Genomic DNA, 72,089 nt, shown 5'->3' with positions numbered 1-72,089 from the left:
TCAAGTTATAAGCCTTGAAATTCTCAAATGTATCTACCAACCAATTTTTTAGTTGCAGACACTAAATTGGTAATTCTTAGGAAAGTTTACAGTTTTGGTTATTATCTTATATTATTACTATAGATAAAGATAAACTGTAGACGCCAAAAAAATCAGTAAAGTATTATCATGTTCAAAAAATCTTCTCCTCTGAAACAAGTTAAACCAAACATAAGCTGAACTACAACAAAGTTGGTGTTTTAATTTCTGTTTTCTCAGAAAACATGGCTGCCAAGGCTGAAAATAAAACATAGGGTGAAATGCAGTTTTTGTCTTATATTTAAAAAAACATAAGCATTCATAGCAAATCATACAAGAAATTAAAGTATTCATTAGGTCAAGCTAAAGGTCTACCTACCTTGAAATTATCAGCTAAATCGGGTATCTGATTTCAGCTCATCTTGTCTGAAAGGCCAAGTGAGCTTCTCTCATCGCTTGGAGTCCGTCGTCCGTCGACTGTAACTTTTACAAAAACCGTCTCCTCTGACACTACTGAGCCAAATTTAACCAAACTTTGTCAAAATCATTATTGGGGTATATAGTTTAAAAATATGTCCGAAAACCTCGCTTGCAAGCCAACATGGTCGCTATGGCTACCTTTGTCCCCTTAGGAAGTTATTTATTGTCCTTTAGAGTATGTTTTTACATTTTTTCGTAAATATTTGAAATCTTTTACAAAAATCGTCTTCTCTGAAACCACAATCAAAAGAAGGGTATCTCGTTAAGAAAAATGTGTCCCATGGGTCCCAAACCGCAGTTTTAGCGAGTGCATAGTTTGGCAAAGTTTATGTAAACTTTGCAAACGTATGTTAGAAACATGTGCGCGCTAAGCTGTTTGAATCGTTTGTGTTAGAAAGAAATGCACTCATGTATTCCAAGAAAAAATGCCACTTTTTTCTTCAGTACTTGTGTCGTAAAGGTTGTTTCTCATATGGTGTTATCTTTTTAATTATCTGTCTTATTGACGAACATTCCGCATCTTTATTTTTTTCCGTTTAATTACTGTGTCCTTGACAAATATGACACACCCTTTTTTGTTTCTTTGTGTCGTTTTGTTACTGTCTCATTCACATATGTCTCATCTGTTTTTATGTTGTTATGTTATGTGTCCCTAGATGACTGTGTCGTAGATTTTTTTAAATTATTTTTGCCGTAAGGACACTGTCTCATATATGTATATGTATATATATATATAGATATATATATATGTATATTTCACATATTTTATTTCTTTTGCGTATGTTTTTTTTTTGGATTAATTAATCGTAGCGACATGAAATAAGAATGGTTGGTTCCATAACGTCAAGTCGCAAATATTAATTGTGCAGTGGCAAAAATCTCCATCATATTCAGGACCAGACGAATAAAAAAAATGATGAAATAAGTATACTGAAGTTTACATGAATAAACTGATGTGAGGGGGGTTGTTTTTGATATTAGGGATTGGGTTGGGCTATAGACTAAAGAATTAAAGTGACACATAAAAAAGCTTTATTAATCTATCTCTCTCTTGATACACATTTTATTATGACGACACCATATCAATATTTATGTCAAATCATGGTTTTGAATCCAATAGCAATTATCCCTGGACAGTAAAATATCATAGTGCTACTGAGTGCTTGTTTCATATGTCAAAGCACCGTTATCTAAGGACAATAGCATTGTCACAGCTTGAAATTCCTTTACTGTTTTGTCAATTTGTCCATGTCTGCTTTTATTATCTTAATGGAATGTTCGGTATTTAAGCATCATGACATTGTGTTATTGTTTTATTGTATTTTTTGTATTATCGTCTTTAATTTTTGCTTATGTGCTTCATCTATAGAGTTTTAAGATTTTAACACAGTGATTACTGCTGTAGCCAAATTTGTAAAATTTGAACCTATAATGAATGTTTTTTTTTTGCTTCCACTTTGTTGTCAATATATGTACAATAGAATTCTGTGCAACTGTCGAAGTGAGAGATTTAGTTAGCTATAACACTTTTTTTAAGACATATGAACGTTTTACTCCCAAATATATCCTGTATACAATTACCTTATTCGTCAAGGAACAAGCTAAGGGTCCCTGTTTACAAAATGAACCATCTATCCAGGGGAAATAGATGGCAATAAAAATGTAGTCCACTTTTTACCTTGGATTTACAATAAGTGTAAAAAATATATAAATATAATGTTAGAAGCATCTAACAGTTCTTTACTTTAATTTCAAAATAGTCAGTAAATAATAAGATACTCACACAAAAGATATGCATTTACTACAATAAACATGATAGGCTAATACATGTTTTTTTTTTATGTTTGTATAAATTGATAAAATCGATATTCTTATACGATAAACCATAAAAAATGTACTTTGACTGAAAGCTTATACTATATTTACTGTTTAAATTTTCATTATAACCGACTCCAATTTTGTCTTATCAATGATGTCAACGCATTTAAAAGAAAAAAAAAAATAGATTATTTTTAAAGTTTTGTTTCCAGATTTTATATATGCGGTGCTTGATGCGTTTTGTCAAATTTATTGAATTCCTAATTTTCCATAGTGTCCATTTTAAATATATGATAATTATATTTAAAAAAATTATCATTCTTTAATTCCCTCATGTTTTTACCTAATAGAATGTCCTTTTCAACAAAAGGATTATTTATTCCTATGTTTGATTTAATAAGTATTTCTTGGAGATTTTTTATAACTAACTATGATGTACTACAACTGAAAAATAAGTGTTGCAGGATTTTTCTATATCACTGTCATTTTGAAAAATGTGGCTTTTTCCTTTTGATATCTTCATTTTTTTTTAATCTTTCTTCAGTATATAAAATATTGTGCATAGATCTCCATTGCAATTCTTTCACTTTATTTTTAATTTTCAAATGTTCTAGTCCAGACCATATATTTTCCCAAGGTATATTTGTTCCAAATATTTCCTCCCACTTAATTTGACATTTAGGAGATATATCTTTATTTAAAACCGAACGAATATATTTCAGTTTTAACTTTGATGGTTTGACTGTTTGGTTGTTTAAGTTAATGATCTCAAGGTTATTTGATATCTTTTTTTTATTTTCATGATGCAAATTCTGGTTTCCGCAAGATATCAAAATTTGCACGAAATCTTTAGGAATTGCCTGTTTAATTTTTGAAAATTCAGAAATACAATTTCTCCTATCAATCAGCCTCCTATAAATTTCATTATAGCTAACAAAAACTGTAGTTTCTGAATTCCAAATATCCTGAATAGCTTTTTAAAAAAGAAAAATAGAAAATGGTTTATTTGTGAAACGAATAGAAGAGTTTCCAAATATCCTCGTATTTTAAATATCACTTTTATTTGAAGGTATATCAATTTTTTGAATGAATCCTGACCATGTATTTATAATTTTTTGATAAACTTGTGGTAGTTGGTTCATGTTTAAAACCATTTACTTGAACATTTACATACAAAAAAGGCATCATTATATTTTTCATCAAATTTCCGAAGCCAATACTTACCGATCGCTTTCTAGCTTTCCAATGGCTCCTGAATTAAACGATATACAAGTTTTGTTTGTTTACTTTTTATAAACGTATCTATACTTACCATTCCAATCCCCCTTTTATTTCAGTCAAACAGCAGACATTTCTATATACCTTATTCACTTTTCCGTCCCATATGAAGTTCCAAATTATATTATTTAGCTCTTTAGTATACTTGTCCGGAATTCCTCGTATTTCGATCTCGTAAGAACAGAGAGAAAGTATCATATTTTAACTATAAGTGTTTTAACTTTAAATGTAAGCTTTCTACTTTTCCATACGTGTATACAATTTAAAACTTTATCTATTATTTTTCTTTAAATAGCATCGTCATTTATTTCATAACCATCAAACACCCCTAATGTTTTAACATTGCCTGTGATCCATTTGATTTTATCAAATTTAAATCGTTTTCTTTTAGAAGCCACTAATAGTAAGCCTTTTGTTTTGTCATAGTTTATTCTAGAACCTGAAGCTTTTTCGTATAAGGACACAATTTTGAAAGTATTTTCTACAGATTTTTCATTTTTATTAAATACTTGGGTGTCATCTGCATACATACATTATTTGGTTTCTATAAAGTTCCCTCCCTCTCCTGGTAATTTTCATCCTTCTATTTTAATGTAACCCCTAATCGCACATGCCATGGGTTAAGCCTGTATGATATACAAGAAAGGCGCTATTGGATACCCTTGCATAGTGGAACGAGTAATCGAAAAGTATCTTGATACAAACCCATTGGTTTTAATACACGTAGTAGCATTGTATAATAGCATTTTTATCCATACTGTAAATTTCCCGCCAAATTCAAATGTCTCAAATACAAAATCTATCCATTACCATTCAACCCTATCAAACGCTTTTTGTTGATCCAAAAATAATATAATTCCCTTTTCATCTTCGTTGTCAAAATATTCTATGTCCTGAATCATTTGGTTAGCCTCGCTTATACTTCTACCTTTAACAAACCCCTTCTGGTCAGTGTGAATAATCTTAGGCAATATTTTCTCAAGTCTTTCAGATAGAATCTTTGCAATAATTTTATAATCACAATTTAGTAAAGTTAGTGGTCTCCAATTTTTTATATTTTCCCTTTCTCCTCCTTTATGTAGCAAGGTTAAGACCCCCTTATGTTGAGAGTTACTCAATATAGTATCATTAATAATTTCTTGTATTAAACTAAAGAAATCGTCTTTTATTATATCCCATTATAAAACATAGAATTCTGATATTATACCATCTTCGCCAGGTAATTTGTTCTATTTGAGTTATTTTTATACCTTTTCTACCTCACAGTTATTTATATCTCTATCTAACATTTCTATATCTTCCTTACTTACCTTATCTATCATGAACTGACAAAGTTTTTCGCCTGCTGTTTTGTCCCAGCCTTTTGTAGCAACAAATATAGTATAAAATTTTCTTGTTCATTAAAGATGGAATCAATGTCACATTTATACTCACTGTTTTCTGTTTTTACACGTTGCCATAATTTGTTCTGCCCATTTTTCTTTTCTAAATTAAAAAAGTATTTGGTCGACTTCTCCCCGTCTTCGGCCCATTTAGTTCGTGCTTTAATTTTGGCGGAGACTGTTTTATTAGTATAATATTCCTTAATTTTATTTTTCTATTTCTAAAATTTTGTCACATGATTTATTTGAATTGTTCAATTGAAGTCTGTATCATTTAGTTCTTAGTACCATTGGATTGACAAATGCCTGTACCAGGACATACGCATGACAGCTATTTTCATATATATATAGTATATAGAGTCTATAAGAATCTACCAACCAGTAAACTTAATAGGTATTGGATCATCAAAATTGACAATACTACACAAACAGGAAAAATTATATATGAGTCTGAAAGATTGTGTAACAATACCGATAAATAGATGGAAAACAAAACACTAAAAAGTGTTGAATATCATTGCACAAAGATGGAAAAACTGAACAGATGATATAAATTATACAATAATTGCAAATATTTCGGCTCAACAAGTGGCCTTCTTCGGTGACAAAAGTTTTAACAATAATGAGATATAATGTATAAGGTGTAAACATAGATCACTAATAATACAGGTAAGTTTTGGTCGATTGATTTTAATCCAAAATCCTGAATATAATAATATAAACACTAGACTGTAAATTTAATTATTTCTTTCTATTGATTCCACCTGGATGGATATATATAAAAGTCTATAAAAAAGACCAACCAGCAAATTTACTATGTACCGGATCGTCTAAAATAGGCGATACTATGCAGATAAGGAAAAAATTATATCAGTCTAAAGATTTGCACAACGGTACTGATATAAGATGTTATAATACGAAAATGTTGTTATTAAATCGTGTTGACAATTTAATAACAACATTTTCGTATTATAACATCTTATATCAGTACCGTTGTGCAAATCTTTAGACTGATATATATATATATATATATATATATATATATATATATATATATATATATATATATATATATATATATATATATATATATATATATATTTGATATGTTTCTGCTCTTGATGTTTTCATTTGATAAGGTAAGTTCCAATTTTCTTTTGGGTGTTTTAGTTTTGTATTTTACTTTTGATAAAAATTTCAAATTTAAAAAACATATCAAGGAGCAATTGCAACGCTAAAGTAATAGACATTCTACTTCACATGTACATGTACTGTGACTTAACATTAGTATAATGTTGTCTTATAAAATAAGTAACAGCTTTTCATTATTGAATTATGTTTGTTACTCTATAAGAAAACTGAAAGACAGACACCTTATTCGGAGAAAAGAACCAAATGTTTATTCAGCGTGATGGAAATAATTTAAATCTATTTGAACAATCTAAATGTTTTGAATTTTATTCTAGATACATAACATTCTTTATGAAGTTTGATATTTAAAAACAAATCAAACTAGATTCATTTTTTTACATAAATAAGGCCGTTAGTTTTCTCGTTTGAATTGTTTTACATTATCTTATCGGGGCCTTTTATAGCTCACTATGCGGTATGGGCTTTGCTCATTGATGAAGGCCGTACGGCGACCTATAGTTGTTAATGTCTGTGTCATTTTGGTCTTTTGTGGATAGTTGTCTCATTGGTAATCATACCACATCTTCTTTTTTATAGATATTATGTATAAACGCGACTAATCCAGTCTTTATATTCCGATCCACTATCGATCTTTACCTAGAGAGGATGCAGAATCGGTCGAGTTAATTATGTATTTATATGAATTGAATAACAACATTTATAAATCAGCGACAAACAGTGGAAACTTATCAATAGCAGAATACAACACATGAGATAAGTGTATATTTGTTAAGGATTTTCGCTCCTCTTGTATTTGAATTTTTGTCAGATATTCGGAATCCTCTAGTTTTATCCATGTATTGCCATTAAACAAATTCACCCACTAACCCCTACTTTTCCTTTCATAATTTTGTTATACATAGTTTGAAAAGCCTAATTTAAAAATTGCAATACAATTCGTGTTATTTTGTCATATTCTTGAAAGAAAAAGGGTGTCTATGTTTAATATATGAAAAATCTATAGAGAAATATTTCCCTCACAGTTTTCAATGATTTTTATCTCAAAAACTAGCACAGACCCATTTCTATGTTTCAAATTTTGTAGTTAATTTATTCATATACTATTAATTTATAACAGTCTTTTAAAAAGCTTGATATTTTGAAAGAGATAAGCAATCATTCTTAAAAGAGATTTTGTATTTTTGATAATTTGATGAAAGTGATATAAAGATGATTACATCAACATAAAAATTGAATATCCAACAGCATATTGGAAACCTTCACACAGTGATTCGAAGTCATTCAACACACTGCATTCACCAGTTTCCTTCAACACTTCAAACACTTTACATGTTTTCAAGACTAAACAATGCATTGCACAGCCAAGTACAGAGCTAGACCCTTTTCTTATTTTCACAGCTTTCTTCGTCTGCGTTGTCAACTTATAGTCTTTTTTAAGCTGAGTAAGACTGATATTACGACTATTCAAAGGGAGATAACCTATTACAATAAAAATAATATACTATTAGTATAAAAAGCTTACATGATATTATTTGTAGGAGCATTTACATTAAGATTTATTTCAATTTTCAATGATTTACTGCAATATCCTGATTGATTTCAAAATAAATTTATTGTTATCATGGTTTTAATTGTACTGTATTCTAGCCACTAAATGTAAAACAATCCTTTTTAACAATTACTACATTTTCGAGCGTCTGGTCAGTCTTTGAATTCAAATTTTCAGAAAAGCAAATGATAGTTAAACTTGTAAATGGACTCATCTATACAGATAATTTCAAATGTACGTATCTTGTTCTTTATCAAACGGAGACTTGCAAATGACACAAACAAATTAAGATAAAGTAAAAAAAAAACAATCATAATACATTTGTAATAATGGTAAGAACATTCAAAATTCTAAAGTTTAGATATAATATATAAAAACCAAGACGTTTCTACACTCAAAGTCTTTGTTTTGTCGTGGTACATGTCTGTATTGAAACTAACCTGCCTAGCGAAACTTGATTAAAATAGAATAAATCTTAATTTGCTAAAAAAATCATTTTTGAAGGAAGACATGGAAAGCACTGTTTAAATCTTATATTGATCTTTATTAAAAATATCCAAAGGGGGATATTTTTGAGCCAAGGGCATATGAAATGGTATCTTCACCCTGCTAATAGTGAGATGAATATACTCGAAGGAATACATACTATATACGTTGTTTGATATTTATCTTACCTGTTTCATAGACTGACAAACGCCATTGTCCTCCACATATTTGTGTTGAGTCACCTAAACATCCCTCGTTACATTCATAGTTCTGTGTGTAAAAATCTTTTACAGTGTTTCCACAAAAACAAAAAGAAGTTGCCTGCAAATAAAAACGTAAACGTACTGTATTTGTTTATCTTTACTATAATCGTATTTTTATTTATATTGTTTGTTTCTCTGTAAAGTTGTATTTAGTTTTTAGGGAATAGAGTATGTATCTATCATGTCTATCTATCTATTTAACACATTAGTATCGTGTTTAATTGCTAAATAAGCAGAGGTATTTGTTAATCAATTGATGTTTATCACACCTACCTCCGTGCCGGCATATTTAAAACCTTGCCCTTTACAGAACAGTATACATCTGTTATTTTCCATTTTAGGGTAATGTCCGTCTCCATTGTAACCGTGTGGTAGTAGCCTAACAGGATTATCCACAAAACATCCCAGATAATCAAACGAACCTGTACAAATTTAAATAATTACATTAGATGTATGTTTCATTAATTATAATACGTTATTCTGATTGGCTAACTGCAATCTCGCGTTATTCATTACAGTCATATGAAACTTCAAATTAAAAGAAGGAAGCATATGTTTCTTACACCAGAATTGATAGTTTTCATTATTAAACTTATGTACATATACTTTTTTCTGAAGAAAATTCTTTAATTTGTTCACATTCAGAAGAAGTTTACTTTTTTTAATTGCTTGCTTCTAGGAAGCATTTCGCCGACATATTTTACGTATTGAAAGTGACTTAAGCGTGACCCTCTCGTAAAAATCCGGGGATTGCAATAAGCATGAATCTGTCACTGAAATAAACTATTATCTGATTGTACAAGGTAAAGCACGTGCTCAATCATAAACCTCGGCTTCAAAACACGAACTTTAATTACCTGCCATACAACACTGATCGATTGAAAAAAATGACAATTATACGAAATTTATGCGAAAAAAAAATGATAAAATCGTGCACAAAAGACTAAGTTTATGTATTTGTATGCATTGGTTCAATTATTGGATTAACATTATTTTAACCGGTCACTCGTTTCATATGACTTTAATCAAATTCATCACACTATAAAATTTAACCAAGATAATCGACTGCATTCTAAGAAATCAAATTTAGCAATATGAATATACTGATAATTTTGTCAATATCATCAATTTCAAAATCATATATATAAAAAAACAGTTTGTAAAGCTTCGAAAATTTTTATGAATCATGAAAAATCACTATGTTCAATGTAAATTCAGTTAAAATTACACAGCTGTTAATTATTAGATTATTCTTAAGTTGTCAGACATTCGAACGCAAACAAAAGTAACTAATAAAAGATAGTGATAATTATAAGCTGTTTCCTTCTTAAACATACACATGCATCAAATGATATTAAGCAATTCAAATGCTAACAATGTATGGTTCTCTTTGCTTGAATTATACTGAAGCACAGGGTCGTCTTATATTTTAATTTGCAACAAAAAATTTCAAATTTTTCAATATCAATTTTCAATTAGAGTTTATCTATATTTGTGCAACGATTTGTTTTTTTTGATATATTTATGAGATCTAAGATGATATATTATGGCAAAATGCATATCGTTCACCACAGTTATCTATATATGAATATATATCTATTTAGAAATAATACAATTTGAAAAATCTTGCTATCCCTATTTCAGAAAAAGTATCAAAGTTAAACAAATATTTTGTTTCATTTTCTCTAATTCTTTGTCAATTTAGCCAAATCTGTACCCATTGTATATATAAAAAATAATCAACGTATGGTTTGTTTGATCTCAGATCTTCATTGGTTAAAATCCGATTATGACGTCGAATTTATTGGCTTTCCTCTGAATGTCCTATTGTGACGGCATGACAAAAGGCGACCATGCCTGATGATGTCACATAGAAAGAACACATCTTTTTGCAGATCATTCGGAAAGAAGGGAAAATTTTGCCTGCTTATTATTTAAAAATCATTAGAGAAACAGATCCCACCACCATATATCGTGTAATACGATATTTATCCACTCTCGATAGTTAAACTTGTTAAGCTTTGCGTTTTAAATTTGAAAATTTAGCTGTCTCGAGTGGATAAGTATCGTATCACACTCGATGCAGTGGTAGAATCTATATTTATCTTACTCTAGGACTTGATTATACAAAGTGCAATGATTTACACTTATTGCAATCATAAAAATTAAATGTATATTGCTTTAAACTTATAAACAAGTGATATTTGAAGTATCAATTTCCGTACTTTATATTGTTATTATATCGTCCGTGTTTGCAAATTTCTTAAGAATTTTTCATTCGTCGGACCATAGAAAAGGTCCGTTTTGTAGGAATGACCGGTATTTTGAGAATTGAAATCATCCAGAGTTACCTCTCTTCTATCTTTAATTTGTATTTAAATATATTTGAAAATGTATTTTACAATTATCAAAATATATGTTTTCCTGTGTGGATTTGAGGTTTTTTTTTTGTATTATAAAATGCGACTACTAGATTGTTCTTTAATTTACATTCTTTTTTATTTTATTTCAAAATATAAAATATATTAAAAGTATGTCTTTACGCGTTATTAATTTGACAAAATACATTAGTTTATAACCGACCATGCATGTCTCAAATCTACAAAAGATCTTTAGAGTACCCCTCGGTCAAATTATATATCTATCGGAAATGACAAATTACAAATGGATCAATTATAATGAGTAACTATCAATATTTTATAGGTTATCGTTGGTCATCTCAACGAGATTTATTTCTCGCTTGTGCCCGTACGGCGAAAATGAGAAAAGCAAGTGAGTTGAGATGATCAATGAAAATCTGTTTATCGGTATTTTACCTTAGACGACGTAGTTTGTATTATTGACAACGGCATGTGCACCCTAAGCTTCTAGCGATCATTTTTCAGATCACTCTATTGTGCAGAGAAATAAAATTATCAGTCAAATAGATCAAAGGAGAATTTCTAAAAATAATGATAATTATAATGCAATTTGTTTTTAACGATTATTACCATTTGACGTTGACAACTATTTTTAACGGTTCAATGTTTCTTAGTCCGTTACTAAGAAAGCCATCTTTTTTTAATTTTTGTATGTAATATCTCAAAATTGTGTATTTAACAATCCAGAATCGTACGAAAAGTATGGATTTGTTTAGTATTTATTGACATCAGGCGTATACATGTGACGTCACATTACGTAGATGATAAAGATGATGTACTTTTTCATTGAGGAGTGAACCGGTGTTCAGATTAGGGAAATTTCCCTATATGCATAGCAAGTTTAAATCGGACGAAAAATGTGAAAGTTTTTTCGCCAAGCTTTCCGACTTTCCACACGTAAATTTCATATGATAACACTTCTAACACGTAACAAACACTAACATGTACAGCTGGGCCACAACATTCTTTTCATGCTTGAAAACAAACGGAATAAATCAAATATCATTTCGATTTTTTTTTAAATTTATTTAAATTGTACTCAGTCTGATGTTTAATACACAGTGAAAACTAACTTACCAAGCACTTGTATTTGGCACTGAAAAAAAAATATGAAAACATAAGTTGCATCTCGAATAATCTGTATTAAATGATTTCAATTACATTTACTGTACAATCACAAAATTTTCGACACATATTGTGTATTACTTTAAACACAACAACAAAACATATCATTTTGCACGCTTTGTGAAAAACGAGACAAGGAATAATCAAAGTAAAGATACTTCTGCTAAAAAATCATTAACCGATTTAAAGAAAACAAATCCAGGTAAAAATAACCAAGGGAAACACATGTCTACCCCTCTCATTTTAAGAGAACAAATGGTGGGGATAATCTGGTGATCTCACAAATAATTATTTCACGAAACAGAACTGGGCATCGAGGACGTCGCACTTATATAAGTGTTTTTTTAAATGAACTTGCTTATTATTTTTTAATCTTATTTCTCCTAACATATTACTTTTTTGAAAGTATTAGCAAAATCAAAACAAGTTTGTATTGCATGCATGTTTAAATGAAAATTGATTAATATATCAATAATACTTAGTCTAAAACTTATCATGTAGAACATATTTAAGAATCGTATTTTGCAGTTAATTAACTCTCCAAGACAATTCTTTCCTGTGAGCGAGTTTGTTAAATAGAGATTATTAATGACAATAGCAATCGTAAATGGTTCATTATATATGTACATTTTCTATATGTTTGTAATTGGTAACGTTTGTTATACGACCGCCAAAAAAAATTGTGTCGTATAATGGTATCATGTCGTCGTCTGCGTCGTCGTCGTCGTCCGAAGACACATTTAGTTTCCGGGCAATAACTTTAGATTTGCTGAATGAATATCTATTAAATTTTACCAGAAGGTTTAATACAACTTAAGGAAGGTTGGGATTGATATTGGGGGTTATGGTCCAAATATTCTAGGAATAAGGGGCCAAAAAAGGGGCCCAAAATAAGCATTTTTGTAGTTTTAAAACAATAACTTGTGTTTAAGTGTATGAATCTCTCTGAAATTATACCACACGTTTTCATACCATGAAGGGATGGTAATTAATAACTTTGGGGGTTATGCATCTAAATGTTTTGAAATTAGGGGCTAAAAAAGTAGAAATTAGGGGCCAAAAAATTAGATAAACTATATTTTCCAGATTAACTTTAGATTTACTAAATGGATCTCTATTAATTTTTACCAGAAGGTTCAATATCACTAAAGGAATGTTTGGATTGATTTTGGGGCTTATGGTCCCTATAGTTAAGTATTTGGGGGCCAAAAAGGGGTGCAAAATAAGCATTTTTGTAGTTTTAAACAATAACTTGTGTTTAAGTGGATGAATATCTGAAATTATACCACAAGTTTCCATATCATTAAGGGATGGTTATTGTAATGACTTTGGGGAGGTGGGGTCTTATAATGTTTTGGAACAAGGGGCAAAAAAAGAGGAATTACGGGCAAAAAAAGGGGGACACTAGGTTTTTCTGGTCAATGAACAATTAAGACAATTCAAAAGCAGTGTAATGGAGGTAAATCATAAACAGTTAACATACAATGTTTGGTTTGTGCAGATTTACTTTCCTTAGACTACTTTTAAATAAAGTATAAAGACATGTCAGGTTTTGGACTTATTTCAAAAAAGGGGGGTGGTAGTAGTTTTCAATTTTTTTTCTCCAAATTTCTTAAATTCCAAATTCTTTAAAAGTGTGAAGTTGAAATCTTTAATTGCACAATATTGCATAATAGATTTGCAAGATCTTGACATTTGTTTAGTGTCAGAAACTCATATAATGTCAAGAATTTGATCACAATCCAAATTCAGAGCTGTATCAAGCTTGAATGTTGTGTCCATACTTGCCCCAACTGTTCAGGGTTCAACCTCTGCGGTCGTATAAAGCTGTGCCCTGCGGAGCACCTGGTTTTCTGTTGTTCCCATAATTATGTCCTTTCATTCTTAAAACTTACTCCCTACGATGCAGAGTTGTCATGATCAACACAACGTTGTCACTATTTTGTATTGTCTGTTTCCAGGAGTTTTGTCCTGTCTTGGTATGTTTCCTGTCTTTAGATAGATTATGTATACATAAACATCAGTTTTTGTTATAGATTTGGTTTGGTGAAATCGATTTTGTTTTGTTCCACATATGGAAAAAATAAAAGCCACTATTTGATACTATACCATAAAAAAATGTTTAGCTACGCAATTTTAGATTCAAAATCTTAAATGAAACAAAATCCAGATTTATCTTTTTTCTGTTTTATCTATGAATAAACTGATTATAGATACCTGGTTTTATATTTTGTTTTTCCGCTAGATGCGCGTTTTGTCTACAAAAGACACAACAGTGACGCAAGTCGAATTAAAAAAAAAAGTAAAAAGGCCACATAGTACGAAGTTGAATTTAATTGTTTAAGTATTTATAAGTATAAGTAGTAATGTTAACATTTCAGTCAGCTAATCTTTAAATTACATTTGAGGGAATCGGAAAAAATTGGAAATCACAATTTATAACATTTTCCACATGATATAATACAAAATTGCATAACTCGAACAGATTGGACAAAGAAAAATATCTTATGGCATAATGTGTGTCATATAAATAGAAACTTACTTGTCCCTTCAACAAAATAGGAAGGGAAACTTTTTTTCCTCACCAAAATTTCATCATAGTTTTTTAGTGGTTTATATCTTCAATACATTCATCATCCTCTTCAACACAAATATTGTTGATCTCAGATCATTTAAAACATTTAGTATAAAGATAACAGCCTTTAAAATTTGACAACCATTTATCTCTATGGAAAATTTGCAAATCGTTCTCTGTGTAATATATTTTCGACAACATCTAAAATAGGTTTTACCAAAGTGCCATGAATATTATACTTTTCTTGGTATTTCACGCATACACATCTTCCATTCCAAGAACCCCTTAAAACATGATTTAACAAATAGCTGTTTAACTCCTGTATGTACTATATTCGTGTTTTATACCGTTCTATGACAGTACAGAAAACTTCCAAAAGTTATTTGAAGGTCCACTTGATCTTAAAAGTGCGGCTCAAGATCTTAAAAGGTTGCTCAAAATCTAAGAAGGTTACTCAAGATCACACAAGGTTGCTCAATGATTGTTTACTACATCACCAGGAAGAAGAAAAACAATTGCTAAACAAATAAAACTATAAAAGGACTCTGACTGTTGGTATAAGTTGTGTTATGCATTTCGTTTATTAAGAGTGCATTTCGTTCTTACTTAGATTTCATAAAAAGTTTTGTGGCGTTTGCTATCTTTTGTTTAACGCTACAAAGGTAGAAACAAATACATCGTGTAATCAGTGTTTACTGACCCTATTTGAACTTTCAATAATGCATGCACATGTTGTTGGTAAACAGACTTATTACGCGATTATAACTTAATGTTGTTCCTTCAACTAACATACGTCAGAAATCTCAATACTTTACACCGTTTTATTCTATTTAATTTGAATGAAAGTTTGTTGCCTATATATATAATTAAGATGTTTACTAACAGTATTTCGGGATATTTTGCTTATACTGTAAAAGCATGGGTCATTTTTCAAAAGTCTCCCAACTAATGCCTTGAATTATCAAGTTATTCTTTTCTATTTTTGTTACGTTTATGCGCTATTATAGGCAATAGGATGAAGATTTCAATGCATTGTTTGTCTTTCTGCAGATTGTTCTAATGATTTCTTATAATTTTACTTAAATTAAAGGTTGAAGTTAGAAACAAATGTAGTATTTGTACTAACAAACGATGAACGACAAACTGTACATGCATTTTTAGCGTGTGCATAGTTTATCAAAGTTTATGTAAACTTTGCAAACGTATATTAGAAAACAATTATCAAAACATGTACGCGCTTAGTTGTTTGCATCGTTTTTTGTAAGAAAGAAATGCACTCTTTGTCTATTGTTTGATTGTGTTACCTTTATTTTTAACATTTGACGTGTTAAAGGAAGTTTGCTTGTCATGATTTGGAATTTTTGTCATATGTTTGGAATCTTCTGGTTTTATCCATTTAAATGTTTTTAAAAAATGTGTCCATTGACCCCAATTTTTTATATTTCTTTTACGTGTATATTGATAAGCCATCTGTGAAAGTCTTATAAAATTTTAATTGTTTTTAATAGTTTTTGAGAACTTAAACTTGTCAATGAAAAAGCTATGAAAAGTGAAGAGAAAACTTTCTCCCGCAAAAATTTCAATGGCTAATATCTCGAAAACAAGCACATTGACCTATATATTTTTTGCTCTTATGAATCCTTTATTATTCCTCTATCAATATATACTAGTGTTTTGAAAAAGCTTATTATTTTGAAACTGAGACGGGAACTCCCTCAACTATTTTTTTGTTTTGGTTGATACTGTTTTATTTCCTATTTTGGTTTTATCGGTCCTGCAACTTGATAACTAGGCTTTGGATTTTTATATATTGGCATTGAAAATCACTATATTTAAAAATTTGGTTCGATGCCATCGCTGTTGGAGGTTGCATCCAAGAACTCGAACACTAGCCTAAACTTTATCAACTCTCTTTTTACATGAAGAATAATTGATATGGTCTTTTTTGACAGTTTACAAATCTTTGAATTAATCGGAATACTACGAACTCTCTACCAAAAGGAATATCTTACCTTATTTATATTGGCTAAACCTTTCGGTATTTTGAATCTTTAACTCTCTTTGTATTCTTTTAGGCATTTTATTATTTTAAAGTTGATTCCAGTGTCACCATGTCCCTGATGGGTTTTTGATTTAGAAAATGCGCGTCTGGTGTACATATTGTTTATCATGATATCTATGATGAGTGTATAACCTTAGAGACATTTAAGATCGAAATGCACAAATGGTGCAGTGCAGTTGGTATAGGTAATGTTTATTTTAGGAAAAAAACAAAATAGCTTCCAATTCCATAACAAAAATGTCTTTGTGCGTTGTTTTTACAAATACAGTCGTTATAATAAAATAAGTCTTATGTTATTACTTTTGAAATTGAAATATATTTAATTAACCTTTTACCTTTTGTGAAATCACAAGATCCACAAGCAGGATACAAATCAAAATGAACTTTCTTAACATTTTTTCCTCAATAAAGTGAAAAGTGTCTTTTTCGGACAGCAAGCGTCATTTTATATAATCATACAGGACATCTGATAAAATTGATTATTTTAAATATTCATTCCATTATAATCCACAATCTGACACCTGATTGAAAATAAAGACTTTTATAGATAATACTGGATTAAGATAAACAACGCTAAAGTTTTAGAGGACCGCAAGTGTCTTCTTGTATAAACCTACAGAACATCTGAGAAAATTGATTATCTTAAATATTCATTCCATCATAATCTACTATCTAACACCCACCTCATTGAAAATATAGAGTTATATCAATAACATATTGAATTAAGATAAGCATCGTTAACGTTTTCGTTGAATTTGCATTGATTTGAATATGTAAATATTTCTTTATTCGGTCATTGTAAATAAGTTTAAATACATTTTTCAATTCGCTTTACAGTTTGCTGAATTATGACATGGTATGTTTTCTCAAAGTCTGTGTGATTAAAAGCTTATGAATACTTCCCCTTCAACATGTTCCACAGCACTTACATTCATCTCGCCTTTTATACTTTTATAAAGTTTGACTCAATTATGGCAAAACAATCAAAAGATTATATTAAGCATTATAATTGTTATTCGTGGATTAAATCTTTTCAGTTTTGATTGTTACAATATAAAATTACGAAAAAGTTCGTTTGAAATTGATTCATCGTTCACTGACATTTTGAAGGCCAACAATATTGGACAGACAGGTCTCATTCATATACTTGATAGCATTTTGTCCGGTGTGAGCCAAGGCTCCGTGTTGAAGGTCGTACATTGACCTATAATGGTTTACTTCTATAAAGTGTTATTTGCATGGGGAGTTGTCTCATTGACACTCACACCACATCTTCCTATATCTTTAGGTGTAATACCACCAAATCATGGTACGTCACATCCGGTTGTATACGAAGGTAGGTCGAAAAAAATATTCCCTTGGATTTGACAGTTGTAGGTACATGTAATTAATCCTACATTTTATTGCAGTAAAGCCATTTCTGTGTCATAAACATATGTGTTGGGTATTTGAAAATACCATTATTTTTTATTTGGGATTTCTATAGAAAAGCAGTAGGGGCAATAAGGCCCTGATTTGGCCCAAAAATTACTGCAAATTTTAAAGTTATCATACATATTCTTAAATTACTGAAAACTTGTCTAAGGTATAAGGTAGTAAGAAAAACAAAACAAATTTGACATCGAACAAGTTACCATGGCAACAAATCATAACTTAATTTGCATTTTTGTAAAATTTCGTGATTTTCCTTGTTTTTTTCATCAATTTTGAAGTATATTTTAGACTGAAAAAGTATGTGCGCACCCAAGAAACAACTTTATATTTGGTGAGATAATGCCAATAGTTATAGTAAAGCTTTTGTTAAAATATTTTGTTGTTTCTCGACTGCGCAGGATGTTTCCACAACGGAAATAAAGTCAGAAAACTGCATAAATTCTGTATTTTTCATCGTTTTTGTGAAAACAGTACATATCATGACATAATTGTGACGTCATCAGATAAAAATCTTAATGTTTTTCATTTATAATTTCTTGACCCTATGCATTTCTAAACGTTATGCGCCAATTTGAAATAGTTATCAAACATTTCATTTTCTTGGGCCAAAACTAGGGCTTAATGCCCCTACTCCTTTTGTAATCTTGAGGTTACATGGTGACTAAACCTTGTACACAGATAAACTAAGGGGAGAAATTTGATTAGTTAACTTCTAATGGTGGTTATTTTCTTATATGAAATGACATATTATGTGAATTTTTTTCTATAGAACTGGACAGGATAAAACTTTACTCATGCCAAGTATTTCTTTATTTGAAACAAGGATAAATTCTGCTCATTTTCTTTGAAAAGTGCAAATTTAACAAAGACTAATAGGGGAAAATCAATGGTGGTATTACACCTATATAAAGACATCTGTTGGCTTTTGATTGCATATTTTTAAACTCAAATGAAAAAAGATTAAATAATTTTTATAGAATACTACTATCTTATATGAATTTCACTCATGATTGGGAAAACCCGATTTATTTCAGCACTGACAAAGACAATCAAGGAAAGATATATTTTGGCGAAAACAAATTATTCTTATGATGATATTTCAATAAATGGAAAAAAGGCTAGAACATATCAGGTCAAATATGAACTTGAAAAATACCTTTTACTGAAATTAGATAAACATACATGTATTGCAACAAATTGAGCAAAAGTAGGAATAGGTAATAGTATGACAGTTATTGACCGTGGTCAATACAATAAAACTGCATAAGGAACTAATAATTAAAACTTAATAAACTTAGAATCAAAATGTTTAATGAAAGTTCTACTAAACTTCCCTGTTTTAATGAGTAATAAAAATAAGTGTGTGTTATATTTTCTTGCGAAGAATATGATATATTTAATATCATTATAACCATTAATAGTGAAATGTTTACTGAGACAAACAACTATAAAGTCAATACTTAAACCGTGTATTATTCATGCCTAGTGTTATCATACATATATAATCAAGATGTTTGAAATGATAATTTTCTAGATATGAAATCTTGTGAAATATAATATTGTCGTAAATATTCACATTCGTCCCAATGCCTTATACATATGTCTGTATTGTGTTCTGTATTTCGTTTAAATATATATAGTTTTTATTAGTGAAAAACTGATTGTTTGGATTTTAAACTAATAAAATTCTTATTTTTTTTTTCTTTATTCTATGTCATACTTGTAAGAAGATCTGACTAGCATATTATAAACATCACAGGTATTTTTGGTATGCAATGCATTATTTTGTTCACTGGAATAGTTCATAGGGTTGTAACCCAAATATGTATGCAGTTCCTACCCTATGCATAGAATAATTTGAAGTAATCAGATATATTAAAGAATGCTTGCAGTTTCTGCAATAAAATTATTGTCCATCTTGTTTATATTTGTGGCCGTGCTGAAAGAGTTTATATTATACTTCAACAACTGGCAATGCGGTAAACAATACAGAAAAAAAAAGACAGAAAATATTTATCTGGCTCCACCCAACATAAACCAAGGCAAAACAGGACACAATTTTTAGAACAATAAATCATAAAGACAATTTGGACGAATTTTGTAATTCTATGCTTTATATGAATGATACAATAATCATATTTGAATTGCATTTCGTTTCTATTAGTACATGTAAACGAAGATAAAAGGGTAACATAGACGATTACAAAATGTACCCGAATGCAGAATTTACATGTACATGTAACACATTACAATATTAAAAAATTATTACATCAGATGTATGTTTCAATATGATACTTTATTCTGATTGGCTAACTGCACATCACGTGTTATTCCGTAAGCAATTGCATTGCTCAATAAAACATTTCATTCATGATAACACGTGGTCCCACAATAAAGTTCACAGGTGAATTAAATAAAACAATAATAAAAATCGTGTTTTCATGATCATTGCTACAACAAATGTAATTATAGGTATTGAATGCTTTTTTGTAACTTCATAGGGCTTTAAAAGGAAGCGCTTCATACAAAATATACTTCGGTCAACGCTTTCACACCCCAATGAAGTTACAAAAAAAAAGCATTCAATTCTTAAGTACATTTCGTTATCATGTGAGTGTTGCATTTAAATTATATATTAGTTTTATTTTAATAATTAATATTTGAGCTTTGATGATCTGTTCGGATGCAAGAAATTACAAACATGTTTTTCTTCGAACTGAAATTAGAAACATATTAGGAAAAGCAAGCAAAGGTTTTCTGAAATCATATGTCAACCTTTACATGCTTTATAAAAGCAAGTTTTCCCTGTGAACTATTTTGACATCCATAACTCATCAACTACATGTTATAGGTAAATGGGTATATCATAAAGATCACGATTTGGACAAATTTGTAATAAAGCAAATAAGCTGTATGAATTTAGTTATTTTTATTAAACCCAGTTGTTTGAACAATATAGATGCAAATGCAAAGTAACCAATATGAGATAGTAAGCTTAATTTTAAATGATATATATATATATATATATATATATATATATATTTTGATAAATAAAAAGTCCTTGGTACAGAAAATATAATTTAAAAGTAAAAAACACAAAAAATCACATCATAAATCGAACATTGTTTCTGTTAGCGCTTTCACCGCATCTCCAGCGGTTCATCAGACAGAATTGTTATCGTTAATAGTAACGACTTGTGACGTTACGTTATAGTAACGACTTAATACAATTCACTTACGATTCCAGCTCTTCAAAACTCCCATTCCTAGACATCAATATTATCAAGGAAGAAGAAGAAATAATAACGGACTTATACTGTAAACCCACTGATACCCATCAGTATTTGGATTTTAGGTCATGTCACCCGTCACATACCAAACGAAATATTCCTTTTAATTTAGCCCGACGTATATGCACAATAGTAATAAATTTGGAGTTACGTGATAAGAGACTACAGGAATTGAAAAATTATCTAAAAAGACAAAACTACCCAGTCAGATTAATTGAAAATGGAATTAAAAATGCATTGAAAATTCCAATCGCTGAACTAAGAAAAACAGTATCAAGGGAAGACAAAAAAGATAAACAACAATCAATTCCTTTTGTTATAACTCATAATCCACGTAATCACCAGATCTTAAATTCTGCTAAAGGGTTTTTACCTATTCTTCACAAATCAGAGAAAATGAAAGATCTTGTCGACAAATCACAGCTTATTGGGAGCCGTCGACAAGCACCAAATCTGAAGAAACTTCTCACACGAGCACAATTCAGTACACAGAAGGTAGCAGAAATACAAAAATGCGGGGATCCCAGATGTGGAACGTGCGAAATGCTAGAAGTGGGACAAAGTAAAACTCTGAAATCCGGCACAGTAATCAAACCGAATAAAAGCATGAACTGCAAATCGGAAAATGTCATTTATTGTGCAACCTGTCCCACTTGTAATAAAAACTACATAGGTCAAACAAATAGACTAATTGATAGAGTGAGAGTTCATAAACAGCATATAAAAGACCCGTCAATTCGAAATTCTCCCTGTTCTGAACACTTTGACCGATGTGGAAAGGGAAAATTTAAAAAATATATCCCTTTTTTAAGATGTGGACCGAAGATAAAATTCCGCGTGAAGCCAAGGAACAATATTTTATTGAACTTTATAAGCCCACACTAAATAGGAAGTGAAATTCGGTCCGTTAATAAAATTCCGTAAGATATATACAACTACCGCATGACGTTACTATAACGTAACGTCACAAGTCGTTACTATAACGTAACGTCACAAGTCGTTACTATTAACGATAACAATTCTGTCTGATGAACCGCTGGAGATGCGGTGAAAGCGCTAACAGAAACAATGTTCGATTTATGATGTGATTTTTTGTGTTTTTTACTTTTAAATTATATATATATATATATATATATATGAGTCTGAAAGATTGTGTAACAATACCGATAAATAGATGGAAAACAAAACACTAAAAAGTGTTGAATATCATTGCACAAAGATGGAAAAACTGAACAGATGATATAAATTATACAATAATTGCAAATATTTCGGCTCAACAAATGGCCTTCTTCGGTGACAAAAGTTTTAACAATAATGAGATATAATGTATAAGGTGTAAACATAGATCACTAATAATACAGGTAAGTTTTGGTCGATTGATTTTAATCCAAAATCCTGAATATAATAATATTAACACTAGACTGTAAATTTAATTATTTCTTTCTATTGATTCCATCTGGATGGAGGACACCATCTATATATATATATATATATATAAAATATATATAATGAAAGGAAAATAGAAATTGGAAGTAAAGTAAAAAATCGAATCAATAATAACATTGTTAGGTTGATTTTCTATACAAATTCTAAATATTATAACACCTGGTGTATCTTAATCATAAGAAATCCGAAGGTGATATAATTACATGTAACACTTATCACTACAAAGTAACTAACGTATTTGATAGTGATCACAATGATATGCCTCTAAAAAGTAGAATAGTATTCGGTAAGTATACTAATGATATGAGTAGATGCGCATTCTATACACTCAAACATACTTTGGGTACATTATGATTAAACGTTCTTACTGAAAACTAAGAGAAGATAACAATTCATAAGCTATAATTAGCGGAGGGACAAGGCGTCTGTGTAATGCTAGGTGTAATCGTCGTAGAAATGAGAAGTAAGAAGTGAAAGGTATAGGTTTAAGGCCCAGTCGGGCAGAAAGTGAAGAATCAAATCAACCTTAACATGCTGAAGTTGATTCTCTATCAAGCACTTACAATTATAATGTATTGAAAAAAATGTCTATTTCTTCTCGGACGATTTCTAATAAAGATTTGTAAAGCATTGGAGATTTAATTAATGTTATCAATTGTTCTCCATTGGTCAGGACGTAGTGATGATTATTCTTAAAAGATTTCACACCAAACTGCCATAACATTTAATTGGATATTCTGCATTTGATTTCTTTAGTAAGTTTAAATCAAAATAATATCATTTAATTTTACTAAATGGTTAAACAGCATGAATATCTTATAATTTTGGTTATGCTTCCAAAATAAACATTGTGCACTAGATATCAAACAGAAAGTCTGTGATGAAGGACTTTTTTGAAATGTCGGTTGTACTGTTTCTGATACTGTTGTAGTATAACTCATATGTATGCTTCCTCAACAAATGTTCAACGCAATGTCATGTATATTCATATGTTTTTCTGTATATCTTTGTTCAACTTTGGTGATACCAGAATAAAATTACTGTGAATTGGTATCTGTGTAAAACCCGGCATTATAACGATAGTTAGTGATTTCTACCATATACTATTTGAAGTAGAGTTATTTTTTTTACTAACATACTTTCGTTTTGTAATTACGAGTTTTCAGTCACATCAATGCTAAACTTAGCTCAGATAGACAATATAATGTGAAAGAAAACAGTGATAAAAATATCTAGATGCATCTATTTGGTTACATCGAATAAAGGTGTGAGAGTGTTTGGTTTAAGGGAGTTTGGGACTATTCGACTGCGCATAATTTCACGCATGAATTACCATGCACACGAAAATTATTTTATTGTTTTGATTGATTAAAAATGTTATTTTTTTGTATTTTTGTCACTAACAAAATATCATTGTTATTATGTGTATCTGTGAAAGGATCAAAATGACTTTTCGCCCAATTTCACCATTTTCGAACCCAAATTCTGGATTTGTAGGCAACATAATTTTTCCTAATCGGTGACCAATATCTTTTTGGCTAATTCTTGGAAGCTATATTTCAGCTCTTTATATCACAGTTTTGGACCAAGTGTCACAGACAGTTTTTTTTTATATTTCGATAAAAAATATGTCAACCCCTCTTTTTTTTTCTATAATTTAATTGAAAAGGGTCCCTATTACATACCTGGTTTAAAGGTAAAATTTTGAGCTTAAAAGGTACTGAACATCCTTTATTGTTTTTCGGCCAATTTGATTCACCCTCTGTAAAAATTAAAAAATAACGAAAACTACGGCACTTCTGACAAAACTTCGAATAGGTCGAGCCATCTTAATTGATGTAAACGGAAGTTATAGTTACAGCAGACTGATATTTCTACACACTTAAGGAAGCTGGCTTGTCATGTTTTGGATTTTAATGTCAGATATTTGGAATCCTCTGGTTTTATCCATTTGAATGCCTTGAAAAAATTTGCCCGGTGACCCTCATTTTTCTTTTTGTAAATCTTTTACATGTATAATGATAAGCCATCTGTAAAAGTCTTATAAAATTTTAATTACTTTTTAACAGTTTTTGAGAACTTCAACTTGTCAATGATATAGCTATGAAAAGCCAAGAGAGAATATTTCCCCGCCAAAATTTCAATGGCTAATATCACGAAAACAAGCACGGTGACCTATATATTTTTTTTTGCTCTTTGGATTCCTTTATTAATCCCTTATCAATATAAACTAGTGTTTTGAAAAGTTAATTACTTTGAAACTGAGAAGCGAACTCCCTTAATGATGATGAGAACATTTAATCATGTGTGTGTCAAATCAATTTTTTTATTGAAATCTCGAGTGTACGTGAATATTAATATCATATTCTAGTATATTACTTCGTTCTTGTTTGGTATTAAAAACAATGCAATGTAAGGACAATTGTGTTATCTCAATATACAAATCCTCACTTTTAATTCAAATCTATAAAATTATCCAAAAAACTTGATCACTAAAGGCTACAGACATACTCCTTCACACATAGCATGTTTAACATGTACGAACACGTAAACGTTTCGGTAATTATATTGAAAAAAACTTAAAATAAGGAAAAAAAGTTACAATTTGTTCCTTTTTTAAACAGTAGAATGATACAGTATTAGATGACAGGATAGAGATGATATTGTTGTGTCTTGGAAATGAATAAATATTAATTAATGTCCCGTTAATTTCATTCTGATAACGGCCTCTACGTCATGAAATGGTATTGTAAAAATGTACGACCGCAATTGACAGTTATAATAAGCTGTGTATCTTATATATGACTTATTCTGTTTTGACTTTATTTGAATATCACTGTTTTACATCAACATAAAAATCGAATATCCAGTAGCATATTGGAAACCCTCGCACATTGATTCGTAGTCATACAACACACTGCATTCACCAGTTTCCATAAACACTTTTTCTGGTTGGTGTTGTCAACTACAAACCTTTTGTAATTTCCGTATAGATGGCATTACGATTGTTCCATGGGCGAAAACCTATTTCAATATATGTATATAACATCCGTAAGGTAAAATACTAAAACATAAGAGTAGTGAAATCACTTATATTTAAAATAAACATTTTTTATCTGCAGATATAAGAAACCACTTTCCTGTATGTTACTTTAATGTACTAAAATAACCATGATTAGCAGTATTTATTAAAAGAGAATAGCTTTTTAAAATTTGACAGAAAGACCATTTTAATGAAGTTATGAAGCGTACGTTTTATATATTACATTTGATTTCTAATTGGCAATTTCAAACAGGCCGATTGTTAAGCCTTGTTTTATGATTTTCAAAAACCACCTTCCCCTGTCAATATTTTGATCAATATATATATATGTAGTAGTGCATGTTATGTGTTTTGTTTGGCATTAATTATACCTGTTGCATACACTGACAAACGCCGTTCTCCTCCGCATATCTGTGTTGAGTCACCATAACAATGTGTGTTACAAGCATTATCATTTACATTCTCTGGTCCATTACGGAAGGCATTATCACCACATAAACACCAATTAGCAGACTGCAAATAAAAACATTGGCGAATTTTAACAGCGTTTGATTGTAAAATATGCAGGGCTATTTGTTAATTATTTTACCCTTTATCGTACATACCTCAGTACCTGTATATTTAAAACCCTGTCCTTTACAGTAAAGTATGCATCTATTATTTTCCATCACACTACCATTTCCAACGACTCTTTTGTAAAAGTGTGGCAGTAGCCTATCTTCAGTATCCCAAAAACATCCAAGGTAATTAAACGAGCATTAGCAAATATAAAGAAAGAGTAATAATTGTAGCTCCAAAATACAAACATCTTCTTAGATAACATAATATTTTAGTCAATGAGAAAATTATGAAGTATCTTATTTTAACCAAAATCAAAGTTACTGCATTCTAATGTTAAGGTTCCCACCAAGACGAATGACTGAATTCTGAGACATCAAAATCTAGCAAAATTAAACCAACATAGGTATACTTTCACGATACTACAATCTGGCGATACCTGTAGTTTGCAATTGCACAAGGTCATGTTTTTCTCTGACTGTAAATGTCGTCTTTACACTGAATCCATTGGATGTTGGATGTGTACTGATTGATATTTCAGTCTTAAATACATGACTTTTTCATTAGTAGTTATTGGCTTTGAACTAGCTGTCAGTAACTGCGACTACTCTCATATATATATATACTAAGTGTATTTTTGTTTTTGAGATGTATAAGTACCCATCCATGTTCACTCTGTGTTTTTGTTAGATGTATTTCTATTTGTATCCATCTGATGAGTTAAGCCTTTTTCAACTGATTTTGATAGTTTGTTCTTATGATGTACTGTTATACCACTGTCCCAAGTAACAGAGAGGGTTGAGCACTCACAAACATGTTTAACCCCGCCACATTCTTTGTGTGCCAGTCACAAAGTTGGAGCCTATAGGTCAGTGGTTTTCGTTGGTTTTATTTGTTTTTCGTAAATTGTTTTGTTATAAATTAGGCAGTTAGTTTTGTCAATGAAATGGTTTAATATTTTTCATATCGGTGCCTTTTATAGCCAACCATACGATATGGGGTTTTCTCATTGTTGAAGGCCTTGTGATTACCTATAATTGCTTATATCATCGTTTTTTTATATTCTTAATATATTAATGAGGCATGTTCCCATTTGAACTATTTTTAAGCGATGGTAAATCTTTAAAAACATATTGGTCTGTTAACTTGAATAATACTAAAGCACATATTCTAGTAAACAGTGTCGCCTTATACTTTAATTTAACAACAAGGACAGAGGTTTTCAATTTTCCAAAATCAATTTTTAGTTATAGTTAATCCAGATTTTTGAAACGATGTGATAAAAAAAATAAAAAGTATTAAGATGATATCTTCACTATAGTACAAATAAATTAAGGTACAATGCATGACCTTCGACAAAAATTATCTGTTTTATTAGAAAAAAAATATGCAATTTAAAATTCTCGCTATTCCTATTTCAAACGGAAATAGTATCAACATAAAATCAAATATTATTTTGATTTTATCTTATTCTTGTACTTGTTCAAACAAGTGAAATGCTTTAAATTTACTGAAATCATAATAAGTGTATTTTTCTTTATAATTACTATATAGAGTTCTTAAATTACTTAGGTCTTGATAGCTTTGTCTTGTATCTATATCGTCCGTATTTGTATTTATACATGGCAGAATTTCAATATGAAAACCGGTTACATTTTTTCGTCAAGATTTAAGATTTTATTGTACACTCTGACAGTTTACACTGTTACAAGGCAGATATACATAATATACAGCTTGACAGAAGTGGTATAATAGCAGCACAAAATTGAAATAAACATATATACAGGTCAATTCAATATAAGTCATCAAACACACCGTAACATACGGTTGTTTGAAATGTAATTTAAACGATCCAAACAAATACACATATCATGACAAAGTGCGCATATTCAGTCAAGACTTTTTTTAAATGACAGTTTGCTAAATTTGGAATTTTAAAAATATATAAAGACACGCAGAGCACATAGTCCGACTTCCTCCTTCTACAGTATTCAATTTCAAGGTGGACATTTTATAATGTACCGAGTGTTTTTCTTATAGAGGATGCATGTATGTTCTCAGATTTTTTTAATGTATTTTTTTCACGAATGACAGAATGTTGAACTTACATTTAATACAGTTTGCAAGGTTTGTCTGCAACTATGCACACTACCCAAACGTTTACATCATACAGAGAATATACTATATTAAAAACGTGTATTATTTATCTTTCACTTTTACAACTGACGGAATGTTTTTATTAGTAACCTTTTTTTGGTGGCTGCATTAGAAATGCGTCTTTTAGACACAACAGTTTCAAATTGTACTGTGTCGTCCTGAACATGCCTGGAATATTTGCAACTGGACATTTGCAACCTCAAATCAATCAATTCAAACTGTCCTTGAAAATCACTGTTCACTAATAACATTTTTGAAGCAGAATGTGCACCCTGTTAGTTGGAAATAAAACTAAATCAGTAAAATTAATAGGAAATTTACGAAACCAGACAGGGAAAAAGAAAACAAAATAACAAACACCATTCAGATCCCGTTACATGTTTTTTTCAATACCTTTCAGATAAAAGCACGTTACTCTATACTAAGTAATTTCATCCTTTTTCTGCCAAAATGTATGCATATCGGTTAACTTTGAAGCAATTTATCTAAACAAAAACAAACAAGGATGGTGACATGTGTCTCTATACATTCACATGCTCACAAAAAAATCCTGGAAATTGTTAGTATTTAGTCTTTCTCCATATATAAGAGATTGTAATGAATTAGTGACGAGGTTTGGAATATTTTTTCCGTTAGTATGCCATTTTGGGGAATTTTCTGCGACTGTCAAAAAGTGAAAGGTTTGACTAGCCATGAATCCAGGTCCAATCCACAATTTTCTACATAAGAAAAATTAATGCCTGTACCTATTAGGAATATAACAGTTGTTATTCATTTTTATGATTTTGCAGTTAGATTAAGGACTTTCCGTTTCAATATTTCCTCGGGTCGTTTTTTTGTTTGTTTTTTTTTTTACTTTTTATTAGCACTTTCTTGAATCGTTTGATTAACTCATTTATTACATAATTGTGTTCTTGCTAAATTTTAATATACATTTTCGTCTCCTTTTTTATCCCCCTTTCTCCTTTCTCCTACCCCTTCTCTCCCTTCTACCACCCCTCTCTCCCTTCTTCCGCCCCTCTCTACCATGCTTCCAATACCCTGTCCAGGCCCTCATTAATATACAGTTTTGTAAATCATTTTCGCCATCAATGATAATCGTTGCCATAAATGCTAATTTGGGATGTCATACTTGATAGAAATGCGGACGTGAAAGAAAGCACCTTTCTTAAAAGCTTCAATGAAGATGAATCCGGGGATGAATCTCCTAGTTTCCAGATCATTCCAGGGCGACGACCTAGTCATTTATAAAACAAAATACATGTTTCTGAAGGTAAAGATGTAATTAAATTAACATCAATATCCATCTGTTGAGTAAAAAATATTTATGCAAAATGTGTTCCTGTTAAGAAACCACCATTCCTCGGTGATTACATTCTAAACAAAGAATATCCTGTTTTCCTGTCTCAAATATGTTTCATTTTAGTCCTAAAGAAACAAGCCATTATCTAGTATGAAGATAAGTCTGTCGTCGGATCCCAGGGAATACCAGAAATCCTCTCCGGTCTGCAGTTCGTTTAAAATTTCGATGATTCAATGAAAACTACGAGAAGATCAGAGTAAGACGAATTTTTTTAAACTGTTTTTTAAATGTTTGACTATGAGCGTATACCTATGTCACATTTAAATATTTGAACTGCATCAACATATATATTCAATGAATTTCTGGTATATATCATCGTGGGCCGTAGGTACGCTCATAGTTTAATATACAGAAAAGGTACATGTATGGAAAATGCCATTTTCTGACTTTTCGCGAATCGTGATGTACTTTCTGAAACAGAGCTTGAATAATATCATTAAGGGTCCTCTGGTTATGCGAGTTGTCCTCCGGATAGCATTTTGTCCAGTGGATAGCTGGACAATCTTTAACCAGTTTTTGAACAACACAATTTAACCTCTGGATAGCAATCCACTGAATAAACATTTATCCAATCTACAAGCTTATCCAGTGGATAACTTTATCCATCCTTTTGAACAACCGGGCCCTGGCAGTTAACTGACGTGCCAGCTCTAGACTTCAATTAAACTGATTGAAAAATTATGTCTTCATCATATGAATATCAGGCACAATCCTCCCCGTGCGGGGTTTAGTATCATACCATCATAACATATATGAGAAGAACATAACCCGTGTCATGCCAACAACTGGTTTATTAATAATAAATGTGTTTAGTTTCGATGCAAAGACCCTATAAGCGAATCAATATAAACGCCAAAATATGCAATCTTTAATGACCTGACAACAGTATCGTAACTATATCCCTTCTTAATAAGTCTATTTAAAGGTGATTAATTTGACAATGATTAATCAATTATCAAATTTTACAAATTAACAGAGACACATGAAGGTTACGAACAAGATCTAATGGACTCATATGTTCTCCAAAAAGAAGCGAGTTAATGAATCAGCTTTTAAAAGACTACTTGTTGAACTGGTTACAAATGGCACACTTGTTTAAAGATGTTTGATTGATAGCCATGGTTTTGTCAGTTAAATTTTGACTCGTCAGTGTGGATGTTTTGATATACTTCGCCTCTCTTTTGCTCATAGTTTAAGAGAAAAGAAGTGACTTTCCCCAATACTAAAGATCTGATTTAATAGAAACAGTAGTTTATCGATGGTCTATTTGTTCATTGTTTAAGAATAGCATATCAAGCTTACGGTTACAAACAAAAATTGAGGACAATACATGAACACTAACAGACCAGGTATGTTGATAGTTAAAGCGTCCCCTGTAATGCATGTTTACCCTTGCATGAAAATCCAAAGTCGGTTGATATTTCAATTTATATATTTCGATTAAACCTCCCAAATATTTAAGCAATCTGGAAATCTTCTGTTTGAGATACAATTAGTCTTCAGATCAGCATTCTTAACAGATGATGTGAGCATACAAATAAGCGCATAACGTAATAATAAATGACTATAATATGTTAGACATTCGATATATTAGTTTTTCTCATTGTTGGAGACACCATGGTTGCTTATACCTTTTACACCTACTTCATCTGAACTTTGATAAATAATTGGAAATCTTACTTGGTCTCCTTTTGTTTACATCACAAATACCCTGAATATATCTCCCTCATGTGTATATCTGTTTTTTTTTTTTTTTTGGTAACATAGTCCTCATATACTTTTTTATACGGCATTTGTTTTATTTGAGCAGTCAAAATGAGTTGACTGTATATTACTATGTCATATACAGTAATTAACCTGATATCACTTTTCCCCATGCATACTACATTTAGTTTTCATACGACCTCTTCAAATGTTCTTGTTTCCAATGTATACAATGATGCATGGAACAACTCAAACATTTCTTTTACAATTTTTGTTAATATTTTTTTGTTTGAAACCTATGAATCATTATGTTTTATTCTTACTGATTATATTTTATTCCATACTTAAACGAATTCGTTCACCATGGATTGCAGGTTTCAGCAGGTAATGTACATTTCATTGTGCTGTATATTTCTCTGCCTGATATGAGACCTTTATAAAGGTGGGTTTTCCACAATTTTATTTAAATCATAGATAAATAAAATTTAAACATTAAAGAACAATTGAAAATGTTTTTTTCTAGATTGCAGTATTAAGACAATAAGACATTAACGTGACATATCAACGATGCATTATTATTGACTATGTAAAGGCGAGTCATAGCAATATAAAAGTCGTAAACACGATGATGGAAAAGTTTTTGTACCGTTGATGTTAATATTTGGACTATATGAAAACTTCCGCAGACGATGACTCACAATTGGATTTTTAAATACGTCGGTACTAGAATTTTAAATATTGTGATCATTTCAAAATAATTTAATTTCGGATGTAACGCGTCTTCTCATTAGATGACGTTGTTTTGTTTTGTTTCTCAGCTCATAGGCATAATTTTCTCATGTGACCGTGACGTCATCAAAGTTTTGTCATGGTTTTACTCGGGTTTAAAATGGAATTAAGAATTAAATTATAAGAAATGACTGGAATATTTCTTCTGTCCATTCGGAATAACATAGAAAATGTGCTGCACATTTTAAAATAACCCGGTACGCCCACATTTTTTATGTTATTTCGAATATTACAGTCATTCCTTAGTGAATTTGCATTTTTCAAATATTTAAGTAACCATTAATATTAGAGAAATATTTTCATCGTGCATGATTCCAATTCTTTGTATGATAATGATTTAGATCCCTTTTGGTTTAAATACTGATTTTATATTTTCCTTTTTTTCGGCCTGGTTGATCAGGTGATGCTAGTTAATGATTGAAATGCGCATCTGGTGCCGTAAACTCTGTGACACTAAACATGTAAAGTTATAAAAAAAATACTAGTAAATAGTCAGCCGGGATCATCAGAACTTACAATATGACATTGGTGACTGCCTTGTTTTCAAATGACGGAGTAAAAATCAGACTGAAATATCAGTTTGCTTTACTAGAACACCTTATCTTTATATGGGATATAAAAATATAGCCTACTATGTCAGCAAGTGAAGTCCACTTTGAAAGATATAAAATTCAGAAATAACATCTTCTATTCAAACTTCTTTATTCTTTTTCCGTACAACATATTTTATCAAGACATTAAATAATTTCAACGACTCAATCCATAATTTTTTTCTTCGAGTCAATACGGGATTAGATGTTATATTTGTGAGTTCTGTCACGTTTGATCATGTCTGCAGCTTTCTCCCCAATCATCATGGCTGGTGCGTTTGTATGACCTGACGGAAGCTATCTCACAACGGATGCATCTGCCACTCTTAGGTTCTTGATACCAATAACCCTGTTAGACAAAAGTATGTTGATGTGTATAATAAAGGAACGACTTTAATATCTGTTTCTGTCTATGAAGAAATAGAATCGAAACTGTGGTGTATTGAAAGTGTTTACATATTTTACAGTCAGTCCTGATAATGTTATCCTAGATTCCATTTTTAAGGAATAATTAATTTAAAAAAACCGCTTAGGACGTAACGGTCACACGTTATGACGTTCAGCCAACCAGAAGGCGTGTTACATCAACAATCAACGATATGTGAATAAATGAATTAACAATAAATGATTAATAAGAAGAAGAAAGTTATAAATGTATAATTAAAATCCTGGTACCTTAGAAAAGTATATATGAACAATTGTAATGCAATTGGAATTAAAGAAACAACAAAAAACAATCTCCAATCCGTTTGAAACTCTGTTATCTAAACTGATATAGATAGGATGATATAATCTGACCATATACGTTTATAATGTTGTGTGTGATCTAGTTTTATAAGTTTTGCATATTTGACGTAAAATGACAATTTACAACAAAATCGTTTATAAAATATTTATATATGTGCAAAGCCTTTAACAAGTTTAATAGTGAGTATACCTCAACATCTTTGTATATGCCCCTTTAAACACAATCTTTTTGTATTGGCTCATATATTCATACGCATAACACTGTCTTAACTTGAGGTTATTTTCATTCAAGGTTTGAAGTTTTGTTAAGCTCAAGCAATCTACAAAAAAGTACAAAGTATCAACGTACACTTCAAGTTAAAAAGTCCAAACAGTGGCGTTGACATCTCGGTTACCTTAATACGTTGCTAACAATAACAGTGTGTTATAATTAGTAATATTGTAAAGACATTCATAGACATTTTGATGTATGGCAGCAAACTATGTTGTGAAAATCAATCTCTCATTAAGTATTACAATACCTTAATCTTGAATCTACAACAACCGAAGGGTCATTAACTGATCCCATTCTACATGTGCCTATAAAGTGAGTTGCCGTCGTTAGGAAATTTCGTCCAATACACCTCCAGTAATTATCCGAATCAAAAATGTCTTCACTACAATGTCCAGGTACATCTTGTCTCACCAAAGTAGCACCTGTCCAATAAATTTCCATGCTTTAGTTTGTTCTAACGAACGCATAAACCGAATGCCTGCAATTGTATTTGAACGTGATCCAATACAATAGCGTGGGATATACCTTATGTGAAATGTCCTATTGACAGTAAGTTTATTGTGTGCTTTTGTTAAATATATGTTGTCCAATAAAACAGTCTTTGTGATAATTTAATCGTTTCTACAGAATTTTTTAAAAGATATACTAAGATATAATCGTATGCAATTGACTATTGACAAGTGAAAAACTTGAATGAATGTAGACTGTCTCCATAAAGGGAATAATTAATTAAACAATAACGTAATTGGAAAAACAATTTAAAGAAATATAATGACAATTATTACAATACTGGTACTTTCAAAAAGTACATTTCGAACAATACTTTCCGTTCTACTGTTAATACTGTTTGTGGTAAAGGCCATTTGACGAGGCTCAGTACTTGTACATCCCGTCATTGTGTTGTTTAATCTCCATTTTCGTTTTTGCTGATGTGCTGTGTATGTTTGCCTGTTTGTGATTCTTTGTTGATTTGTTTGTTTTATAGGTGATAAAGATTATAATAAGTGTTGACTGATGTACCCCTACTTTTGACATTTTTTGTTTGTTTGATTTGTTCAAACATCGATGTTAATATAATTAAATTTTATACGACTGTTATACAAGTGAAAGGTTGAGTAGCTATAAAACCAGATTTAATCCACCATTTTCTACATAAGAAGATACCTGTACTAAGTCAGAAATATGACAGTTGTTATCCATTCATTTGATGTGTTCGATTTGCCATTTGATTAGGGACTTCCGTTTGGTATTTTCAATAATTTAATGCTCTAACTTTTTTATTATTTCCTTTTTCATATGTGTCTGTGTTGTCATGTGATAAAACTGCATTTATTTTGACCGGTATAATGTGAAAAGCAAATGAGTTTTCTTAAAGGTTTTAATTAGGTTTTTTTGCATATTGTTACTGGAGCATTGCCAATTGGTCTTATGTAAATCAAAAAACATATGTACGAACTGTTGTCTTTTTATTAAAGTTTGTATACATCTTGTTTACTTTAAATATAACAAATGCATGATGGCAATTTAATTAATAAAGATGGAAAACAACACGTTTAATAAATTATTGCGTCCGAAGAGCTTTTCTGGATTTACCTTCATCAGGAACGATCAAAGCCAAACATTTGAAATCCGAAGATGTATACGTACAGAAAATCGTTGAAGAGCTATATGTCATAAAACCCTAAAATAAATAGCCAAATTCATCTAAAGCCAACTTTGCCTGAGGGAGTGGAAACCTTAGTTTCTTAATAATTTCAAAATTTATAAACGGACAATTTTAGTAAAGTTTGTTAAATCATGTCCGTACCGAAGCACTGACAACTGAACTGATGATACCCTCGGAGACTGATAGTCCACCAGCAGATGTATCACCCAGTGATTTAAAAAATGAAAAACAACACGTTTAATAATTCATTGCTTCCGAAGCGCTTTTTTGGATTTACTTTCATCAGGAACACTCAAAGCCAAACATTTGAAATCCGAAGATGTACACCATATATAAATCTTATCATCTGGTTCTGAAGCCTTTTTATTGTTGATACTCAATGGTGCAGTGATGTTATATTGAACAGCAAACAGTAAATGATCATACAAATTTTGTCCAACAGGCAGATCAACTGTTAATGGTATCTGTAAAGGAAGACATATTTGATATATTCTGAGCAGAATATTTAACCTTCTGTAAAAGCTCATTCTCCGCGTATATTTTTACAAAACCTCATGATTGACAGAAAACGGTCTCTTATCCATATGTGTAACTCTCTCCTTCTCAAGAGTAGATGTCGTTAGATTTTGTTAATTACATTGATTGGTATTCGTCATCGATTTATGATATTTTGCACCTTGATGAACTACTATCGTCAATATATGCAAATGTATATTCAGTGGAAACACTTTTGTTTTGATAAAACTTTTAATGATAAGCTTTTGTATTGGATTAACAGAACGTTTCAACTATATTTTACTTTTTGTTTGAATAAGCACATTTTACTCTAACATTGTTTGCCACTTTTTAAATTTCGGAATAGTGTATAAATGTTCACGTGTTTTATTCAAAACGTATATCAATAAAGAACCAAGTAACTACAAATCAATGAGGGATGAAGTGCACACATCAATGATACAGCCTGCATACGACACAAATAAGCAAAGGATAGTTAAAAGCAATACATATGCATTTAACATATTAAGGATAAAGTTGATACTATCTAAACATAAATTGTTCTGCTGTTTCATTTGAAAAATAACAACACAATTCGGAAGGAAACTGGTGAGTGTCACTGATTTCAATTTCTTCTTTGGACTGACTTTTCTTAACTATATTGAGAAACATAACTGTACTTAGTTAATCGTTTTAAACTTAAAATTTGAGTGAAAGCGAAAAACCAAGCAAACGTGCAAAATCATTATAAAAATTAAAATTATTTGTGAGAATACATTTTTTTGGTTACCTTCATTTGTTGGAGATGTTTGCGAGGACCGATTCCCGAGAGCATTAAAATTTGAGCAGACCTTATAAATCCAGCTGAAAGAATAACTTCATGTTTTGCGAATATCCGTCGTCTCTTTCCATCTTTTATAAATTCAACTCCAACAGCTTTGTTACTTCTTATTAAAACCTATATGTCATAGGTAATATATAGATATAAGTTTAGTTAGTTAAACTACATGATACACAATGGGATCCAAACATGATTTAGTAAAATATTTGTATATGGAAACATATATTTGAATACGAATACCTGCTTAATTTTAAGGATACTCTTTAACCTTCAAATATAATATTCGATGCATATCTTTTTATTGTAAAGTAGTTAAACAAAGTTTCGCCTTTAAATAATCAAATTTAAGAACTTGTTGTTGCCGTCGACGTATTCAAGTACTATGACTTACTAATAAAATTATTTATATACAGAGTAATTTTCAAATTACAATAGAATTTACGTATGTATTACCCTGATATGCCCTGTCATTGCCGTAAAATGTTATTGTGCATGTATTACAAATTTGGTTTAATTGCGACCGGTTTGCTCTTTTAATCATAATGTTTTGCTATGAAAATGTAGCATGACTTGTGTGACCTACTGTTTTCCTATGAAAAGGTAGAAAGATATCACTCCACTCTTCAACCGATTGTGATATAACTATAATGATGCAAAATATTTACAAAGGGCAACAAGGAGTTGTCATTACCTTTGTTACGCGAGATCGCAAACTGACTTGTAAGTTGTGTCTTTCTAAGACTGGCCTAAGGTAACAGGTCGATGTGCTGCAACGTTTGCCGTCTTTAACATTCATCTGATTTTTACAGAAACCTAAAATATTTAATATATGTAAAATCAAAAAGCTCTTTGGATTGATAAAAAGACCATAAACACAAAACTGTAGGAAAAGTTGGTATGCCAGTAGCCAAACAACACATACATTTAAAATTAAGATCTATGTTTTCGAATTTTCTTTTGAAAAAGTCATTAAATGTCAAATTTTGTGTTAATCAGATTAAAAGGGCAGATATTAAACATACCACTAGTTTAAATTTGCATTGCCATTAACGTGCCCCCCAAAAAATCGCTTAAATGGTGAATGAAAGGCAAAAATTTAGTGTTTAAGGATAACACGTGTACACTAGTCTCCACTTTTAAGGCAATTTGCTATTGTATAATTAATAATCTGTCTTAAGGTAGTTCTGTTTAAAACTTCGTAGTCTACAAAGGCTTTACGCCATTTTTTATCTTTCAGAAAGATTGTGATATCCTTATGTAAAATAATAAATATTTACAATCAAGATCAAGTATTCAAAAATCTTATAAGTTAACATAAAATGTATTAAATCAAAGACCAAAAGACCGATTTTGCATGTTAACATATATTGCTGACGATTGGTGACCATACAAAAATTCATCAGAGATACAAAGTTATGAATTTGTTACGCTAAACACACGTAATATTAGCATAATGTCATTAGAATCGCAAATTATATTTGAGATGACCTATGTCCTGCAGTTTATTCAACCAATATTGATGAATGACGAATTATCGCAATTTTAATAAGATTTTTTTGTGTATTTATCTCCCAAATGGTCTCAAGGAAGTCCGCTACTCCGTTTTAAAGTAATAAGTTTTTCATAACATTAGTATATATTGATAGGGGATTAATAAAGGAACCAAAAGAGCAAGAATAAAATATTGGTTAATGTGCTTCTTTTTAAGATATATGCCATTGAAAATTTGGCGGGAAATTTTCTCTCTCGATTTTTCATGGCTTAATCATTGACAAGTTTAATTTCTCAAAACTTTAAAAAAAAAAAAAAAAAAAAACGCTTTTTTATAAGACTTTTCAGATGGCTGATAATGATACATGTGAAAGATAATTAAAAAAAAATGGGAAAAATTTGTTTAGGCATTCAAATGGATAAAATCAGAGGATTCCGAAAATCTGACAAAAACCATAAGCCTGACATGACACAATCAGAGGTTTGACTTCATCAACCTTTGACACGATTTTAAAAACTGATTTAATAATGCATTGTTCAAAAACCAGAATGGCGGGTTAAATCTGTTTTTTTCTATAATTTGATAATCACACTTCTCTGACAGCTTTTTTTTATAGTTTCGTTAAAGAAATTTATTGTTAAAAGGAAGCTCGGTGGTTAGAATCCAGGTTGGGTCAAACCAAGACTAATATCAGCCCTTGTTGTTCCTTTACTAATGCTTTTCTGACTGATACTATCAAAAATAAATTGTAGATTTTAAAATTTTCACCCTAGTTCATCCCTCACTTAATGTATTCACTTATTTTGTTTTAGCTCATCTGACCCAAAGAGACAATTGAGTTTGTCTCATCACTGGGCGTCTGTCGTCATTTTCAAAATCATCTCCTCTGAAACTGCTGAATCAAATTTAAGATTTGTGCCACACTCATCATTGGGTTATGTAGATTAAGAAATGTGTCTGGTAACCCGGCTTACCATGGTTAAGTAGTTATCAAAGGCACCAGAATTATAATTCTGTACGCCAGACGCGCGCTTCGTCTACACAAGACCCATCAGTGACGCCCATATCAAAATAGCGCAAAGCCGAAGAGCATTGGGGATCCAAAATTCCAAAAGGTTGTGCCAAATACGGCTAATGTAACCTATTCCAATGATAAGAAAATCCTTAGTTTTTCGAAAAATTTAAGTTTTGTAAACAGGAAATTTATAAAAATGACCACATAATTGATATTCATTCCAACACCGAAGTGCTGACTACTGGGCTGGTGATACCCTCGGAAACGTCCACCAGCAGTGGCATCGACCCAGTTGTGTAAATAGTTATCAAAGGCACCCCAGGATTATAATTCTGTACGTCAGACGCTCGCTTCGTCTACACAAGACCCACTAGTGACGCCCATATCAAAATAGCTACAAAACCAAACAATCACAAAGCAGAAGAGCATTGAGGATCCAAAATACCAAAAGGTTGTGCCAAATACTTTACGGCTAAGGTAATCTATTCCTTGGATAAGAAAATCCTTAGATTTTAAAATAGAACATACGGGTACAATTTAGAATTTGGCTTCGATCTCTGAATTCAAAGAATTTCGAACAAATCTTACTTGGGGTAAAAAAGTTTATCAGGTCTTTTTTCAGGAAATTTTCAGTCGAATCGGACAACCCGTTGTTGGATTGCTGCTCCTAAATTTGTGATTTTTAGGAAATTTGGCCGTTTAGGGTAATTATCTTGAATATTATTATAGCTAGAAATAAACTGTTAACACTAAAAATGTTCAGCAAAGTAATATCTTTAAATAAGTCAATATAATCAAAATGGTCAATTGTAAACAATTTTTCATAAATTTTTGTATTTTAAAAAAAAAATCTATTTATCTCAAACAACAACGACTAATTTAACCAAACATGTTCACAATCATCATAGGGGTAAGTTGTTTTAAAATGTGTCCGATGTCCATCCCGCGAACCAAGATGGCCGACATGGATAACAAATAGTACATAGGGTAAAATGCAGTTTCGGCTAATATCTCTGAAACCAAGAGCACTTAAGGCAAATCTGACGGGATAAAATGGCTAGTTAGGCCAAGATCTATCTGCTTTGAAATTTTCAGACCAATCAGGTAACCCGTTGTGGGGTTGCTGTCCCTAAATTGGTATTTTTAAGAAAATTTTACAGCTTTTGGTTATTATCTTTAATATTAATATAGAAAAAAATAAACGGTATACAGCAATAATGTGCAGCAAAGTACGACCTGCAAATAAGTTAACATCATCCAAACGATCAAATTACCCCTTAAGGAGTTATTGCCCTTTATTGTCAATTTTAAAGAATTTCATATATTTTTTTTTTATTTTTAAAATCTGTACAAAATATTTTCCACCCTTACGACTGGGCCAAGTTCATTATATATAGAGATATCTGTAAGCAGCAAGAATGTTCAGTAAAGTAAGATCTACAAACAAATCACAATCACCAAATCAAAGTTTTGTCACGAATCCATCTGTGTCCTTTATTTAATATGCACAAACACCAAGGTGAGCGACACATGCTCTTTAGAGCCTCTAGTTATTTTGACTTGGTTTATCTTAAAATATATTCACTAGATTTGAATATAGGCGACTTACTGTAAATTCTCATTCTTGGTTTACTTTGAGCGCTCTTAATAACACCTACCGACCGTTCAAGACCCTTATGGGTAGTCATGATAGTTAATAACCACCCACACCATTAATACTAACTAATAATCTACCTATCGGATCATCACTATTACAATCTACTGTAGAAAATCCTATTTCCTTTGCCGCTGTTTGATGGAATGACTGTAAAATACTCTCAGTAGTCTCTTTTATGTTGATAGGTCCATGCAGTCCTCGTAAAGCTATAAAACATATGAATTCACAAATATGACTGAAACAGACTTGTCTACAATTGATTATAAACCAATTGTTTTGATATTTTCAAGTTTTTAGTGATTGATAAAACCATACAAGCAGTATGTAGAAAGGATATTTTTTTTTTAAAAAGACACACTTTGCCAATAACAATTTCACATTGCATTTACTTAAAAAAACTCACCAAAGATAAAAGGTGTTAGCCCCTTACTCAAGATCTTCATTTAACATTTAATCAAAATAGCTACAGTATGAAAATTATTAAAAATAAAAAAAAAACATTATAGGATTATTTTTTTTCCAGAGGTAATTGATATGAACACAGGGGCGATTAACTCACAAAGGAGGGACGATAGATACCAACGGGACAGTCAAACTGACAACGCCATGGCTAACAATGAAAAGAACAAACAAACAACAGCTCACACGACACAACATAGAAAACTAAAGAATAAACAAAGTTCGAAGGACTTCTGTTTAAAGTTTGTGAATATGAGTCCCGGTTTACACACCAATAACCTCTAGAAAAAATGTGTTTAATCCTTATAATTCTTATGCTAAAATTCGCAATTTTCAATTAACATGCATATGTTTGTGTAAACGCTACTATAATAACCATCAAATGCACAAATGAGAAAAATGTCATAAATAAGGAGTTGGCCGCCATATTGACTTTCCAAAATCCATAAATGTTCAAAAGCTGCAACGGAATCTAAAATAAATTAGCACCTACCTCAACAAAATTATTTGATTGAATTATTATCCGAACTTGAAGCGTTCAAGTAACCAGATAATCTTTCCAATGAAAATTTCATTCGAATGACGTCGTGTTTTGTTATGACGTAAATTTGCTTAATCATTCATCACATTTTGCAGAATTTTATCTTAACTTTACACATTTTCCAAGATCTAGTGCATTTTATTTATTTCTTTTTTTTTCTTATATATGCAATAGAATAGACACAATTGTTATGCATTTATATTTTAATTTTAATTTTCTGAAAATCCCTGGATTCCTGCAAGCTTGTGTATCGCGCATGAACAGATTACGAAAGTAGTTTCGGAAACATGGTTTATCCAATTGTAAACTAAGAGAAAAATTCTAAGTGACCAATCCAATTTAAGTATTTACAGATATGCAAATCATATAAAATTATTGAATTATAAATATAGGTTTTAAAAGTGAAAGTCCAATTTGGCTAAGGCCTCTTTGCTTTGTATATACCAACCTTAGGTTTGCAATTTTTTTACTTTATTTACAACAATAAGGAGATGTGGAATGATTGACAAAGATACAAATGACCACAGTTCTCAAAATCTAACAAAACAGTTTGTAAATTAATTTATGTTGACAACAGAAGAGGGACGAAAGATACAAGAGGGACAGTCCAACTCATAAATCGAAAATAAACTGACAACGCCTGGCTAAAAATGAAAAAGAAAAACAGACAAACAACAGAACACATGACACAACATAGAAAACTAAATTTTTATGAAACCATGATGTTCCTCTTTAAGTTGGATATACACACGCACATATATATGTATGTATATATATATAAGTACGTCTGAGTCGGTGACAACTCTACAACAGATGTAGAAGGGAGAGGGAAGAACCAAAAATTTGCGAAAGCAAATTTACAGATATAACATTGTTGGGTTGATGTTTAGACGAGTTGTATATATATATATATATATATATATATATCAGTCTAAAGATTTGCACAACGGTACTGATATAAGATGTTATAATACGAAAATGTTGTTATTAAATCGTGTAGACAAATATTTCGGCTCAACAAATCGCCTTCTTCAAGTGTCATAAGTTTTAACAATACTGATAATACAGGTAAGTTTTGGTCGATTGATTTTAATCCAAAATCCTGAATATAATAATATAAACAAAACACTATAATTCAATATACGTGACTGTGTATATTAACAATAAAAATGAGTGAAAAACAAAACCGTTAGTATTTCTTATTGATTCCGTTTGGATGATGTACATTAAGTTCCTTTATCCAAAAGCTTTCCCGAACCTGTCGCTGGGCATCACTCCAGCGAATGTTCTGTTCAATCACTAGAATTTTCATGCGGTTAAAGTCATCAGGTTTGTGACCCGACTGTCTGAAGTGCTGAGAAACTGGGAGAAGTGGCTTCTTAGAGATATCACTCCTATGGCCATTGAGGCGTTTGTGGAAAGGCTGCTTTGACTCACCAACATATTGGAGGCCACAAACCGAACATTCTAGTATGTAAATAACATTCATACCTTTGCAGGTAACATTGCAAAATATCTTATAGTTGTTTTCGGTTGCCTTACTGTGAAATGTTGATGAATGCTGCATCTGTAGGCAGCATTTGCAGCGTTTTTCTTCACACGAACGACATTCTCCAGAAGTACTTCTATTATCAGACACTTCAGCCCGCACCAGCATGTTCCGCAGACTACTAGGTTGCCTAAAAGCTATCATTGGAGGCTCGGGAAAAATCTTGGATAGTTTGGAATTCTTTTCAACTGATTTCCAATGCCCACGAATGACACCAAAGCTGTTTTTGAGAGATGGGTGGTAAGTAAGAACACATGGAGTCCTTTTATTTTTCTTTTTAACTTTGTATTCCAATAGTTCACTCCTCGGAATTGACTCCGCTTTTTGAAAGCTTTTTTTGATATTTCTGTGTTTGTAGCCCCTTTTCTTCAAGCGAGTTTCAAGTTGACGTAGTTGTCTTTTAGTTGTTTCTGTGTTGGAACATATTCGCTTGACTCTAAGTGCCTGACTGTATGGAATGCTCTTGGTAAGATGAGCAGGATGGCAACTTTTAGGGGACAAATATTGATGAGTGTCAGTAGGTTTAGAATATAAATCTGTAGATATGATGCCCTCTGTGAGCGAACTTGAAGTATCGAGGAAGGCGATTTTGGATTTAGAATTCTCATGAGTAAATTTGATACTAGGATGTATGTTGTTGGCATGAGTGATAAAAGTATCTAAATCCTCGTCGCTTTTATTCCATTTCATATCCACATCATCTATAAATCTAAACCAGGAAAGCGGTTTTTCGATGGAAGTTTCAAGGATTTGTTTCTCTAATTTGCCCATAAATATGTTGGCATATGACGGAGCCATTTTGGTGCCCATGGCAGTTCCATTTACTTGCAAATAATGATCTCCATCAAAAGTGAAGTTGTTTTTCTTAAGTACCAGCGTGAGCATTTTGACCAGACATTCGGTAGGTGGATATTTCACTGGTCTGGAATTCCAAACTTTTTTACATGCATCGATACCATCTGCATGTGGAATATTAGTGTAGAGGGAGGTGACATCCATGGAAACAAGAGTCGTGTCGGAGGGGAGTGGATTTAAGGCCTGCATTTTTCTTAGATAATCGGTTGTATCTTTGATGTGAGATGGTAAGTCTTCAACATGTTGACGAAGATGGAAGTCAACAAATTCCGATATTTTTTCCGTCGGATGACCGTTCGCTGAAACTATAGGTCTTTCTTGGTTATTGGCCTTATGAATTTTAGGTAAAAGATAAAATCTGCCCGGTTTTGGATTGTCTGGTTTCAAATATTAAAGAGTTTTGTCATCGATGAAACCATCGTCATGCATTTCTACCAAACTATCAGTGACTTCTCTGCTAAATATATATCATTAAGTGTTAAACGGAGAAGCATTGAAATAGCAGATCGAATCACAATTCAGATAGTAATACACCAGTTAATCATAATCAGTTCTTAGTGTGCAATGTCCTTTTGTTCTTATAATTTGTAAGTACAGATTTTTGTTAATTTAGTAGCTTTGAAATATTACAAATGTTAATTCTTTCAAATGCAAAATAACAGATCATTTATTGAAATTTACCTAGCTGTATATATAAATTCGGTAAGTTTAATACTACAAAACTATTCTTTAAGAATAAAAGTATATCATACTTGAGTCTCCGTAAGATGTATCTGTAGCATTTTCGAGTTTTCTGAAGAAGGGAAGAACATCGTCGTATCCCCAACTGATTGCCCCTTCGTGTTCCCATTGATCATAGTTGTTACGACTGCCTCTTACAATATTTTGTGCATTGATCGACGATGAACCTCCAAGCACTTTGCCTTGTGCTATGTAAGCCCTCTATATTAATAAAAAAATTTAGTAAAATTAAGATGTGCTTCTAAAGAAAGATAAGAAATTAGCAATATCCTTTAACTCTACTTTCCGCTATATAGATGATGTTCTTTCACTAAATAATTCAAAATTGGGGACTATGTGGAACGTATTTATCCCATCGAACTAGAGATAGAAGATACTACAGATACAGTTCAGTCGGCCTCATATCTTGACTTACATCTAGAAATTGAGGGTCGGTTGAAAACAAAACTTTACGACAAAACAGATGATTTCAGCTTTCCAATTGTGAACTTTCAATTTTTAAGTAGCAACATTCAGGAGCACCTGCATACGAGGTATATACCTCCCAATTGATACGATATTTCCATGCTTGCATTTCCTATCATGATTTGCTTGCTAGAGGGTTGCTGCTCAAAAGGAAGCTTTTAAACCAAGAGTTCCAAATGGTGAAGTTAAAATCATCCCTTCGTAAATTTTACGGACGCCATCACGAGTTGGTTGACCGTTATGGAATAACCGTTTCACAAATGATATCGGATATGTTCCTTACGTCGTAACTACAATCTCCTTCCCTTTCTTGAATGTGACCTACCGAATTAGACTATTTACCGGATTTTTTATCAGATAAGCAACACGACGGGTGCCACATGTGGAGCAGGATCTGCTTACCCTTCAATTCAGTTATTGTACTATGAACAACAAAGTTATTTAATTTGTAAAAAAATATTTCCTATCGTCATTACTGTATATACCTAACAACAAAATTATTCATTAACCTCTGTACATTATTGCGTGTGGGGGCATTGTTTTCAAGTTATGGTTGATTGAAATTGTTTTACATATCACACCTTATTTCATTAATTTTGTATTTACATTGTCATGATTGTGTCATAAGTCAAATGTAAAAGTTCAGTGCATTATCACTTGTTGATGTTATGCTAGTAATTTATGGGAGCCTTTACAGTTTGCTGGTTGGTGTGAGACAGTACATTGGCCTTTAATGGTTTTCTTTTATAAATATGACTTGGATGGAAAGTTGTCTCATTGGCACTCATACCAATTCATCTTATATCTTATTTAAGCGTGTTTACATGTCTTACAACAAACATAAAACACCGCAATTAAACAAGGGTTCTCTGTTATGGGTGTATAACAATATATGCATTCGTGGCATTCATAATTGAAATTTAAAATCCACACTTAGTCGCATTATCAGATGCTACAATAGATGGAAAGAAGATTGGATTGTGATTTTGACAAATCGAACATACAAATATGAACTACTGGTATGAAATTTGTCACCAAAGCGAAATGGTATACGATTTTTTCAGCTAAACCACATGTTTGACTTGAAATACTTAGCATAAACTGTTTGATTCAGTCTATTGGACCGTTTTAATATATATGTTTCTTATTCTATTAAACAAACGTTGAACTAATGTCGATTCTCTTACTTAACCGTTTCAACCTGACTCAAATGTTATTTATTTTTATATTGATTTTCGTTCGCGACAATAGTTCTGTAAACATGTCAATCGCTCACCTGCAAAAAAAAAGACACCATTATGTAACTTTATTCAAAAAAATTATTGATATAAAAAAGATATAACCTCATTTTCATAAGCAAAATGGGAGTACTTTTGTTGAACAGAATGATATCCCCAATCTTTCTCTGAACCTATAAGAAAACCCCACAGAGATGGTATTTGGGTTACGTCATCTGGTTCCATATCTGACATTCCAGCTTCCAACAAAAGAACTGAAGTGTCATATTCTTCCGATAATCGAAAGGCAACAACACTACCTGCAGAACCAGCTCCTACAACAAAATATAACAAACAACATATTTATATAGTTTACATATTCACACAAAGTTAACCTATTCTTACAGCGTTAACCTATTCGTACAGAGTTTACCTATTCGTACAGAGTTTACCAATTCATACCAAGTTAACCTTTACGTTTAGAGTTTACCTATTCGTACAAAGTTTGCTCTTCTTACAAAGTTTACCTATTCGTACAGATGTATGTAGTCAATAGCTGTATAGTAAGTTTACTTGATAAGTTGTGGTGTTTTAAAACTGCTTTAAATTGTCTAAGGACCCAAATCAAAGTAGTGTTCAAGCACATTTGGACTTTGGATTGTCCCATTTATGATGACGGCGGAAGATTTAACTTAAGATAGGTCTGCTACTGGAGTGAACTTCGAAACCAAGCTATCTTGCACCTTGAAAATTAAATTGAAACAGATGTATTCAGCTATTAACTTTTTGTTATGTCAATTGTTCGACTGGTACTGGCTTGGAAGGCCGAGTACTCGAGAACAGTTTGTTGTACATGTTAAAGAGGCTCGCGTGTATAAGATTTTCAGAAAAAAAAAATAAAAATTTATTTTTCATTACAAATTTTATTAGTTACCTTGAGTAGTTCTTACTTTATCATATGGTACGAAAATCATTTAAAAAAATCAATTCGTGTTGGCCCCAGGTGACTTTTAAAACGTAGATACCATTGAAAAAGCTCCAAATTATCTCACTTTGGTGCAAAATGCTATTTTTTGCATTAAAATTGAAATATCTTTTTTAACTCATCGGTGACCTATTTTTTTTTATTGTTGTTTACGAATAAGCAGTACATAAACTAAATAATTGTAAAATTTAAGCGATTTCCGTAATTAAGTTTTTTTTTTATTTCGATATTACCGCTATTTCTCTTATTAGTTCAACAGAAAAAAACAACATTATCAAAAATGTATGCTTCTTTCGAAGGCAGATTGTGAGCGCAAATGAACGGTGACCTATTTTTTTTTTATTTCATTTTTCTATTAAGTATAAGATAAAGTTCATTTTCAAAAAGATATAGCGAAAACCAGAACAAAATCATATTGACATGTGATGAACTCTACGCAACTGATTAGAGACATTTATAACGGTGTTTGTACACATAACAACACTTTCATGGATTGATAATTAACTCATCACAAGCCGTACTTTGTTTATTAATCAAGACTTCTATGTAAACGTGATTGGTATGAGATGGACACTTAAATTAATTGAATTGCTCTTCATTGGACACTTAACTGTTTTGAAACATGTTTAATTTACAGTTTATAGATATGCAAAAGTATGAGAACGACATTTTCAACCCCAGAAGTCGAAAATAGACTGACAACGTCATGGCTAGTTGTTTATTTATTTCTTTAATTGTATGTGATTGTATTTTGTATTTTTTGTAATTTACCTCTTGTTTCACATGTCAATGTGACGGAGTGTTTTTGAGATAAAAGCATATTGTATTGTATTGCTAAAAAAATATCAGACAACTGATAGTGCAGAAAAACAAAACACAGAAAAGATAAGACCGAGCAACACGAAAAAGCACTTGTAATTTGAAGTCCAATATTGTTGTTTACAAATTAAAGTCGTATTTAAAAAAAAAACTCATCAGAAACAGATGATACAAATATTGTCTACTGAGTCGGACTTATATGCACATATTTTTAATTTTTTTGGAACTTGGTTCATGAACACGTACACAAATAATGATTGCTATAATATAGGTTATTTGTAGAAACGGCGGTCGGTAATTCATTGTTTAATTGACACACAAAAAAACCCCCAAAGAATCAAGCTATGTTTGAAATACGTTTGTCTTTCGTTAATATGTTTAAGAAAGGTAATAAAAAAAACCACTGCATCCCACCTAAAATCTAAACTTTTCGGTTCTCGAGTATTATGACCGAGTATCCGAGTATTAGATCTTTTAACATCCCTATTAATTACTAATGGTTACATTGGTTGTGAAAGAATTTTAACATTGCCACATACACATAAATACACTATGCGTATTTACATGTAAACTCTTTGTTAATTCATCATGAAATAATGTACATTCTTTTTGATATGAAATATAATCGTATTAAAGCTTTTAAATTTTCATCATGCAAAAAACTGACTATAGTTATTAGGAAAAAAGAACGCAATCTTCAACAAATATCTTTGTACGATCACAAACCTAAGTTATCTGTCTAAACTACAAAGTTAAAAACTTACCGACGATGTAATCATACATTTCTTTGAAGGGTTTATCATAAACCCCTGGTGGATCTGATTTCCGTTCTAAAAGAACCATCGTAAGAAAGTATACAAGTGATGCAATTGCTGATTTTCGCAAAATCACTTCTGCGAAAAACATTTTCTGTTGACCAACTATTGGGTGATAAATATCTACAAAAAGATTCAAAACAATCCAATCGAATTCAACTATCTTGATTTTATGTAAGTCTGGAAAGGAATATATCATATCAACAAGGAACTGAAAAGGAATTTGATGTTTTAACAATTTGTACAAGAAGAAGTAATTTCTATAACACGTATATATACATGTAGTTTAAAGGTATCAAATTTCAATTGCAATTATGATTTATAAATTAAAAATATTTATGATTTATCTGAGCATGTCATTGAGAAACATTAAAACCATGTCTAATTTTTACCAATGTAATCCCTAAAAGTAATGACATGTTTACTTTATGAAATACAAATTTTCTTCAGAGGTTATTTGTTTATTGAATTTCAAAACGTGTTTAACAAACGTAAAATTTATACTGTAATCGGTTATGAATCTTATATATCTGGTTTAGACATAACATTCCTAACTTCATCTTTTTGAATGTTTTATTTTCAAAACGACAAATCTCCATTTAAAACTAAAAAGAATAAAAAAAGAACGTCACCCTAAAATTTTACCTTTTCAGAAGCTGTTATCAAATGATAATGTAACAATACAACAAAATATAAAGGTATGCATCATCTAAATTACCAGGTTTTACACCTAATGATAATCTGTGATGAAAGAAAATACATGATTATGTGTTACGGTTCGTTTCTTCGATAAGTATTTGTAAATGTCATAGCATGTTAGATTATAAACAAAAATACTGTTCTCCGAGGAATAATCAAAACATAATGTCCCGATTCAAAGATCAAAATCAAATGGTCAAACACATCAAACGAATGGACAACAACTGTCATATTCCTGTCTTGGTTCAATCATGTTCTTAAATAAGAAAGTGGGGAAAAGGGGGGGTGTAAACTGGTTCTGTAGCTCGCTAAACATTTCACTTGTATGACAGTCGTATACATTTAATTATATATACAGCGATGTGTAAAAAAACCACAGACATAATAGGGGAAATTGTCAAAATAGGGGAAAAGCAGTAAACGTTGTGTAATTATTCCAATCACTGTAAAAACAAACAAATATATACACAAACATTTACAATGGCTCTATAACACAATGACGGGATGTATAAGTACATATCTAGAGCCAAGCCACATACAAGAAAGAAACACAAAAAGCCTCACAGACAATTTAATCATATTAGTAAAAACGAACAACAAGAATACAAAAGTTATCATACAACAAAAATTACTTCTTTTAAGATATACTTGAGAGTTATATTGAATTCAGTATGTCTGTATTTCGTATCACCAATTGTCCTTATAAAGAGTCTAACTTTTCAGAAAATGTCAGGTGCATCTGGGGTTTCTGAAAACACTATTTACATCTATCTAGAAGACAAATTAGTTATAGCTACAAATGTCTGAATTTTGCTCATGGTCTCAATGTATGTAAATTTTGGTAAACGTCAAGAATTTCGTCAATGAAACTGAAAAAGTACGTAGGCAATTGTAAACAATTATAAAATTTTCAAACATTTTCTGATTAATTAAATCATCGTTGATTAATCAACATGATACTAAGGATTTTGATAGGAAAACATAAAAAAAAATAATTCTCTGTACAAAAATGTGTTCTTTCGACAATACAAATAAATATAGTCTCAGGACTGAATGTTTTTGGTGCAAAAACAAATGATGTTCTATATTATTTCTAGAATAACGTTCTGCACTTTAATTTCCTTGCAATTCTCAAAATATCTTTTTTAACAAGTTCAAGCACGACCGAGATACACTGGGATATACCAGTTTACACACCAATAACCTCTAAAAATGTGTTGCAGCCTTTTAATGCTTAACCAGTCATGAGCAATTTTCAATTAACTTTTCAGTACATTGGCTAGTAGTTCCCATTAAATGTACACTTGACATTTTGCAACTAAGAAGTAGGCCACAATATTGACTTTATTCGTTATGCAAAAGATTCTTAAATGAAATAACACCTACCGCACACATTTTACTTTTACAAATTAGATATTATGCAACTTTAGGCGTACAAGAAACGAAATAATCTTAAGTTTTAATTCATTTGATCTCAAGTTTTCCCCTGAAGATGATGCGCCAAGCTGATTCATGATTTTTGTAGGAATTCGATTTTATTGAAAAATTATACATTTTTCAAGATTTAATGCATTCATTAACATGATTAATGTCTTTTTATTAATCATTCATGTCATTAGACTAGAACAAACAGTTATAATTTGTGTTTTTTTTTTCAATCTCAATTTGTTTGTAACTCATTCAGGCCCTTATCTGGGGAAAATATTTCGTCTTCAATACTCCTCATCGTTTTGTCCGCCTATTAGTGCACATCACAAAAGTTGCCGTAAAATTTTGACGTCGTAATAGAAAATATATGACGGCACAATGGAAAAGTGATTGTTGTATGACGTCTAAAGTTCATGCGGGACATTAGCGGGTCAAGCAGGAATAGCCAATATGTTTATATAAACGGAGGGGCAAACTGTTACAGTTTCTAACAAATCGAAGATGAAATGTTCTAGGGAAATATCTGTATTCATAATTAGTCTAAATATTCGCCAAATGTTATCGCCATTAAAGAATCATAAGGGTCTCTGGTAGGGTTTTGCGATATATTTTGAAATTTGTTTTTATGTCTAACATAAAGTTTTAGTCTTAAAAGTATAACTACGACTGCATTTTATCTTTCTTTAAAGAACACAAATTTCTATTAATATTAACTTAGGCAGTTGAATATCGACACACGTTCCAGCACCTAGTTGAATATTTTTTAACACCTAGTTGAATATTTTTTAACACCTAGTTGAATATTTTTTAACACCTAGTTGAATATTTATTCCAGCACCTAGTTGAAATATTTAATAATGAAACGAACCGGACACTAACTTCACATACATACAATTGTTGTAACTTTGGGTATCTTGACTAACTTTAAATTTACTTGTTCTTTAAGTAATGCTCCGTCTTACAAATCTTTCGGTTCTTTTAAACTTGCTCGAAGAAAATGTAGCTTTGTTAATTCATTGGTCAACGAAGATAATATGAGTCTTTCAAAATTAAAAAGACCTTTCATTTAAGACCTTTTATTTGACAGTATTTTTAGCAGAGTAAGTATGAAATGTGACTGATGATTATGAAAGTATTGATAATAAAAGTAATATTGTTTCGATTGCAATCACTTAATATGTACTATATCATGTACATAAAATGTATGTATTTGTAGCACCTGGCTTTTCTTAAAAAAAATCTATGGTCTTATTAAATGTTAAAACTGTTGATCTCCATTATCCATCATTATTCTAAATGTCAATATGTATGCCTCGTTGAAAGATGCAGAAAGCGAAAATTAACTAAGTACTTTTCAAATAAAAAAAAGTACATAATATTTATCTTACTATATATATCTCTATTCTGACGCCCAACACGCGAAACAAGGAATGTGTTTTTTAATTTGATAGATATTTTTTGTGTTTTTGTATATGTTTGTTTTTCTGAGATTGTAACACAGTGATGACTGCTGTAACCTTATTTTTACTATTTTACTGATTATGTCTGTTTTGTTCTCGCATCGTTGTAAAAACAACAGAATATGATGCGACTGTCATTAAAGTGAGAGGTTTAGCGCTTTAAAACCAGGTTCAATCCACCATTTTCTACATTTACCAAGTAAGGAATATGACAGTTGTGAATTCGTTTGATGTGTTTTATCATTTGATTTTGACATTTGATTATGAACTCTCTTTTTTTAATTTTCCTCGGAGTTTAGTAAATTTGTGATTTTACTTGGATACATGTTCATTTATTACTGTTAAAACATTGAAAAGCCACGGAAATGTAAAATACTTATCTATTTAAAATTAGATTTCCTTCCTGTGCAACTATATTTGAAAAAATAAATATCCTATTTTAAATAAACTTATTCTAAGATTTTACCTGTAAAGCACTCTAACTACATATGTATGATATGTTCATTATTATATATGAAATAAAAACCTAGATTGAAACCCATTTGTAGCCGACAGGTTTTGTCGATGTGTCAATGGCATTCACACATAACAGATTTCAATGCGGGGTTTGATTCCCTGTGAAGGCATAACGTCGCTGGGCTTCTAAAATGTTGTAAATAACAAATTTTTCAAGAAAAAAAATATCTCACAAACAGGCTTTGAAAATTTTGGCAAAATGCATGCTTCCATAATGTCGTATGTGAACTTAAACATTTTTGTAAATAGCAGTGAAATAAAAACTTTGACATTTCTGGATTATCCAAGAACTTAAATTATTTTCACAGAAATAGAGAAATGTACAATTATTTTTTTCCCAAAGCCATTCGACAACGATTTTCAAGTTTTCATACAAGATTTTGGAAGCAAACTTTACAAAGAACTGATATTGGCAATTTTGTAATATGTCTTGTTTCGCACATTTTGATTGGTCTAACTGTAAGCTATTTTGTAATACAAAAGATTTCCACCCGCCCAGACCATTGGTGTCAAGAAGTATTTTTAGCCAAAAAAGTCATATACGACATTTTAGAAGCCCAGCGACGATATACAAATTACAAAAGTAAAATCTAAGTTTTAAAATCAGATCTATTAGTGAACAAAAATTAGTAAATAAGCTAATTCAAACTAAGTGTGTGTTTGAATATACGCCTGAGGCGGCCTATGGTTACCCGTTGGTATCTATGGTTTGATAATTTGTGTATAAATTATCAAACCATAGGTACCTATGGTTGACCATAGGCAACCTCAGGCGTATATCCAGACACCCCTTAATTAAATTAGGCACACAGACGAATCCAACGCTATTGTTTGGTGAGTCAATTTCAGCATAAAATTCTACAAAAAGAAACCACGGTAAATGACTTGGCTGACGTCACGGTAATGGTCTCAATGCAAATAGTTGTGTACGTGTAGAAAAGCCAAACAGACCTTCGCAGCATTTACTTTACAAATGTGTAGACTTGTTGAATGTAAATCGTCGAAGCATTTAAATTGCGGTTCGATCCATGTTATACGCATCTATCACATTGAATCTAAGATAACGGATACAACAGACACAGTTAATTCTGCCTCATATCTTGACTCACACCTAAAATTCGACAATAAGGGGCAGTTGAAAACAAATTTTTATGACAAAGGAGATCATTTCAGCTTCCTAATTCTAAACTTTGCATTTTTTTGAAGAAAAATAACAAGCAGCGACTTTATACGGAATATATATGATCAAGTTGCGACGATAATCCATGGCTTGTGTGTCTCATCATGATTTTTGTGATAGAGAGTTAGTGTTTACAATGTAGCTATTAAACCAAGTGTTCTAGGTGGTGAAATTGAAATCATCCCTTCGTTATTTTACCGAAGCAACCACGAGGTAGTTGTCAGAGTATGTACATTTACAAAACTGCATTTCAGGATCCGATAAAGGTTTAAATGTATAGATAACCGTTAGCAAAGACCTTATAGAGATGAAGATAAATACTCGGTGTCAACTTTACAATCGTTTCAGTGATATATCATATATGCTAGCGGTGTTATTTTATCTACCTTTGCAGATTTCCTTTTAATGTCTATGTATTATCATGTCACTTTTAGACGAGGCTTGGTAATCATAACACGGCTTTCAAATGTTTGGCTTTCAATGTTCCTGATAAAAGATGACCAGGTGGGCACCACGGCGTATGACATTTTTATAGTATTAGTGGCATGTTGTGTATTCTCGTATATATATATATATAATTTTATTTGTACTTTAACGAGAGGTTGTCTTTATCAAATGTAATTGTAAGTTTGCTGAAAGTTTTTAATCAAGTAAAGTTGTGTATCTATGATGGAATCATGTCTGATTAGGATTGCTCATACGATTTTGTCAATATCAATAAAACTATTTGGTGTTTCACAAAAATTATATATTCAACAATAAAACGGCAATTTGTTTCAAGTAAGATGGCATTCATCAACAACTGTCTTACAAATTGGTGATTGACGACTGGAAAAAAATTATAATAATATTCAAACTAGGGAGATAACATATATTCTGGGGTTCTTCGTATAGGAATATTTCCAACAATACACATGTATTTTGCTGCTATATCTAGTCCGTTTTTAATGGTGTATTGGAATATCGACTTGACAACTGTCTGGTGCGAACAAATATGTATATACAAACACAGGCAGATTTTAATTAAGACTGAATTTAGAATGAAATGTAACATATTCACACTACCAAAACAAGAAAAACGATTTATCTAGTATGCAATGTTTTCTAGCACTCAGAGTGTTGATTTTCAAATGACGGAGTAAAATATTTGACAATAATACAAATTTACTATAAATAAACGCCTTATCTTTATATATGTGGTATAATTTTGTTAAGACATCTACCCGCTGTCAAGAGAAAACCATCTTGACAGATTTAAAATTCAGAAAGAACACCTTCAATTCAAAAGTCTTTATTCTGTTTCAGTACAGCACATTTTATCAAGACATTAAATAATTTCAACGACTCAATCCATAAAATATTTCATTGAGTCAATACGGGTCTAGATGTTATATCTGTGCGTTCTATCACGTCTGATCATGTCTGCAGCTTTCTCCCCAATCATCATGGCTGGTGCGTTTGTATGACCTGAAGGAAGATATCTCATAACGGATGCATCTGCCACTCGGAGGTTCTTGATACCAATAACCCTGTTAGACAAAAGTATGTTGATTTGTAAAACTAAAGAATGGCCACTGTAATATTTGTTCATATCTGTTATGAAATAAAATCGAAACTTTGCTGCATTAAAAGTGTTTATATTTTATTTAAGGTTATTTCGAGTAGTCAAAAAAATATATATTAGTCAGTACTGATAATGTTATCCTAGATTCCATTTTTAAGGAATAATTAATTAAAAAAACGTGTAGGACGTAACGGTCACACGTTATGACGTTCAGCCAACCAGAAGGCGTGATACATCAACAATTAAATCATTCACAAAATATGTTCACTTACAACATAACTGAAGCAGAGAATTACACGAATATTGCATACTTCGTATGCGTTACATTAACGATATTTGAATAACAGAATTAACAATAAATTAAGAATATGAAGAAGAAAGTTTAAAATGTATAATTATAATCCTTGTACCTTTTAAACACTATCTTTTTGTATTGGCTTATAATTTCATACACATAAAAATATCTTAACATGAGGTTATTTTCATTCAGTGTTTGAATTTTGTTTGAAGCGCAAGCAACATACAGAAAATACAAAGCATCAATGTACAAAAAACTGGCAGACGACGAATGACTTCAGAATATTTCCATGATATAATTTTTAATCTTAAAATCAAAGAGTCCAAACAGTAGTGGTTCCTTTACCTTTCATTTCAAACGTTGTTAAAAATAAAAATCTGTTATGAATAATAATTTTGAAAAGACAGTTGTAGATGTTTTGAGGTACGATACAAAATATGTTGTGAAATTAACTATACCTTAATCTTGAATCAACAACAACCGACGGGTCATTAACTGACCCCATTCTACATGTGCCTATAAAATGAGATGCCGTTGTCATAAAATGACGTCCAATACACCTCCAGTAATTATCCGAATCAAAAATGTATTCACTACAATGTCCAGGTACATCTTGTCTAACCAAAGTAGCCCCGATAGATTTCCATGCTCGAGTTTGTTCTAATGAACGCATAAACCGAATGCCTGAAATTATATTTGAACGTGATCCAATACAATAGCGTATGATATACCTTATGTGAAATATCTTATTGACAGAAAGTTTATTGTGTGTTTTTGTTAAATATATTTTCTCCAATAATTGTGATTACAGAATTTTGTAAAAATATATAAACGTATGCAATTGACTATTGACAAGTGAAAAAAAAATCTGGACTGCTTTCACAAAGGGAATAATTTTAAAATTAAACAATAAATTAAGGTGGTACCTAATACTACAGGGAGAAAACTCTGTAAAATCAGCTAAACGTTTTAATTATATTCTGTTGTTAAGGGAGTATTAAGCTTCTCAATGATCAAAATAAATGTTTGTCAAACTGCTATATAACCAGTGTAATTTTTCTGATATAACAGTTGGTTCAACTTTTTAAATTCTTTTATTTTTTAGTCAAAGGGTCAAAGTAAATACTTTGTCAAAATGTTAAGAAAATTAAACGAGCCAATGTGTCTCCCTTATGCAAAACTCCGATTCCTTTCACGGATTTGGCTATACTTTTTGGACCCTTCTGATTATAGCTCTTCATCTTTTATGTAAGCTTTGGATTTCAAATATTTTGGTTAAAGGCATCACTGAAGAGACATGTATTGTCGAAATGCGCATCTGGTGCAAGAAAATTGGTACCGTTTATTTTATTAGTTAAAGTGTTGGGTACCACCTTAATTGAAACAAAAACACTATTTTAACGATAGATAATGTCAATTATTGCAATACTGGTACTTTCAATCAAGTACATGTCGAACAATACTTTCCATTCTACTGTTAATACTGTTTGTGGTAAAGTCCATTTGACGAGGCTCAGTACTTGTACATCCCGTCATTGTGTTGTTTAATCTTCATTTTCGTTTTTACTGATGTGCTGTGTATGTTTGCCTGTTTGTGATTCTTTGTTGATTTGTTTGTTTTTATAGTGATTAATATTATAACAAGTGTTGACTGCTATACCCCTACTTTTGACATTTTTTGTTTGTTTGATTTGTTCAAACATCGATGTCAATATAATTAAATTTAATACGACTGTTGAGGTTGAGTAGCTATAAATCCAGATTTAATTCCCCATTTTCTATATAAGAAGATGCCTATACAAAGTCCAGAATATTACAGTTGTTATCCATTCGTTTGATTTGTTCGATTTGCTATTTGATTCGAGACTTTCCGTTTTAATTTTTCATTTGATGAGGGACTTTCCGTTTTGATTTTTCCTTTAGAGCTCAGTATCGTTATTTTACTTTTTCTATCAAGGTGTTACAGAATAGTTGTTACATCATTATTATACCTCTTACAAAGTCTTCAATGTCCTCTGGGTGAGAAAGATATCGTGGATCTATAATAGGAGAACTAAATGGCGAATTGTCCGAAAGCCGCAAATAACCTTTACTTCTAGGTTGTAATAAGAACATTCTCGCTATAAAACTGTTTTCAGCAACACGTTTTAAATGTTCTTTTACAATCTGAAATGTAACATTTGTACGAAATACTAACCATGTGTAAAACACCCTAATGTTATGTGTGTCGTGTTATTAGAACCGCATTGCCTTAGATTTTAAATTTAAGGTGGTACCTAACACTACAGGGAGATAACTCTGTAAAGTCAGCTAAACGTTTTAATTACGTTGTGTTGTAAAAGGACTATTAAGCTTCTCAATGATCAAAATTGGTGTTTGTCAAATTGCTATATAACCAGTGTAATTTTTCTGACAAAACGGTTGGTTCAAAATTTTTAAAATTTTTATATTTTTGTCCAAGGGTCAAAGTAAATATTTTGTCAAAATTTTATGAAAATTAAACGAGCCAAATTAATTTTAGTGAAAGTGTTGGGTACCACCTTAAATAGATATTTTTGCAAAAATAATATTTAACAAAATTCAATCACGATGAAAATATTTGTTTAGAGAACAAATTAAGTTCTCTTCACTGTTAGTTAATTACGATATGCAAATTGTTTGTCTGGGGTTAAACATAACTTAAACATTATTGAGACTTACTCATTGACCTATTTAACATATATTATATACACTTCAAATTTGTAAAAATAAGATTTGAATAGAATCGTTCAAAAGTACAGTCTTTTGGTACGTTAATCTGTGGTTTGTATTCCAGCTAAACTAGACTGCTGTCCTAGAACAGAAAAAATGTTCAAAAAGATACTTAAAATTAATTTAAAGTTATTGTATATACTTCTTTTTTAAATGCCGGATATGGCTTACGAACAAAACCCTCTTCGTAGGCCCGGTTAGTTAACAGAAGTTCAATTTGTGGACCTCTTGTATATAGCGGGTTGACATTTTGAAAAATTATTCCTTCAACTGCGTTTCTTGAAAAAAGTCCTACAAAATACATATTAAGATATTGATATAGACGTGTTTATAATTCGAAGGTTTTTCAATTTTTACTTTTCATGTGTTTACTCGGCGTAGTCATATGATAAAACATAGTTTTCTATTTAGACCGTTATAATGTGTTGTTTATTTGTATTTGGTATTTGTTACTCAAGCATTACTGATAGGTCTTAAGTAAATAAAAACAAACGCCTGTACCAAATACCCTGTTTTAAAAATTTTGTATTCAATTTTGTTTACTTTATATTATGCAAATGCCTAACGGTATTTTAAATAACACTTTACACAATAAATGAATCTTATCACTTTAGAGTTATTGTTTCGTGGCACATTTGATAAAAATAATACAAACGTAAGCATGAAAAATTGGAACCTGAAAAAAATCATTAAATGTTTTAAGTTTCATTACTTGCCTTTTCTGTTGAAAATATAATCAAGAATTCTTTCTGGTTCTGAAGCCTTTTTTTGGTTAATATTCAATGGCGCAGTTATGTTATATTGAACAGCAAACAGCAAGTGATCATACAAATTCTGTCCAACAGGTAGATCAACTTTTAATGGTATCTGTAGAAGGAGACATATCATATCTTTGATATTTTCTTAGCTGAACATTTTTGTTTCGAGGGGCACTGATGAGTCTTTCGTAGACGAAACGCGCGTCTGGTGTAAGTATAAAGTTTGAATCGTGATGGGTTTATTTAACCTATTGTAAAAGCTGATTATTCGCTTATATTATGACATAACCTCATGATTAGCAGAAGCGCTTCCATATCTACATGTGTGGCTCTTGTTTTCTCATGAGTTCATGTCGTTAGATTTTGTTTATTACATTGATTGATGTACGTCATCGATTTATTACATGTGTACGGTGGTAAACTACTATTGGCAACGTATGCATATGTATATTCAGTAGAATAAAACACGTTTTTTTGGTGTTTCTGTTCAAATGAGCTATTGTATTGTCTGGACGAAACATTTCAATGCTTCTCATTTTTTGTTTGAATAAGTACATCTTACTCCAAATTTGTTTATCACGTTTTGAATTTTGAAATAGTGTACATATTAACATATTTTCATAAAAGAAACCAATCAACTACAAATCAATGAAAGTATAGCATATACATCAATGATAAAGCACGCAGACGACACAAATAAACAAAAGATAGTAAAAAGCAGTAAATAATCATTGAAGATTGAAGTGAAATGTTATCTGAATATGAATAAGCTGTTCAGCTGTTTACTTCGAATAAGACTTCTTTAAATCCAACAAAAGTTTGCATGAAATTGGTGAGTGGCATTCATTTCAATTTCTGCTTTGGACCAACGATAACGAAAAACATAGTTAATCGGTTTCAACTAGAATGTATGTGTAAGCAAAAACAAAACAAAAACAAAGCTACCAAAACGTGCGAGATATCCTACGTATTCCCAATTGCAAAACGTGAAAACACCTTTTTTGTATATTACCTTCATTTGTTGAAGATGTTTGCGAGGGCCGATTCCCGAGAGCATCAAAATCTGAGCAGAGTGTATGAATCCAGCTGAAAGAATAACTTCATGTTTTGCAAATATCCGTTGTCTCTTTCCATCTTTGATAAATTCAACTCCAACAGCTTTGTTATTTCTTATTAAAACCTGTATGTCATAGATAATAGATAAATGTTTAGTTTTTATCTACAAGCAGGAAAGATATACAATGGGATTCAAACATAATTTAGTAAAATATTTGTATATCGAAAAATAATTCCAATGTGAATGCACTTAAGTTGAAGGATAAATTTTAATTTCAAATTTAATATTAGATTCATAGTCATTTTTATTGTAAAAAAAAATGAAAACAAGACGTAAAATAAGTTATATGCGTCCGAAGCGCTTTGTCTGGATTTACCTTCCTCTGGAACGCTCAAAGGGCCAAACGTTTGAAATTCGAAGCCGAAACCGTTGAAGACCTATGTGACAAAAATACTTAAAATAAATAGCCAAACTCATTTAAAGTCAACTTTGCCTAAGGGAGTTAAAACCTTAGTTTCTAAATAATTTCAAAATTTATAAAAGGACAATTTTAGAAAGGTTTATCAGTACTAACTACTGAGCTAATGATACTCTCGGGGACTGATAGTCCACCAGCAGAGGTATTGACCCGGAAATTGAAAATTGTGTTAGGCAGTCATTTTCACTTTAGACAAATTTCGCCCTTAAATAAACACATTTAAGAACTTTTTATTACCGTCCATTGGAATTCCGTGCTGTCATTTAGTCTTGGCGACATACTCAAGAGTTATGAATTACTTATTAAATTGTATATAGAGTAAAAGAGGGACGAAAGATAACAGAGGGATAGTCAAACTCATAAATAAAAAAATAAAGCTAAAAATAAAAAAACAAACAGACAAACAATAGTACACATTATACAACATAGACAACTAAAGAATAAGCAACACGAACCCCACCAAAAACTAGGGGTGATATCGGGTGCTCCGGAAGGGTAAGCAGATCCTGCTCAACATGTGGCACCCGCCGTGTTGCTCATGTTAGAACAAATCCGGTAAATAGTCTAGTTCGGTAGGTCACATTCATTAAAGGGAAGAGGATTGTAGTTACGACGTAAGGAACATATCCGATATCATTTGTGAAAAGGTTATTTCATAACGGCCAACCAACTCATGATGGCGTAAAATTCAAAATCAAAGTATAAACTATACGTATGTATTGCCGGCTTATGCTCTGCCGTTGCCGTTTAAAATTGTTGTGCATGTATCACAGTTTTATCGGGACTGTTGTGTTCTCTATAAAACCTATTGCTTTTATGGACATGGTAGCAAAGATACCTCCAGTATTGAAACCGCTTGTACAATAATACTATAACACAACATTTACTAAGGGCAATAACGAGTTATCTCTCTTCTTCATTATTTGCAATCTCTTAATTGTTCCGACTTTGATAGTAGAGTACTAAGAATTGCGCATGGTCATAGACGTTCTTTAAAGTAAAACATATAGAAACAGAAACTCGTTACCTTTGTTACATGGGATCGCAAACTGACTTGCAAGTTGCGTCTTTCTAAGGCTGGCCTAAGGTAACAGGTCGATGTACTGCAACGTTTGCCGTCTTTGACATTCATCTGATTTTTACAAAAACCTAAAATATTATATGTAAAACAAACAAACTGTTTCCTGCTATATTGGGCTGAGTTAAAGACCATAAATACTATATGTAGGAAAAGTTGAAATCAAGAATGTTTTGTTTGAATAAGAGGAATTCTTTTCAAGGAAGGATTTATTCCTCCCTAAGACAAGATACTTGCATTTAAGTTGGCTATTCTTTTTTTATGAAACGAAGCATTACCAACTCTTTTAATGTGTCTTTTATTTGCAATGGGGAGTACTTTTGTAAAGTGTAGAAAAAGTCAAATGTTGTAATACTATTGTAAGATAAAAGAGTCTTAGATTGTATGTACTCTAATAGATCTTTGGAATTGTTTAGTATCAACATCTGATTCACGCCACCTCTAAAACAAACAGTTTCGCAATAGCTTTTAAGCTTTGATTGCTGATGGAATAGATATTTATTATTTAGAAAGAGGTTTCGTGGAGTAATTGGAAGACCTACCAGTATACCGTTATTTGTAAGGACACTTATTGGCCATGGGTACTGAATACAGTTATGTAAGATATAGTTCTATATCTTTGGTTGAAATTCAAAAGGAACATAGAACAGACCTATTATCAAGGATTTCCTCTTTAGTAAGTGTCATGAGGGTATATGTTGAGTTTTAAAGTGACTTTTAAATCATTGTTAAAAAATGGCGGGTTAAACCTGCTTTTTTTAACTAGTTGATAATCACACTTCTCTGAGAGTTTTGTTTGATAGTTTCATTAAACAAATTAATTTGTTAAGAACCCCGGTCCGATCCAACCAGGACTTAATTTAGCTCACTCTGTTCCTTTACTAATGCTCTTATGACTGACAGTATCAATACTAAATTCTAGATTTAATTTTCTTAGTATAAGTGCATCCTTCATTTTATGTTTTTACTTATTTTGTTTTTATTTTGACTTGTTTAATGGTAAAATAGATTAACTAGATTTGAATAAAGGCAGCAAACTGTAAACTCTTGTTTTCAGTTTTCTTTGATCGCTCTAGATAATAACTACCGACCGTGCAAGACACGTATGTGTATTCATTATAGTGAAAAACCACCCTAATAATCTACATATCAGATCTTAGCATATTACTGTTTGTTTTGTGTGCACGGCATTTATGATGTCATTTCTAATAGACAGACAAAATATTACAGTCATTCCTTATAATTTAATTTAAAGCCAGAGTAAATTATAAGAAAAACAACGTTGAAGACGTCACGGTCACATGAAGAAATTACGTCCATGAGCTGATAGACAAAAAAAACAATCATCTAATCAGAAGACGCGTTACATTCAAAATTAAATTATTAACTTGTAAACTACCTATCGGATCATCACTATTACAATCTACTGTAGAAAATCCAATTTCTTTTGCCGCTGTTTGGTAAAATGGCTGTAAAATACTCCCAGTAGTCTCTTTTATTACTATAGGTCCATGAAGTCCTCGTAAAGCTATAAAACATTTGAACTTTCATATATGACTGAAACGAAATTGTCTGCAATTGATTATAAACCAATCCTTCTGTTCATGATTTTTGATAATTTGGTGTACTTTGTGATTAATTTAAAAAATATAAGCAGTATATAGAAAGGGTATATATATATGTATAAAGACTCATTTTGCCAATAATGATATAAGATTGCTCCATTCCATTTGCAACATTTAAACCTTACCAAAGATAATAGGTAATAGCTTTATACTTCAGATCTTCATTTTGCATTGAATTTAAACAGCTAGATTATAAATAATATTAAGAATTTGAAAAACATGGAATTATGAATATAAGTTTAAAAAGGTTATGTCCAACTTGGCTAAGGCCTCTATGCTTGGTATATATCTACCTTAGGTTTTCAAGGAATTTTAATTTAATTACAACAATAAAGAGATGTGGAATGATTTTCAAAATCTAACAAAACAGCTTGTAAATTTATTTTAATGGCATAACAACTCTACTCTTTCCTCCTATAGTTGATTGGTTAAAGGACTGACTATGTGTATTTGATACAAGGTGTCTCAAAAACTATAGGTTTAGTTATCATACATGCTTAGTTACCATATGAGGTAAGTAAGGAGTATATCCACTATCAAAACAAAAAAGATCCCATAACCCTTTATAAAAACAACAAAGTGTTGAGGAAAACTCTGAAAGGGTTATTTAGACGAGGAAATTAATGATAAAAAGTTGAAATAAGTTCATAAAACATAGTTAAAGCTACCAAGTTTTTATTGTAGGCATAATGGTGTTAATTTCCCTAGAAAACAAACTAGTTAAGAGCCTGTGTCGCTCACCTTGGTCTATGTGCATCTCAAACAAAGAACACAGATGGATTCATGACACAATTGTCTTTGGTGATGGTGATGTGTTTGTAGATCTTATTTTACTGCACATTCTTACTACTTGCAATTTTCTCTATCTCTAATGAACTTGGCCCTTTAGTTAGAGAGGAAAACATTTTGTAAAAAGTTACAAAAATTTACCAAATTAATGAAAATTGCTAAAAATGTATAAAGGACAATATAAGTGGTCAACTGACTATTTTGGTCATGTTGACTTATTTGTAGATTTTTATTTGCTTAACATTATGCTGTTATAGTTAATCTATATCTATAATAATATTCAAGATAATAACTAAAAACAAAATGTCCTTATAGTTTACCAATCGGAGGGCAGCAACCGAACAATCAGTTGTACAATTCATCTGAAAATTACAGGGCAGATAGATAAACAATTTAACACCATGTTAGATGTACTCTAAATGCTTTGGTTTCAGAGTTAAAAGCCGAACTCTAAATTTGACCCCTATGTTTTTTACCCATGGCGGCCATCTTGGGTGGTTGGCTGGTTCACCACAGACAATTTGAAACTAGATAGTCTTATTATTATTGTGGCTAAGTTATGTTAAATTTGGCGCAGTAGTTTCAAAGGAGAAGACTTTTGTAAAAGATAACAAAAATTTAAGAAAAACTGGTAAAAAATGACTATAAAGGGAAAAAACTCCTTAAGGGGGTCAAATCACCATTTTGGTCATGCTGACTTATTTGCACATCTTACTTTGCTGAACATTATTGCTGTTTACAGTTTATCTCATCTAAATAATATTCAAGATAATAACCAAAACCGGAAAGTTTTCTTAAAATTACTAATTCAGGGACAGCAACCCAACAACCGGTTGTACGATTCATCTGAAATTACAGGGTAGTTTATCTTGATATGATAAACAATTTAACTCCATGGCAGATTTGTTCTAAATGCATTGGGTTCAGATTTATAAGCGAAATCTACATTTTACCCCCTTATGTTCTATCTTGAGCCACTGCAGCCATCTTGGTTGGTTGGCCGGATCACTGGACACATTTGTTTCAATAAATACCCCAATGATGATTGTGACGAAGTTTGGTTGATTTTGGCCCAGTAGTTTCAGAGGTAAAGATTTTTGTAAAAGTTTACGACGAAGACGACGGACGACAACGACGACGACGACGGACGATGTACGACGGACGAAGACGACGACGACGGACGATGGACAACGGACGAATGATGCCAAATGATGAGAAAAGCTCACTTGGCCTTTTAAGAAAAAAAGAAATCAGATAGGATTCAACAGATGAAGAAATTGATACATGTAATGAACGATCGAAATGAATTCATAAAAGCTAAACAAAATTCATTGTTGGCATTTGTGTTCTGTATGGACAAATTGAAGTAGTATTTTAACTTTTAAGACATGATCACTTTGCTAGGCCGCTAGTCAAAATATCACATGTGTAGATACTCGTTTGGATAAATTCGTTACACGAGTGCTAGTGACGTAATACGATATATCTGGGTCAGTAAATTCGATATGGAAGAACTCTCAACACGTATAGAATTTACTCACCCGATATATATCGTATTAGGTCAACAATACACCATGTAACTAATAATATGACATCATGTTATTTCTCATTTAATTTAATATATATCCTAACGTTTTAAACGGAGAGAAAAAATGAAAAAAAACAGATAGAATTACAACTCAGATAGTAATAAAGCATCGGTTTTAGTATTCAATGTCTATTTGTTCGTAAAAATTAGTACCTATTTCCGTTAGTTGGATGTCTTCATTTACTAACCTTGAGTAAAGTTTGGTTTGGTAAATATAATACTACAATAGTATTCTCCAAGAATAAAAGTATATCCTACTTGAGTCTCCGTAAGATGTATCTGTAGCATTTTCGAGTTTTCTGAAGAAGGGCAGAACATCGTCGTATCCCCAACCGACTGCCCCTTCGTGTTCCCACTGATCATAGTTGTTACGACTGCCTCTTACAATATTTTGTGCATTTATCGACGATGAACCCCCAAGCACTTTGCCTTGTGCTATGTAAGCTCTCTATGTTTATAATATATGAAATAGAAAAATAAAATGTGCATCTTTCCTGTCAAAAATGTTAAGTATTTTTGAATATCATAATATTTTTTCTCAGTTTTAAATTAAAATAAATTTGGTTGATAGTCTCCTAATATTGAATTTGAATATATATAACAAAATCAGGATAAACTGGTTACACAGAGTTCAATTGTCCTAATACGGTATTAATAGGGTCAATGAAATTCATATCGGGTTTGGCTTCGGGGTGTTTGTGTCCTGTCGATAGCCAAATAGTAAGCAGTAACGGCTAAATCTGCGTTTTTTGTCTGCGCGGGTATCAGAAAATACAAGCTAGCAATACACAAATATATCAACAATACTAACAATAATGTGTTCTATCCTGAATATGTACTAAATATTTTATACTGCTAGAAACAGCAAAATAATTTAGGAAATTTGAGGCCCCAGAGGCATAAAACATGTAAAATTGTCTACCCCTGGGTCATAAAACATACAATTTAACTTGTAAACGCTATGATTTTATGATTTCAAATGTCTTTATGCAATAACTATAACTATGCTTGGAAGTTATGCAAAAATCAGATGTTAGCAGTCATCTCTATAACATTTTAAGTGAATTTATATCTTAATTGGTTATAAAAGGTACCAGGATTATAATTTAGTACGCAAGACGCGCGTTTCTTTTACAAAAGTCTCATCAGTGACGCTCATATTAAAATATTTATAAAGTCAAACAAATATATAGTTGAAGAGCATTGAGGATCCATAAGTCCAAATAGTTGTGCCAAATACGGCTAAGGTAATCTATGCCTGGGATAAGAAAGTCCTTATTTTTTCGTAAAATTCAAAGTTTTGTATACAGGAAATTTATAAAAATGACCATATTATTGATATTCATGTCAACACCTAAATGTTGACTACTGAGCTGGTGATACCCTTGGGGACGAAACGTCCACCAGCAGTGGCATCGACTCAGTGGTGTAAATAGTTATCAAAGTACCAGGATTATAATTTTGTACGCCAGACGCGCGTTTCGTCTACATAAGACTCATTAGTGACGCTCATATCAAAATATTTAAAAAACCAAACAAGTACAAAGTTGAAGAGCATTGAGGATCCAAAATTCCAAAACGTTGTGCCAAATACGGCTAAGGTAATCTATTCCTGGGATAGGAAAGTCCTTAGTTTTCCGAAAAAATCAAAGTTTTGTAAACGGGAAATTTATAAAAATGACCGCAATATTGATATTCATATCAACACCGAAGAGTTGACTACTGGGCTGGTGATACCCTCGGGAACGAAACGTCCACCAGCAGTGGCATCGACCCAGTGTTGTAAATAGTTATCAAAGTACCAGGATTATAATTTTGTACGCCAGACGCGCGTTTCGTCTACATAAGACTCATCAGTGACGCTCATATCAAAATATTTAAAAAGCCAAACAAGTACAAAGTTAAAGAGCATTGAGGATCCAAAATTCCAAAACGTTGTGCCAAATACGGCTAAGGTAATCTATTCCTGGGATAGGAACATCCTTAGTTTTCCGAAAAATTCAAAGTTTTGTAAACGGGAAATTTATAAAAATGACCCCAATATTGATATTCATGTCAACACCGAAGTGTTGACTACTGGGCTGGTGATACCCTCGGGGACGAAACGTCCACCAGCAGTGGCATCGACCTAGTGGTGTAAATAGTTATCAAAGTACCAGGATTATAATTTTGTACGCCAGACGCGCGTTTAGTCTACATAAGACTCATCAGTGACGCTCATATCAAAATATCTAAAAAGCCAAACAAGTACAAAGTTGAAGAGCATTGAGGATCCAAAATTCCCAAAAGTTGTGCCAAATACGGCTAAGGTAATCTATTCCTGGGATAGGAACATCCTTAGTTTTCCGAAAAATTCAAAGTTTTGTAAACGGGAAATTTATAAAAAAAAATAACCACAATATTGAGTGTTGACTACTGGGCTGGTAATACCCCCGGTAACGAAACGTCCACCAGCAGTGGCATCGACCCAGTGGTGTAAATAGTTATATTTATTTTAAATAGGGTAAGTTGTCAATAATTAGAGTTTCAAATTCTTTCAAAAATTGAAATAGGGGAGAGGGTATAAAAATGTACTGTGAAGTAAAAATTTGAGTGTATGCAGTAATTTCTATAAGGCTATAATTCTGGTAAATGAGTATTCATGTGAGAAAAACTGGTTTCAGAGAGTTTTCTATTTGAATAAATGTTTGATTAGGTTGTGTATTGTAAATACAGCTGTTTCTCAAACTACTCCTTTTTTGGGGAGATCTAGATTATTTATAGAAAATTAATTTTGTTTACATACTGGTTCCAAGTCATGCTCTTTGTGTTGCATCTCATAGAGACATAACTTTGGAATGTTACCAGTAAATATACATGTGTATATTGATTATATTGAAATATGTGGTAACCCTAAAGTGGAAGTAGGAGTAATTATGAAAATTAGTGTTAGTTTAAACTATGAGAAGTTCGGGCATATACACGTTGAACATCGATATGCCGCACAGTCCTATAATTTGGCCTTTGAAAAAATAGTAAGGTATATGAACTTTCAATTCCAGGATATGATTTTTTTCAAAACTTCATAGTAAAAGTAATACAGTTTTAGCCGTAAAAGGAGTTCCTATTAGAAGTTCCATTGTCAACATTTACTTTATTCAAAAAATTATTTATATCAAAAAAGATATTACCTCATTTTCATAAGCAAGATGGGAGTACTTTTGTTGAACAGTACGATATCCCCAATCTTTTTCTGAACCTATGAGGGAAGCCCATAGAGATGGTATTTGAGTTACGTCATCAGGTTCCAAATCTGATATTCCAGCTTCCAGCAGAAGAACTGAAGTATCACAATCTTCCGAAAGCCGAGTGGCAACTACACTACCTGCAGAACCAGCTCCCACTACAAAATATAATTACAAAAAAACTAAAGTTTACCTTGTGTAGTCGCTAGCCGTACAGTAAATTCACTTGATAAATAGTCGTGTTTTAGAACTTCTTTTATCCTACAATTAGGTGTCTTATAAACAGATACAGCCCTACAGATATCGCTATGCTGTATCTGTATACTATACAGATATCGCTCTAAAGCTCCACCCACTGCCGGACTAGTGTTGTATGAACATAAAATGGAAAACTAAAATTGAGAATGGAAATGGGGAATGTGTCAAAGAGACAACAACCCGACCAAATAAAAAACAACAGCAGAGGGTCACCAACAGGTCTTCAATGTAGCGAGAAATTCCCGCACCCGGAGGCGTCCTTCAGCTGGCCCCTAAACAAATATATACTAGTCCAGTGATAATGAACGCCATACTAATTTCCAAATTGTACACAAGAAACTAAAATTAAAATAATACAAGACTAACAAAGGCCAGAGGCTCCTGACTTGGGACAGGCGCAAAAATGCGACGGGGTTAAACATGTTTGTGAGATCTCAACCCTCCCCCTATACCTCTAACCAATATAGAAAAGTAAAAAAAGTAAAAGTAAAACTACACGTTTAATAATTTCTTGCGTCCGAAGCGCTTTTCTGGATTTACCTTCATCAGGAACGCTCAAAGCCAAACATTTAAAATCTGAAGATGTATAAGTACCGAAAATCGTTGAAGAGCTCTATGTCAAAAATATCTAATAGAAATAGCCAAATTCATCTAAAGCCAACTTTGCCTGCGGGAGTTGAAACCTTAGTTTCAATATAATTTGAAAATTTATAAACGAAAATTTTTAGTAAAGTTTGTTAAATCATGTCAGTACTGAAGCATTCACTACTGAGCTGATGATACTCCCGGGGACTGATAGTCCATTAGCAGAGGTATCGACCCAGTGATGTAAAAAATAGAAAACAACATGTTTATTAATTTCTACGTGATCTACAGATGTGTATTGCAGTCGCATTCCAATGACGTATTGTTTTACCTAATGCGAATTCGCGATTACTTTTATACGTTCTGCTAGTTTTCGAACATTTCTTCAGAGAAATAAGAATCATGTTTTTGATAACAGTCAAACATATAGCAGTATTTTCTACGACGACAATCATCGACTTCAAAACTTGAATGTTTACATGTTTAAGAAAATCAGCCATGTCTATTTCAGCATACATATTACGTGAATGTCGAGTTCGGTTCATATTCTGAAGCGTAGAACAACTCGTCCACTTCTGTTTAAAATTACACAATGTTTTGTTATTTTTTTTCTACTGTTGAAATAAGTTGTCATGTTAGAATAGATAATTATTCACCTCGGGCGATGTATTATTGTTGACTATTCGACGTTCTTTTTTTATGAACCCATCTCCAGCTGAATCTGAATGTGTGATTTTAGTATTACTACGAGGGCTTCAGGGAATTTTAAATTGACAATAAATGCAACTAGAGGCTCTCAAGAGCCTGTATCGCTCACCTGATTCTACTTGGGTTTTTGAAATCATATAAAAAAATATAAAATTTGGGTAAAAGTAACAACACTTGGCCAGCACCTCATAAGGAAAGGAACATTCATGCTATGTTTGATTTCATTCAATTCAGTGGTTCCTTAGAAGAAGACTTTTGTATGCATTTCCCATAGGGTCCTATATTAAACTAAGTCCCCCCACTGGCGGCCATCTTGGATGTTGTAATGGCAACAAAATAACAACACTTGGTCAGTATCTTATTAAGAAACATTCATGTTATGTTTGGTTTCATTCCATTTAGTGTTTCACTAAAATAAGTCATTTGTATG

At 31.5% G+C, this 72,089-nt stretch overlaps 2 protein-coding genes and 2 long non-coding RNA genes across 4 annotated transcripts; all 4 read right to left on the bottom strand.

Moving 5' to 3' along the window:
- Positions 1–7,314: 7,314 nt before the first annotated feature.
- LOC143055483 (sialate:O-sulfotransferase 1-like) lies at positions 7,315–17,058 on the bottom strand. Its single transcript, XM_076228630.1, has 5 exons — positions 16,944–17,058; positions 11,924–11,942; positions 8,700–8,848; positions 8,352–8,484; positions 7,315–7,607 (listed from the first exon to the last, which is right to left on the bottom strand). Exons 1-5 carry the CDS (start codon positions 17,001–17,003, stop codon positions 7,342–7,344), a joined length of 627 nt encoding a protein of 208 aa, XP_076084745.1. The 5' UTR covers positions 17,004–17,058; the 3' UTR covers positions 7,315–7,341.
- An 18,029-nt stretch (positions 17,059–35,087) lies between these two features.
- Positions 35,088–49,643, bottom strand: LOC143053702 (choline dehydrogenase, mitochondrial-like). Its single transcript, XM_076226489.1, has 7 exons — positions 49,565–49,643; positions 47,203–47,331; positions 41,247–41,375; positions 37,697–37,818; positions 36,955–37,122; positions 35,947–36,133; positions 35,088–35,095 (listed from the first exon to the last, which is right to left on the bottom strand). The coding sequence occupies exons 1-7, from the start codon at positions 49,641–49,643 to the stop codon at positions 35,088–35,090; spliced, it is 822 nt and encodes a 273-aa protein (XP_076082604.1).
- A 6,612-nt stretch (positions 49,644–56,255) lies between these two features.
- Positions 56,256–59,794, bottom strand: LOC143055487 (uncharacterized). Its single transcript, XR_012972048.1, has 4 exons — positions 59,654–59,794; positions 58,752–58,926; positions 57,219–57,444; positions 56,256–56,427 (listed from the first exon to the last, which is right to left on the bottom strand). It is a non-coding gene; the product is annotated as an uncharacterized LOC143055487 (long non-coding RNA).
- A 3,045-nt stretch (positions 59,795–62,839) lies between these two features.
- LOC143054711 (uncharacterized) lies at positions 62,840–67,326 on the bottom strand. Its single transcript, XR_012971797.1, has 3 exons — positions 67,143–67,326; positions 64,282–64,410; positions 62,840–62,953 (listed from the first exon to the last, which is right to left on the bottom strand). It is a non-coding gene; the product is annotated as an uncharacterized LOC143054711 (long non-coding RNA).
- Between the last annotated feature and the right edge of the window lie 4,763 nt (positions 67,327–72,089).

This window comes from Mytilus galloprovincialis, chromosome 12 (assembly GCF_965363235.1).
Source record: "Mytilus galloprovincialis chromosome 12, xbMytGall1.hap1.1, whole genome shotgun sequence".
In the NCBI taxonomy this organism is placed as follows: Eukaryota; Metazoa; Mollusca; class Bivalvia; order Mytilida; family Mytilidae; genus Mytilus; species Mytilus galloprovincialis.
The sequence above is the reverse complement of the archived record's forward strand: the minus strand, read 5'-3'. Positions and strand labels throughout refer to the sequence as shown.

Coding starts and splice junctions, on each gene's coding strand:
- LOC143055483 (XM_076228630.1), bottom strand. CDS start 17,003: ATGTTAAGAAAGTTCATTTTGATTTGTATCCTGCTTGTGGATCTTGTG. Junction 8,485..8,699: donor TTAAATATGCCGGCACGGAG/GTAGGTGTGATA, acceptor TTTTATTTGCAG/GCAACTTCTTTTTGTTTTTG. Junction 7,608..8,351: donor TTTGTCAGTCTATGAAACAG/GTAAGATAAATA, acceptor TTATTGTAATAG/GTTATCTCCCTTTGAATAGT.
- LOC143053702 (XM_076226489.1), bottom strand. CDS start 49,643: ATGGTTCTTTTAGAACGGAAATCAGATCCACCAGGGGTTTATGATAAA. Junction 47,332..49,564: donor AATGTATGATTACATCGTCG/GTAAGTTTTTAA, acceptor ATTTTGTTGTAG/GAGCTGGTTCTGCAGGTAGT. Junction 41,376..47,202: donor CCAAATACCATCTCTGTGGG/GTTTTCTTATAG, acceptor TATGTTTTATAG/CTTTACGAGGACTGCATGGA.